This window comes from Netta rufina (genome assembly GCF_964035555.1).
Source record: "Netta rufina genome assembly, chromosome: 18".
Classification (NCBI taxonomy): Eukaryota; Metazoa; Chordata; class Aves; order Anseriformes; family Anatidae; genus Netta; species Netta rufina.
Genome location: NC_140142.1, coordinates 4,413,821 through 4,483,858, shown reverse-complemented (window position 1 = coordinate 4,483,858; position 70,038 = coordinate 4,413,821). Strand labels below are relative to the sequence as shown.

At 50.1% G+C, this 70,038-nt stretch overlaps 6 protein-coding genes and 1 pseudogene across 7 annotated transcripts in view; 3 read left to right on the top strand and 4 right to left on the bottom strand.

Annotated features, from left to right (window-relative positions):
• Positions 1-12,744: 12,744 nt before the first annotated feature.
• LOC311216288 (olfactory receptor 14C36-like) lies at positions 12,745-15,489 on the bottom strand (the record flags this gene model as incomplete). Its single annotated transcript, XM_084297834.1, has 2 exons — positions 12,745-13,694; positions 15,435-15,489. The coding sequence occupies 2 exons, from the start codon at positions 15,487-15,489 to the stop codon at positions 12,745-12,747; spliced, it is 1,005 nt and encodes a 334-aa protein (XP_084153960.1).
• A 786-nt stretch (positions 15,490-16,275) lies between these two features.
• Positions 16,276-28,042, bottom strand: LOC311216287 (olfactory receptor 14C36-like; annotated as a pseudogene). Its single transcript has 3 exons — positions 27,803-28,042; positions 19,815-20,505; positions 16,276-16,306 (listed from the first exon to the last, which is right to left on the bottom strand). The product of its transcript is annotated as an olfactory receptor 14C36-like (transcript).
• Positions 28,043-36,561: 8,519 nt separating this feature from the next.
• LOC311216286 (olfactory receptor 14A16-like) lies at positions 36,562-40,364 on the top strand (the record flags this gene model as incomplete). Its single annotated transcript, XM_084297833.1, has 3 exons — positions 36,562-37,338; positions 38,267-38,383; positions 40,245-40,364. The coding sequence occupies 3 exons, from the start codon at positions 36,562-36,564 to the stop codon at positions 40,362-40,364; spliced, it is 1,014 nt and encodes a 337-aa protein (XP_084153959.1).
• Positions 40,365-44,268: 3,904 nt separating this feature from the next.
• On the top strand, positions 44,269-45,183 carry LOC311216285 (olfactory receptor 14C36-like; the record flags this gene model as incomplete). Its single annotated transcript, XM_084297832.1, has 1 exon — positions 44,269-45,183. The coding sequence occupies one exon, from the start codon at positions 44,269-44,271 to the stop codon at positions 45,181-45,183; it is 915 nt and encodes a 304-aa protein (XP_084153958.1).
• Positions 45,184-49,929: 4,746 nt separating this feature from the next.
• LOC311216284 (olfactory receptor 14J1-like) lies at positions 49,930-50,856 on the top strand (the record flags this gene model as incomplete). The annotated part of the gene is made up of 1 exon (XM_084297831.1): positions 49,930-50,856. The coding sequence occupies one exon, from the start codon at positions 49,930-49,932 to the stop codon at positions 50,854-50,856; it is 927 nt and encodes a 308-aa protein (XP_084153957.1).
• A 7,422-nt stretch (positions 50,857-58,278) lies between these two features.
• LOC311216283 (olfactory receptor 14A16-like) lies at positions 58,279-59,220 on the bottom strand (the record flags this gene model as incomplete). The annotated part of the gene is made up of 1 exon (XM_084297830.1): positions 58,279-59,220. The coding sequence occupies one exon, from the start codon at positions 59,218-59,220 to the stop codon at positions 58,279-58,281; it is 942 nt and encodes a 313-aa protein (XP_084153956.1).
• Positions 59,221-69,512: 10,292 nt separating this feature from the next.
• The window catches only part of LOC311216282 (olfactory receptor 14C36-like), a gene marked incomplete at both ends in the record, with an annotated part of 939 nt that continues 413 nt past the window's right edge, over positions 69,513-70,038 (bottom strand). Inside the window, one exon of the mRNA XM_084297829.1 lies at positions 69,513-70,038. This exon is cut by the window's right edge and continues 413 nt beyond it. Within this exon, the coding sequence (XP_084153955.1) occupies positions 69,513-70,038 (526 nt within the window).

Genomic DNA, 70,038 nt, shown 5'->3' with positions numbered 1-70,038 from the left:
CTCACTGCAACCTTGAGTTCCTGGTTCCTCATGCTGTAAATGAGGGGGTTCACTGCTGGAGGTACCACTGAGTACAAAAGTGACACCACCAAGTCCAGAGATGGGGAAGAGATGGAAGCGGGCTTCAGGTAGGAAAACATGGAAGTGCTGAGAAAGAGGAAGACCATGGCCAGGTGAGGGAGGCACGTGGAAAAGGCTTTGTGCTGGCCCTGTTCAGAGGGCATCCTCAGCACTGCCCTGAAGGTCTGAAAATAGGACAGCACAATGAAAACAAAACAAATAAATGCTAAAGAAACACTAAACACAAGGATGCCAATTTCCCTGAGATAGGAATCTGAACAGGAGAGCTTGAGGATGTGGGGGATTTCACAGAAGAACTGGTCCAGAACATTGCCTTGGCAGAGGGGCAGGGAAAACGTAGTGGCCGTGTGCAGGACAGCAGTGAGAAAACCACTGCCCCAGGCAGCTGCTGCCATCTGGGCACAAGCTCTGCTGCCCAGGAGGCTCCCGTAGTTCAGGGGCTTGCAGATGGCAACGTAGCAGTCATAGGCCATGACGGTGAGAAGGGAGAACTCTGCTCCAATGAAGAAGACAAAAAAGAAGACCTGTGCAGCACATCCTTGATAGGAGATGGCCCTGGTGTCCCAGAAGGCATTGGCCATGGCTTTGGGCAGAGTGGTGGAGATGCAACCCAGGTCGAGGAGGGCGAGGTTGAGGAGGAAGAAGTACATGGGGGTGTGGAGGCGGTGGTCGCAGGAGATGGGGATGTGCATGGCCAAGTGTAGGAGAATGGTACGACCCCTGCCTGCTTCATGGGTGGGGGCGAGGAGGCAATGAGGCCCTGGAGCTTTAACGATCAGCTGTCTCCTAATCAGTGGCAGTGGCAGAGACAACAGCCATAGCCATGGGCACAAAGACCTGGGTCCTGCTGGGACTTGGAACCTTGTCATAGCCCTTGCTCCTCTCCTAACCAGGATGGCCTAGAGAATCCCAGACCTGTACCTCTTTACTGCTTAGTTGTAGACACTTGTCCTTGTGGTGTCATACCGGATCTGAGCTGAGTCTGATAACTCAGATCTTTTTGGTGGCCATGCTCCTCGTAAGGCAGCTCTGTGTGAAGTTGGCCTGGTTCCTGCTGAGCAGGCACCACTGCTTGTATGGCATCCCTCATGGTGCCCAGGCCCTCCTTGTCCTGTGTACTCAGCAGTGTCCCAGTCTGCTCTGATATGTGGCGTTACTCTCCCTCTCGTTCAGGACTGGGCTCCTCTCCTTGTAAATGTCTAGAGGTTTCTTTAGACAAAATCCTGTAGTTTCTCAAGCTCCCACCACACTGATGCTCCGTTCTGTCAGCTGTTCATGTCTGCAGGCAGACAAGACAGTTCAGCCTTCATGTGATTGTGCTGTCTCTGACAAGACAGCAGCATTGCGAGGTACAGGGGACACAGAATCACACACAGAATCACACAGAATTGTCTAGTTTGGAAGAGACCTCAAGATGATCGAGTCCAACCTCTGACCTAACACTAACAAGTCCTCCACTAAATCAACATTTGGATAATACAGGAGTAACCAGTTGAATGGAACTGCAACACAGTCACAGAAAGGTAATGAGTGGAAGGCTTCCAGATTCTACTTTTTCTGTTCTTCATTCTCATGCATGCTGTCAGTTTCTCGGGAGCTGTGTCCTAAATATTATGGGGTTGTGCAGAACAACGTTAGAAAGGCCAAAGCCCAGCTGGAGCTTAATCAATCCATTCCTGTCAAAGACAATAAACACTGCTTATATAAATACTTTAAATTAAAGAGGATTAAGAATCATCATAAATTATTGGATGTGGGGGGAAACCTGGTGCCAAGAGATGAGGTAAAGGCTGAGGTAATTAATGCCTTCTTTGCCTCAGTCTGTAGCAGCAAGACCAGTTGTTCCCCTGGTCATTTCTTCCTCCTCATGGCCAGAGCCCACCTTTTAGGGTGGTTTGTGTCTTTTTCTTTTTTTTTTTTTTTTTTTTTCCTCCTGCTCTTTCCTACTACCAAAGCAGGCTCCATCAGGGAGGAAACCACTCCTGAAGTAGGCATCCCAACCCAGCAGGCTCCTTGCGGCCTCTCAGCCAACCAGACACAAGTCACCTCAGCAGCAGCTTCCAAGCCAGGGGCCTGCTGCTGGCCTTGCAGCTTCTTGTGGAGACACAGCCAAGCCTTGTGCCTGCTGCTGCCCAGCCACGGACTCAAGCAGAAGGGACAGGATAACCCATATGGGGGCCTCCTTTCAGTCTGGGTCCTCCTGGGTCTGGAGGCAGAGGGGATCCCCCAGTCAGCATGCCAAGCAGGTGCCTTCTGCTGGCCTAGCAGGGCCACTGCCAGATGTCGGCCCAAAAGTGCAGATCCCAGGGAGAAGTCAAGGGTGAACTGCCACTTCCAGACACAAGTGACCTCACAGTCCCTTTCTGTGACACATTCCTGCTGCTGCCCTATCAAGTGCAGAGACAGAAGTGACCTCACAGTCACTGCCACAGTCACATTCCTTCTGCTGGGCCATGAGATCCTCAGGCATAGCTGACTGCTTTCTAGTTCCCAAGGGAATAAGGCGCATCTTTCTGGGTTAGAGAGTAAACAAATGTTTATTGGGAAGGTTTGGTGTTCTTCTGTGTTTAGGGTATGGGCAGGCTCTGTAGTTTAGGTCATTTTTAGGTCTGCCTAGAAGCCTAGGGTTAAATAGAGTATTTTAATACTATTATTAAGGGTAGGGTTTAGGGTGAGTAAGAGAGTAAAAGTAATAGAAAGGGGGTATGGGGTGAGTTTTGCTTCAAGAAATACCTTGTGTTCAAGCTTTAGAGAAATGGATTCCTGTCAGAGTGTTGGAGGAGCATTTAGATTTAAGGATTAAGACTACTGGTTAAAATAGTGTAAGGGCCATAGATGACTCTACAAGTCAGTGTTGCTGCACAATCTGCATTTCATGATGCCTCTTACCTCTACGAAATCATTAATTTCTGCTGGCCATGCTCCTCTTGCCACCTGAAAATCTCACATCTCTCGTGTCCAGGTTGCTCCTGACCTCCCCATATCTTATTGGGATCAGCTTTCCGATGACATCCATGATATAGGCAGTATATGTCTCACCTCCGTAGGCTATTCTGTTCTTCAGAGAGAAGTGGCATTGTAGTCAGGAGGGAAAAGGGCCTAAAGGAGCATCCTGCCCAGTATGCCCATCAGCTCTGCCTCTCTACAAAATTGCGCATCCTACCTACTAGTTTTGTTTCCAGAATAGCTTCCATGGATCTCGAGTTCTTTTTCCAGGCCCTTATGAATGCTTCAGTTTTGGATGTGTAGAGATGGGATAAGGAAAGCAATGCGCGGATAGACCTGAGCTTAGCAAGGGATGCAAAGAATAACAGGAAGAGATTCTATAGATGCATAGCTCAGAAAAGAAAGGCCAAGGAGAGTGTACCCGCTCTGAGGGATGAGAAGGGTAAACCGGTAATGACAGACATGGAGAAGCCTGAGGACCTCAACAACATATTTGCCTCAATCTTTCCTGCCAGTGAGGCTTCCCAAGTTTTTCATTTCCCTGAACCCATAGATGGAGGCTGGGGGGCAAAGAAGATGATCAAGTGGCTGGAGAACCTCTCCTATGAAGAAAGGCTGAGAGCACTGTGGCTGTTCAGCCTGGAGGAAAGAAGGCTTCAGGGTGACCTCATCACAGCCTTTCAGTACTTAAAGGGGGCTTATAAAAAAGATGGAGAGTGATTCTTTGCTCAAGGACATCACAATCCCTGCCCTGCCCCAAGGGGACAAACAGCTGAAGTTAGGGATAGGAGTGGGTTTGAAGATGAGATGTGCTGTGCGTGTGGTGGAGGGTTAGGTGGTCAATTTAACATTTAGGGATTAGAGGTTAACTTCTACAGCTAATGTAATGGAAGGGCTTTGAGGGAGCAATTCTGCTCAAGATGCCTGCTCAAGGTGTAGGAAAAGGGCAAGCCTTGTGGGTCAGAGTTTTGTTTAGTTCTTGGGTGAGGGCTAGGGTTAACGCTGGCATTCTAATTCATGATTAGGCTTAATCATCCTTCTGCTCAGCCTTGAAGTACAAGATGCTTTCGACATCTGCCTTTTCCACGTCCCGAGGAACCTCTTTGATCAATCTGTCCTTTCCAAGGTCTTTGAGATAAGTCTTATGATGACGTCTGCAGCTCCACCAGCACATCTCTCACCCTTCCTATACTACCTATAAGCAACCCTAGGACTGACAGGGGGATGATGAAGGTATGAGAAAGGGCTTGGTTAAAACCTCTGACTACAGCCTTTATGGGCTTTACACAGACAGTGACAACGGTGTCATAGAAAACAGTAACATTCATGAGGACAGAAGAGCAGGTGGATAAGGCCTTGGGCTTGTCAACAGAGGATGCACACACATGAAAACTGCAGGAAAGAGAAGAGGAAGATGATCCAAAGGAAGGAAGGAAAGAAGGAAAGAAGGAAGGAAGATCCCAAATGTAGATTATGAAAGGAAAGACCATGAGTATCATTGTGGCACTGCAGGAGAGCTCCAGCAATGGGGGAAAACCACAGAAGGTGTCTATGACACTGGGGCCACAGAACAGTAGCTGGGAGGAGAAAGAATTACTGCACATGAGAGAAATTCCCCTGGTTCAGGTACAGCTGCCTTCTGGAGTCAGACCTTCCACTTCTCAAGCCTTTCAGAGCACAGGTGTGGCATACAGCCCAGGGCTGACCGTAGGACATGGCCCCCAGCAGGAAGCACTGTGGTCATGCAGAAGGTGCAGCTGGGAGTGCTGTCCCCCTTTGCTGACAGAGGTTGGAGCACTGTCTCCCCCATGTGGTGTCTTCCCCGTGCGGAGTATGGTGCCTTGTCTCCCCCACCGCACGGCCTTGACTCCTTGTCTCTGCTGGGCCCCACCTTCCACACGCAAATATGTCCCTTGGCCGTCGGCTCCCTCTCCCCTGCCCTGTGTAGCAAGCTGGAGCGGACAGGTTACCATTAGATGTGGTGGTGCTTCTGTAATTCACATTGGTGATGGCACAAATGACAGTTCCTTCACCAGTGATGCACATCCTTCTTCATGTTAGGACATAACTCAATGTCCTTCACTCTGCTTTATCACACTGATGAACAGAACATGGTCTCCTTGATTATTCTGAGGCACAATGCAATGCTTTTTGCCTTCTGCTACTCCAGCACAATATGTGTGACTTTCCCTTACTCTGCACATTGACCTGCAGAGTCATTCCACACTTTTTACTTTCAAACCTTACTTGGACAGGGGCCATTTCCAAAGCAGGGCAAGCGGATGGGTTCTGCCTCAGCCATCTGAAGCATGCTATACTTGAGTTTTTCAGCCTGAGTTTGCTAAAGATGACCCAGGAAGGTAAACGGATGTTCCAGTGTCTAGTAGGAATAAGGGAGAGTATCTCAGGTTTCCAATGGCCATTTCAAATCTAGGTCAATCTCAGGACCCCACTGAAGAAGAGGTTTGTTTTTGAAGGGGTTTCCTGTGCTGGACTGGGCTGCAGTTACAGGGACAAAGACCACTGCTGGCAGTGGAGGTGCCCTGCGAACTCCACCTGGCTCCACCTGATTTTCCCAAAGGGCTCCGGCCTCCTGCAGCTCTTTTCTGACATCTGCCAGTCCAGGCAAGTGCCTCAAACACAACAGGACCACAGGAGGTTTTCCCTGGTCAGAGAGCAACGCTCTGCCTGAGTACTCAGTTATTTCTTTAGTTCTTAACTAATAAAGCAATCGCTCATCAGCTCAAATGATTCAATTTCTTCTGTAAAATGTCTCAAGTGAAGTGTAATTCCAATCAGGAAGAAATTATAATTTCCATGATCTATACTCATCTCAGAAGAAGAGATACAGATAATCTCCTTTACTTGCATTCTCATCGCTTGGTCTATCATGGTGTGCTCCCTCATCTTCCAGGGACAACACACATCTTGATCACACAGACCCTGCTGAACGTCCCATTTCCACCTGCCTGTCTGGACCCATGCACTTCCAATGGTTCTCCTGGTTTGCTCTCCCCTTACTCTTTGACCATTCAGACCTCTCTCACCAACCCAGTTGCTGCTGTGAGATTCAATGAGTTCGAGCTCGCCCATCTCTCAGCAGTCTGTCTAATGGTTTCCTGAGCAAGAACCTCAAAATTATCATTGAATATGTATGATATGGATTAATATTAACACAATCATTTGAAATTTCCTATTAATCAGTGGAAAATACATCATGTACAGTCATCCTTTTAAGAAGGTAAACATCACTGGAGGCAACAAAATAAGGAACATGACCTTTGGTTTTTTTTTGAAAATTGCAGCATGATTTCCTGTTGTTTGTTTTGAAATAGGAAAACCCCTGTTCTTCCCACCTAAACAGGGCTTCAAAGGCGAAACCCTAGACCGATACAAACATGAGAATGATGCTCTAAACTGAAACACAACAAAATTCAGCCTTTAAAATGAAGAAAGATTTTTATTAGATACTCCTTGAAATCTTCCCCCTTAATTACAACATGAAAGCTCTCCAATTAGCTGAACAAGTCTTGAATACTTGAAGAAAACGGTGGGAGAGACATGGCTCCTTATGAGTTTCTGTGTTTTAATGAGTTCCATGGTGTATTTTGGTGCTGAGTCAATGAAAGTTGGGTACTGAGAGGAGAATGATGCAACTGAGCAAAAAAGCAAACTCAAAAGGAAAAGCTGAAGTGACTTGGAGTATTAATGGGTCCTACTGAGGGCTGTTACTAACAAAGCCTCCCCAGGGACTGCTTAGGGCAGATAATTGGAGGCCATGATTACAGACAGGCAAAGCACTGTGATGAGAAAAGTCTTGGTTGGTTTTGGTGAAGACAAGGTCCAAAGCCTGACCCCAGCCAACGAGAGGGGAGATCCTGCACCACCCTGTCTGGCTCAGGACTTTTCTTGGGGGTCTGATGAATGTGGTGGGCAGTGTGATGCCACGAGAGGAAAACTGGTATGACACCACCCTGCCTCTGCACAGGGTTTCAAGGAAGCAAAGAGGCTGCATTGCAATGACTATATCTCATTTTCTCAAAAGCTCTAGGCAAAGTGTCAGGACTGTTGGGGCCTTCCCTTTTTACCAGCAACCTCTGTCTTTTCCCCAGCACGCTTTCCTATGCTGTCCCACACTTTGTCCTGTTTCCTGGAAGTCTGCAGACACCCATCTCTGTTCACCACCTTGCTCTCATCCCAGCATTTCCATCATATCACCAACGTCTCTTCAACCCTCACCAGATGTTCCTTGAAAAACAAAGCTAGGGTCTGATCATAGATACTCACCAGCATCTTCAAAGCCATGGGCTTGCTGCTGGCCTTGCAGCTTCTTGGCTAGACACAGCCAAGCCTTGTGCCTCCTGATGCCCTCTCATGGACTCAAGCAGAAGGGACAGGACAACCCATATGGGGGCCTTCTTTCTGCCTGGGTCGTCCTGGGTCTGGAGGCAGAGGGGATCCCCCAGTCAGCATGCCAAGCAGGTGCCTTCTGCTGGCCTAGCAGGGACACTGCCAGATGTCAGCCCAAAAGTGCAGCTCCCAGGGAGAAGTCAAGGGTGACCTGCCACCTCCAGACACAAGTGACCTCACAGTCCCTTTCTGAGACACGTTCCTGCTGCTGCCCTATCAAATGCAGAGACAGAAGTGACCTCACAGTCCCTGTCACAGTCACATTCCTCCTGCTGGGGCAGGCGATCCTGAGGCAGAGTTGAGCTCCTCAAAGCACTCCCACCCATCTCCTCCTTGTGGCCCACAAGCTGATCAGGTCCATGGCCCCTCAAATTGATTTGAGGTAAGGGTATTGTATAGGTCTCTTAAGCAGTTTTCTAGTGTTAAATAGACCGTTTTAGTGCTACTATTAAGGGCAGAGATCAGAGTGATTAAGAGAGTAAGAGCTAGGATGAATCAGCTATGGGCTGAGTTTTGTCTTCAAGGGATACGTTGAGGTCACTCATTAGAGTAGTGGATTCCTGTCAGGGTGCTGAGTAGCATTTGGGTTTAGGAAATAAGTTTACAAGTTGAAGCTGGGGAATAGCCTTGTATGACTATTTTAAGTCACGGTTACAGCTGCATCAGCATAACCTGAACCCTCTTACCTCTACAACATCCTCAATTTTGGCTGGCCAAGCCCCTATTCCCTCCTCTCAGTCTCACATTTCTCCTGGGCAGTCTTCTCCTGATTTCCCCATATCAGTTATCTTTTTAGGGGCATGCTTATGAGGCCTTTCATGATCTTAGACAGTCATAGCTGTCTAAGATGTCTAACATCTGTCAGTGCCCTGTTGGCTACTCTATTTCTGAGAAAAGTGGCACTTAAGACATGTTGGAAAAGGGTACAAAAGTCCATCAGAACTCCCTGCCCCTGCAGCAGCTTCCCTGGTCTTCAGCAGATGTGGTGGCTGGCACGCATGGGGAGTTGCTGACGTGCATCAGAGAGCAGCAAGGAGGACGCCGGAGAGGGCCAGGGCCAGGCAGGTGGCAGAGCCCCATGCAGGGGCTGGCTGGGGGTCCCCTCTACTGCAGCCAGCACATGCAGTGTGGCAGGAGGAGGGCACACAGGGCTTGTGGCCACCTTGCTGCAGAAGAGCCCTGATCTGGAGGACAAAGCTCTTCCTGCTCGGAAGGACAAGCATCTCCAGCTTCTCCCCACACCTCGTGTCTTTACCCGCTCCCTGTGCACCACAGGGCAGAGCCAGGCCCTGGGCCCTTCCTGACATCCCTGCATATCCTGGTGATATCAGTTCAGAAGGACATTTGGTTCTCTCCCTGTTAGAATAATAAAACCAAATTTGAAATACATTGCTATGTTTAATTAGATGGAAGACTATTAACTTTTTGTGTCTGATGCTACCTTAGTCACTAACACCTTATCTGTAAGGCCATACAGAATTGTAACCCAGGATGGAGGAGACGGATAAGATAATCTAGGGCTGGAGTATGTGCCTGTAAAGAATAGGTGAGGAACTTGTGGTATACAAGCAGTGCTATAGGCTGGGAGATGAGTGGTTAGAATGCTGCCTGGCGGAGAAGGACCTGGGAGTGATGGTGGATAGTCAGCTGAATATGAGCCAGCAGTGTGCTCAGGTGGCCAAGAAGGCCAACGGCATCCTGGCTTGTATCAGAAACAGTGTGACCAGCAGGGCTAGGGAGGTGATCGTCCCCCTGTACTCGGCTCTGGTGAGGCTGCACCTTGAGTACTGTGTTCAGTTTTGGGACCATCGCTACAAGAAGGACATCGAGGTGATTGAGTGGGTGCAGAGAAGGGCAATGAAGCTGGTGAGGGGTCTGGAGAACAAGTCTTATGAGAAACTTAGGGAGCTGGGCTTGTTCAGCCTGGAGAAGAGGAGGCTCAGGGGTGACCCTTTTGCTCTCTACAGGTACCTTAAAGGAGGCTGTAGAGAGGTGGGAGTTGGTCTGTTCTCCCATGTGCCCAGTGACCGGACTAGAGGGAATGAGCTAACGTTGTGCCAGGGGAGGTTTAGGTTGGCTATTAGGAAAAACTTCTCTACTTGTGAGATATGTTCATCTGATTCGTGTCAGTATGGGACAATGCTAGGGCCACATGGTATGATGAATGTGACCTTCTCTCTTACATACCCTTGTATAAGCACAAGTCTAAGAAAAACAGAGTGGTTAATGTATATAATTCTTGTTTCTTGCAAAGGAATGTTTTAGCAATTTGTGTCAATAGAGAGCTTGAAGGGAAATGTATTTGTAGACTTTTCCTTGAAGTCTCTGATATGTGGGTGGGGGGGGGGGGGGCGGGTTCAGAATAACTGCTAACTATTATGACTATTGCATGGGACACTATGCAAGTTTCTGATATCTGGCCAGGAGATTAAGGAGACGGGGAGAGCTGAAGAACAACTAAAAGATAAAGCTTGCAGGGGACAAGTCTCTGACATACAGACAAGTTGGACAAAGGAGAAGGACAAGAGGAAGGAAGACTATGAGCCTTCAGCACGAGAGACCCCCAGAGGGACCACCAGAGACTGATACGCATGCTCCAGTAGGAGGGTTCGGATTCCGGAAACTAATTATAATAATCCTGTTTTTTTTTTTTTTTTAGAAGTAGTAATGAATATGTATCAGCCTAGGAGCATAAAAGTCAGCTGCTTGATGTAACTGGTGTGCATCTTGGTGGAGCAGAGACTCCCGGCGCACCCAGGGCTGTTTGCTTACCTCTATTCCTTTAATAAATTGTAAACTTTGATTATAGTCCTATTTTGAAGACTGAGCCATTTATTACATACTGAAAGGGTTGTTAGACATTGGAACGGGCTGCCCAGGGAAGTGGTGGAGTCATCATCCCTGGAGGTCTTTAAAAGATGTTTAGATGTAGAACTTAGTGATATGGTTTAGTAGAGGACTGGTTAGTATTAGGTCAGAGGTTGGACTAGGTGATCTTGGAGGTCTCTTCCAACCTAGATAATTCTGTGATTGTCTAGTCAAACCTTCTTCTATGGACAGGGACAATTTCCATTAGATTAGGGTGCCCAAAGTCACCTGCCAACTGGCCTTCAACTAGGGCTCACCTTTCTGCGTTAGACATTAAGCAAAGGTTTGTTGGGAGGATTTGGTGTTCTGCATCGGTTGTCAGGTCTGTGGCTGGGGTATGGACAAGCTTCATGGTTTATGGTTTTCTTTAGGTCTGCCAAGAAGTCGTCTAGGGTTAAAGAAAGTGTTTTAATGCTAGTGTTAAGGGAAGGGATTAGGATGAGCAAGAGAGTAAAGGTAAGGAAAGGGGCCATGTGCTGAGTTCTGCTTGAAGGGATACTCTGAGGTCAGGTATTACTGCAGGGGATTTCTGTCAAGGTGTTGGAGCAACATTCTGGTTTCGGGATCAATGTTACTGGTCAGAAAAGGGTAAGAGCTTTACATGACTGTTTTAAGTCAGTTTTAAAGCACCATCAATATTGCATAAAACCTCTTACCTCTACAAAATCGTTAATTTCTGCTTCCCAAGCTCCTCTTCCTTCCCCCAAATCTCACTTCTCTGGTGGCCAGGCTTCTCCTGTCATCCTCATATTGGTTATCTTATCGGGATCAGCTTTCTGATGGCTTTCATGATCTCAGAGTATCTGTCTCACTCTGCTGGCTACTCTGTTCCTGACAGAGAAGTGGTGTTGTAGTCAGTAGAGAAAAGGGCACAAAGTTCTGTAGGAGCATCCCGCACCTGCCCATCAGCTCTGCACCTCCACAAAAGTGTACATTCTATGAAGAAGCGTTGGTTCCAGAATGATTCCTATGGATCCAGGGTAACATTTTGCAGGCCTTCATGCAGGTTTACCTCCCTTCAGGCATCTTGGAGGCAGTAGCCACCCCTATGGAGAAAACTAAAAACAGCTTTGAGGTATGAGTTTAGTCAAAATTTGAGATCTCTGACATGACAACCAGAGGTGCTGCTCTGCAGAGCGAGGGGGTTGTGGTGCCTGGGGCACGGGGGCACTCTGCAGGGCTGTGCTGGGCAGGCTGGGAGGCAGACCCAGCTCATAGGGTCACTGCCCTAGGGCTGCAATGAATCACTTGCCAGACTCCTTTGTTGGGGCTGCTGCGTGTCCTGGGGCTGCAGAGCTCTCCTCTGCCTGCTCACAGCAGATCAAGCACTTGAGCTCTGGTCAGTCCACCTCAGACTGGCTCACGCTCTGTGGGCTCCAGTCACTGCTGTCTCCTGGGCTCACATGGCCCCAGGAAAGAAGTCTGGTGAGTGATTTTTTGCAGCCCTGGGGCAATGGCAGTGACATTTCCTTGTTTCTCACGGTCTTCACACAAGTCTTTCTCATAGCCTTTCCCACTGCCCAGCACGGCCTCCCAGGTGGGAATAAGTCAACCTTCAGAAGGGCCTTTGGGCTTCCTCAGTCATCCTGGTGCTTCTTAGGACCTTCTAGACTCCCCACAGAGCTCAGAGGGAGCCTTCTTGTCCAGTGTGTGGCCCTGCACTGGCTCTGACTGTGACGAAGTAATTCTCTGCAGAGCAGCCCCTGTGGTGCTGTGTTTTCAATATGTGAGCGTACTGGGCCTGGCTGGGATGGAGTTAACTTTTCCTGTAGAAGCCCACACAGTGCTGTGCTCTGCTTGAGTAGCTAGAACAGCACTGGTATCACGGTTGTGTTTTGTCTACTGCTGAGCAGTACTGTCATAGCATCAGGAATCCCTCTAATCGTCCCTCCCCAAAGAGCCAGCAGGCTGCGGGTGCACAAGAGACAGGGAGGGGACATCACCAGGGCAGCTAACCTAAACCAGCCACAGAGATATTCCATACCATATGATGTCACACTCAGCAATAGAAGGTGGAAAATGGAAGGAGAGGGGAGAGGTGAGCTCCCGTTATGAAAACGACTGTCCTCCTGAAAATAAGCTCTATCTATTGAGGCCCTGTTTCAAGGAAGTGGTCAAGCATCACTGTCACAAATAGTTTTGCTATTTTTTTTTTTTAAATAACGTCTCTCAAAGGAGATGGGAATGCACTGCAGCTGAGACCTATGAATTTCTGCTTGCTTCTTTATTGTCTGTAGCTACACAGAAAGCCTGGCTTTAGATATACATGAGATAATTATGAAAAGTAAAGAGATAAATGAACAGGTAGGAGGCTAACATGACATTAATTAAATCGACACCACAACTTGGAGAACATATTTATCAAGAAAAATAAAACCAAATTGCTTTCCTAACTGTTTCTGAGATAAACTCAGAACGTAAAGGCACATTATTTTTTTTTTAAAGAAATATGTATTCAAACAATTTCCTCAGTGCATCCTTGAGCTCCTGGTTCCTCATGCTGTAGATGAGGGGGTTCACTGCTGGAGGTAACATGGAGTACAGAAAAGATACTGCAAGGTCCAGGGATGGGGAGGAGAATGAGGGGGGCTTCAGGCAGGTAAACATGATAGTGCTGACAAACAGGGAGACCACGGCCAGGTGAGGAAGGCACATGGAAAAGGTTTTGTGCCGGCCCTGCTCAGAGGGCATCCTCAGCACTGCCCTGAAGATCTGCACATAGGACACCACAATAAAAACAAAACAACCAAAGCCTAAACAAAAGCTAAATGCAATAAGTACAACTTCCCTGAGGTAGGCATCTGAGCAGGAGAGCTTGAGGATCTGGGGGACCTCACAGAAGAACTGTTCAAGGACATTGCCTTGGCAGAAGGGCAGGGAAAATGTGCTGGCCGTGTGCAGGACAGCATTGAGAAAGCCACTGCCCCAGGCAGCTGCTGCCATCTGGGCACAAGCTCTGCTGCCCAGGAGGCTCCCGTAGTGCAGGGGCTTGCAGATGGCAACGTAGCGATCGTAGGCCATGATAGTAAGGTTATAATACTCTGCTGATATGCAGAAGAGAAAGAAAAAGACCTGAGCAGCACAGCCTTGATAGGAGATGGCCCTGGTGTCCCAGAGGGCATTGGCCATGGATTTGGGCAGAGTGGTGGAGATGGATCCGAGGTCGAGGAGGGCAAGGTTGAGGAGGAAGAGGTACATGGGGGTGTGGAGGCGGTGGTGGCAGGCTACGGCGCTGAGGATGAGGCCGTTGCCCAGGAGGGCAGCCAGGTAGATGCCCAGGAAGAGCGCGAAGTGCAGGAGCTGCAGCTCGTGCATGTCTGCGAATGCCAGCAGGAGGAACTCACTCACAGAGCTGATGTTGGGCGTTTGCTGGTTGTGGCCATGGGTTTCTTCCAAGGAGGGAAAAGGCAGTAAGAAAATACAACACAATTATCTGTTGATATCTGATTCAATTTCAACCTATTAAGCAGACTTTAGTCAGGTCCATTTCATGAGCTCTGACTGATGTTGCCTGAGGGTGTCCCTGGGATCAGGAGACTCTGTTGTGGGCAGTGTAGTTAACAGTCCTTACCTATAAAAAAAAGTAAAGAGGAACACGGGGTATTCTCAGATTATTTTAACTCTTGATATGAACAAATTGCTGCTCCCAAGTCCCCTAGCAGCAAAGAAGCTCTGTGGCAATTTCTTTTTTCCATACTGTCATTCCTGGTGCAGTACAAGTGAAACCTTGTGGACCCTCAGAGTCGCAGATACTATTCCTCTAGTGCAGAGTGTACTACAGAGAGCACAGCCAGTCTGTCCATCCGTTCTGGTCTCAGCTGCCCTGTGCTGGTGGGAGAGAAGAGCAGCGATTGTCCCAGGGAGGTGCCTGAGCCCTCCCTCACACAGCATTTGTGGCAGGAGCTGCCTCTCACCGCCTGCCCATGTCCTTGCTGGGAACTGGTTCTCTGTCCCCACATCTCTTCCCTGTCCATGCTAACAGACCCCATCGCACAAGCTGTGTGCTCAGACTCACTCAGATTCCACTCCACTGCAAGAATCTTAAAGCAGAGAATCCAAAAAAGCCTTCCTCTTCAGACTAACCAAGCCACAGTCTTCCTCCTGAAACGCCCATTCATAAATGCCATTCTCTAAAGTATCTCCTAGTCCAAATTACAAGTAGAGTGAGGCCCACCCTGACAGATACTATCAGCCATCGGGTGTGCCAGCTCTAGAAGACCCCTCTGGCAACCCCACCTGCATTGCCCTGCTGCCAGAGCCTCACGGTGTCAAGAGCCTGCAGATGTGTCCTGCCACACGCTGCCCTCTGTTGTTGCACTCCTCAGTGCGTCCAAGCCCTCTCTCCTTCTCTCCTCAATGTGTGCCAGCTGCGGTCAGAGCCCCCAGCCCTGCTGCGCTGTGCAGAGGAGCTGCTCCTGAGCATGTCTCTCTGCAGCGCTTGCCAGGATCTCCGCTTGTGCCCAGGAGCCCAGCCCAGCTCAGCAGCACAGCACCCGACCATGGCATTTCTTGCTCTGTGCCCTTGGGCTCCTTCGAGGTGTCCCCAAGGCCTCAGGTCTGACAGCTCCCGAAGGCAGCAGGGTCTCTGCTGAGGTGTGGTGTTTGAAGCACACTGAACACATCACCAACTGCCCTTCTCTGAACACAGGGGAAATGACTTTTGAAAGGGTGATTAGTGCTTTTAAACTGTGGTTGTCAAATATGATGTGCTTTAACCTGGCAGGCAGCTCGGCACCACATGGCTGTTATCTCGCAACCATCTCTAAAAAGACAATGGGTTGAAATGCAATACAAGCTTTCAGAAGGATTCGGAACATTTGCTTCCCTTTCTCAAATACTTCTTCTGCTGTGGTGCCCCATGTGATGATGACACCAGCATGCTGGAGTTGTTCAGGAGCTTCCCTGTGTTCTTGAGCACTCTGGGTCAGCCCATGGCAAATGGTAGGGCTGTGTTTCCAGCCCTGGCGCAGTTGATTCCAGGTGGGCAGGACACCCCTCCATGTGAAAGCAAAGTGTGGCTTGTGTACTGCTGTGAAAGGGATGGACAAAAATGCATTAGGAATATTAATTGTGGCATAGCACTTGACTGCCTTTGACTCCAGTTCATACTGAATGAAGTTCTAGCATACCCGGCACAGCAGCAGCCAGTGGTGGTGGGACTTGATTCAGGCCACAGAAGGCCATCGTTATCTTTGACTCACCATTAGAATTTTGCACTGTCCATATGGGACTATTAAAGGGTGAGAGAGTCTTATTGATCAGTCCTTGGCTCTCCAGTTGATGAACCAGCTCATGCAGGGGAATCAGGGAGTCTCTGTTAGTGTAATACTGCCTCAGGTGCACGGCTGGTAGTGATTGGCACCTGCTGCTCATTGGCCATCAGCACCTCCAGAGCAGAAGGGTCCTGTGAAAGAGTGGGCAAGGTAGACACAACTGGTTAATGTCCTCCATCTCCCAGGCAGCTATGCCAAAAACCCACCAGTGAAATTTGGATCTTGCAAGTACCCTCTTTGAAGCAGTCTATGCCAAGGATGCACAAAGGCTCCAGGATAGTCTCAGTGGGATGCTTTTGCCACTCTTTCCCTGTGAGACTCACTTCAGCCTCCAGTACTGTTAACTGCTGGGATCCCCCTGTCACTCCAGAAATACAAATGGCTTCTGGCCCTTGATGACATCACAGTACACTGTGCACCGCTGTCCACTAGAGCCTGATTCTGCTGTGGGCCTGATGTGCCAGCCATTAAATCCTTAAAGTCGAATAGCACACAATTGTCTGTTTTCTCCCCCTGGCTTGAGGCAGGATCCCTCTAGTCCTGCTCATAGTATTCATTAGTGTGTCTGGAGGACTATCTGCTGGAAACTGGAGAAACAATGTTCACAGAACACCTTTTTGCCAATATTTTTCCTTGCACTTCATGCATCTGTGCCTCTAGAACGGCGGTAGATTTTTCCATCCCTTTTTCTTAGGGCTTATAGGGTTATCATCATGGGGGACTCCCTTCTGAAAGGGACAGAGGGCCCAATATGACAACTGGGCCCAACCCACAGACTTCTCACGGAGAAGAGACATTGCTAAGAAAGTTAAGTGCATGGTACAGCCCACCGGCTACTACCTGTTACTGGTCTTTCAGGCTGGAAATGAAAAGGTAGCAAAGAGAAGTCTGAGAGCAATCAAAAGGGACTTTAGAACTTTGGGGAGACTACTTAAAGGATCAAGGGAACGGGTTGTGTTTGCCTCTGTCCTTCCGATAAGGGGGGATCAATACTGACAAACAGACTCATCACATTAATACATGGCTTCGGGACTGGTGCAACCGACAGAACTTTGTTTTTTTTCAATCACAGGAAAGTCTATGTGACACCGGTTCCACTGGCACCAGATGGGATGCGCCTCTCTCAGAGAGGGGTAAGGATTTTGGCTCAGGAGTTGCCAGGGCTGATAGATAGGGCTTTAAACTAGAGTCGAAGGGGGAAAGGGATAAAACCAGGCATGCTGGTGATGAGCTGGTGATGGTGCACTAGAATCAGAGGGACTGTGTGCCAGTGAGGCCTTTCGGTCAGCTCCACAAGGTGCTGCATGCAATGAAGTGCATTTGAAGTGCTTCTACACAGATGCATGCAGTATGAGGAATAAAATGGATGAGTTAGAAGTCTTGGCCCAGTCCCACAGCTACGACATCATTGGCATAAGCAAAACCTGGGGGGATGAGTCCTATGGCTGGTGTGCTGCAATAGATGGCTCCAGGCTCTTCAGGAGGGACAGGCAGGGCAGGTGAGGAGGTGGGGGTGGTGGTGATGTATGTGAAGGAGGGGCTAGACTGTAGGGAGCTTCAAGTTGGGGATGGCAAAGTTGAGAGCCTCTGAGTAAGGATTAAGGGATGAACAAATGAAGGGGATGTCATCGTGGGAGTCTATTACAGACCACCCAACCAGGATGATGACACCGATGAATTATTCTTTGAGGAACTAAGACATACCTTGAGATCAACTACCCTTGTCCTTATGGGGGAATTCAACTTGCCAGAAGTTAATTGGGTATATCACACAGCCAACACGAGCAGGTCCAGAAGGTTCGTAAAGCACCTAGATGATAACTTCTTGGTGCAGGTGCTAAGAAAGCCAACCAGGAAAGGTGCCTTCCTTGATCTGTTGCTGGAAAACAGAGAGGGTCTTGTGGAAGACGTGGCAATTGGTGGCCGTCTTAGTCATAGAGACCATGAAGCAGTTGAGTTTAAACTTTTTTGGTGACAGAAGGAAAACTGCCACCAAAACTTCAGCCCTGGATGTGGGGAAAGCAGACTTCAGGCTGCTCAGGGAACTAGTCAGCAAGGCCCCTGGGAAGCTGCTTTTGAAGGTTTTGGCATCCATCAGTGTTGGACAGCCTTTAAGCACTGCCTCCTAAAAGCACATGATCAGGGAATTCCAAAATATTGGAGGTCAAGCAGGCAGTGCAGAAGGCCGGCCTGGCTGACCAGGGATCTTCTGGAGCTTAGGCATAACAAGAAATTGTATGGCTGCTGGAAGCGGGGTCAGTCAATGTGGAAGGAATCCAGGGACACTGTTCACGTTCGTAGGGAAAAAATTTGTGTGGCCAAAGCTCAACTAGAGTTGAAGCTGGCCACATCTGTGGGAGACAATTCAAGATGTTTTTTTAGATATGTGAACAAAAAAAAGGAGAACCAAAGAAAACATAGGTCCTTTACTTGACGGGCAAGGTCTCCTCACAGACGAGGACATAGGCAAAGCAGAGACGTTTAATGCTTTCTTCACCTCTGCCTTCAATGCTGATGATGGGCTTTGGGACCCTGGGTGCCCTGAACTGGAGAACCATGCCAATGTGAATGACAAACTCCCAACAGACCTTGAGCGTGTGCAGAATTTCCTGCTCCACCCGGATCCATACAAGTCCATGGGTCCAGATGGGATCCATCCCAGGGTGCTTAAAGAGCTGGCTGATGTCATCGCATGACCTCTCTCAATAATTTTTCAATGGTCTTGGGAATCTGGAGAGGTCCCAGTAGATTGGAAGCTGGCAAACGTTGTCCCAATTTTCAAGAAGGGCAAGAAAGAAGACCCTGTCAACTACAGGCCTGTCAGTCTCACATCAGTTCCTTGTAAAATTATGGAGATTATCCTAGGAGTTATTGAAGCGCACCTGGGAGACAAAGCAGTCATTGGTCCCAGCCAACATGGGTTCATGAGGGGTAGGTCCTGTTTGACAAATTTGATTTCCTTTTATGATAAGATCACCCATCTAGTCAATCAAGTGAAACCAGCTGATGTGACCTTTTTGGATTTCAGTAAGGCTTTTGACACAGTTTCTCAAAGGACCCTACTGGACAAAATGTCCAGCATACAACTTAACAAAAACATCATGCAACGGGTGAGCAATTAGCTGAAGGGTAGGGCACAAAGAGTTGTGGTAAATAGGGCCACATCAGGCTGGTGGATGGTCACCAGTGGGGTCCCCCAAGACTCCATTTTAGTGCTAGTCCTCTTCAATGTCTTTATACATGATTTGGAGGTAGGACTAGAAGGTGTTCTGAGCAAATTTGCTGACGACACCAGACTTGGAGAAATTGCAGATTCTGCTGAGGATAGAAAGGCCTTGCAGAGAGACCTGGACTGATTGGAGAGCTGGGCAATCACCAACCACATGAAGTTTAACAAAGACAAGTGCTGGGTCCTGCACCTGGGATGGGGCAACCCTGGCTATACATACAGACTGGGCGATGAGATGCTGGAGAACATCCCCACAGAGAGGGATCTATGGGTTGTGGTTGAAAGGAAGTTGAATATGAGCCAGCAGTGTGCCCTGGCAGCCAGGAGGACCAATCGTATCCTGGGGTGCATCAAGCACGGCATTGCTAGTCGGTCGAGGGAGGAGATTGTACTGCTCTACTTTGCCCTGGTGTGACCTCACCTTGAGTACTGTGTGTAGTTCTGGGCACCACAGTACAAGAAGGACATTAAACTGTTGGAGAGTGTCCAGGGGAGGGCGATGAAGATGGTGAAGGGCCTAGAGGGGAAGACGTATGAGGAGCGGCTGAGGGCACTGGGCCTGTTCAGCCTGGAGAAGAGGAGGCTGAGGGGGGACCTCATTGCAGTCTACAACTTCCTCATGAGGAGGAGCAGAGGGGCAGGAGCCGATCTATTCTCCGTAATCAACAGTGATGGAACCCAAGGGAATGGCATCAAGCTGAGGCAGGGGAAGTTTAGGGTGGACATCAGGAAGAAGCTCTTCACTTATAGGGTGGTCGCACACTGGAACAGGCTCCCCAGGGACGTAGTCACTGCACCAAGCTTGTCAGAGTTTAATAAGCATTTGGACTGTGCCCTTAGTCATATGGTCTGAATTTTTGGGTAGACCTGGACTTGATGATCCTTATGAGCCCCTTCCAACTCAGGATATTCCATGATTCTATGATTCAGAATATTCTATGATTCTATGGCATTATTTTTTTTTTTTTGTGACTTTTTCCCATTGTAACAGAAGAGCTGTAGCTAACTGCTTCTGGAAGACAAATGGAATAGCTTCTTCAGTGCATGCTTGAGTTCCTGGTTCCTCATGCTGTAGATGAGTGGGTTCACTGCTGGAGGTATCACCGAGTAAAGAACTGTCACCACCACGTCCACGTGTGTGGAGTAGATGGAGGGGGGCTTCAGGTGGGCAAATGTGGCAGTGCTGATAGACAGGGAGACCACGGCCAGGTGAGGGAGGCACGTGGAAAAGGCCTTGTGCTTGCCCTGCTCAGAGGGCATCATCAACACAGTCCTGAAGATCTGAATATAGGACACCACAATGAAAATAAAACAACCAACACCTAAACAGAAGCTAAAGGCAATGAGCCCAACTTCCCTGAAATAGTCTGAGTCTGAGCAAGAGAGCTTGAGGATGTGGGGGATTTCACAGAAGAACTGGTCCACAGCATTGCCTTGGCAGAGGGGCAAGGAAAATGTGTTGGCCGTGTGCAGGACAGCAATGAGAAAGCCACTGCCCCAGGCAGCTGCTGCCATCTGGGCACAAGCTCTGCTGCCCACGAGGCTCCCGTAGTGCAGGGGCTTGCAGATGGCAACGTAGCGGTCATAGGCCATGACGGTGAGAAGATAAAATTCTGATACAATCAAGAAGACAAAGAGAAAGACCTGTGCAGCACAGCCTTGATAGGAGATGGCCCTGGTGTCCCAGAGGGCATTGGTGTCGTGGTTTAACCCGACCGGCAGCTAAACACCACGCAGCCGTTCGCTCACCCTCCCCCCTCCCTCTCTGGGACGGGGGAGAGAAATGGAAAGTGAAGCCCGTGACTTGAGATAAAGACAGTTTAATAAGACAGGAAAAAAAAAATAACAAAAATAATAATAACAATAATAATAATGATGATACAATGGGGATAATACGAAAGTAATAATAGTATGTACAAACAAGTGATGCACAATGCAATTGCTCACCACCCGCTGACCGATGCCCAGCCTAACCCCGAGCAGTCCGGCCCCCTCCCCCCGGCTAGCCACCCCTATATATTGTTTAGCATGACGTCAGATGGTATGGAATACCCCTTTGGCTAGTTTGGGTCACCTGTCCTGGGTCTGTCCCCTCCCAGCTCTTACTGCACCCCCCAGCCTGCCCGTTGGCAGGACAGAGCAAAGGCTGAGATGTCCTTGGCTTAGTATAAGCACTGCTCTGCAACAATTAAAGCATCGGGGTGTTATCAGCACTCTTCTCATTCTAAGCCAAAACACAGCATTCCACCAGCTACTAGGAAGAAAATTAATTCTGTGCTAACTGAAACCAGGACATCTATCCACCCCTTATTCCATACCATTTATGTCATGCTCAGGTTACACTCTTTTCCATACATTCTAATTAGTCACCTATAGTAATCATGGTAGTGATAACATACAGTATAATATACTATTTAACATGGTGCAATTCAGTTCATGGGCTATTCTCACCCAGTATTAAATCTCCTTGAGGTACACACCGGACCTCTCCGTTCTTTTGCATCACCCACCAAGTATATCCAGGTCCCTGAGCGAAAACAATTCCACGAATAGGTTTGCCTTTTCCTGAGGCAGGAGTAGCCCAGACTGTTTTACCCAGCATATTTTTTACACGCACTACAGGAACTTTATCCCCATCTACAGTACGTAACAGGTTTGATTGGGCAGGTCCAGCTCGGTTGGTAGATCCCCTAGTATTGACTAACCAGGTGGCCTTTGCCAAATGCGTATCCCAGTTTTTGAACGTCCCAGCGCCCATTGCTTTCAAGGTAGTCTTTAACAGGCCATTGTATCGTTCAACTTTCCCGGAGGCTGGTGCATGATAGGGGATGTGATACACCCATTCAATACCATGTTCTTTGGCCCAAGTGTCTATAAGGTTGTTTCGGAAGTGAGTCCCATTATCTGATTCTATTCTTTCTGGGGTGCCATGTCGCCATAGGACTTGCTTTTCAAGGCCCAGGATGGTGTTCCGGGCGGTAGCATGAGGCACAGGATATGTTTCCAGCCATCCGGTGGTTGCTTCCACCATTGTAAGTACGTGGCGCTTGCCATTGCGAGTTTGAGGGAGTGTGATGTAATCAATCTGCCAGGCCTCTCCATATTTCTATTTCAGCCATCGTCCTCCATACCAAAGAGGCTTTGACCGTTTGGCTTGCTTGATTGCAGCACATGTTTCACAGTCATGAATAACCTGTGCTATAGCGTCCATGGTCAAGTCCACCCCTCGATCACGAGCTCATCTGTATGTTGCATCTCTACCTTGATGGCCTGAGGTGTCATGGGCCCATCGGGCTATAAATAATTCACCTTTATGCTGCCAATCCAGGTCCACCTGAGCTACTTCAATCTTAGCAGCCTGATCCACCTGCTGGTTGTTTTGATGTTCTTCAGTAGCCCGATTCTTGGGCACATGAGCATCTACGTGGCGTACTTTCACAGCCAGGTTCTCTACCCGAGCAGCAATATCTTGCCACAATGCAGCAGCCCAGATAGGTTTGCCCCTACGCTGCCAGTTGTTTTGCTTCCATTGCTGTAACCATCCCCACAGGGCATTTGCTACCATCCATGAATCGGTGTAGAGATAGAGAACTGGCCATTTTTCTCGTTCAGCAATGTCTAAAGCCAGCTGAATGGCTTTCACTTCTGCAAACTGACTCGATTCACCTTCTCCCTCAGCAGCTTCTGCAACTCGTCGCGTAGGACTCCATACAGCAGCCTTCCATCTCCGATGCTTCCCCACAATACGACAGGACCCATCAGTGAACAGGGCATATTTCTTTTCATTCTCTGGCAACTGGTTGTACAGTGGGGCTTCTTCAGCACGACCCACCTCCTCCTCTGATGATATCCCAAAGTATTTGCCTTCTGGCCAGTCCATGATCACTTCCAATATTCCTGGGCGACTGGGGTTTCCTATTCGAGCCCGCTGAGTAATCAGTGCAACCCACTTGCTCCATGTAGCATCAGTTGCATGATGCGTAGAGGGGACCCTTCCCTTGAACATCCAGCCTAGTACCGGTAATCGGGGTGCTAGGAGGAGCTGCGCTTCAGTACCGACCACCTCCGAAGCAGATCGAACTCCTTCATATGCTGCCAATATCTCCTTTTCAGTTGGAGTATAGCGGGCCTCAGATCCTCTGTATCCCCGACTCCAAAACCCCAGAGGCCGACCTCGAGTTTCCCCAGGTTCTTTCTGCCAGAGGCTCCAGGTGGGGCCGTTCTCCCCGGCTGCAGTGTAGAGCACATTCTTTACATCTGGTCCTGTTCGAACTGGCCCAAGGGCTACTGCATGGACTATTTCCTGCTTGATTTGTTCAAAGGCTTGTCGTTGTTCAGGGCCCCATTCAAACTCATTCTTCTTGCGAGTTACTTGGTAGAGTGGGTTTACAATCAGACTGTAATTTGGGATGTGCATTCTCCAAAACCCCACAACACCTAGGAAAGTCTGTGTTTCTTTTTTGTTAGTTGGTGGAGACATAGCTGTTATTTTGTTGATCACATCCATTGGGATTTGACGACGTCCATCTTGCCATTTTATTCCTAAAAACTGGATCTCCCGTGCAGGTCCTTTGACTTTATTTTGTTTTATGGCAAAACCGGCTTTCAGAAGGATTTGGACTATTTTCTTCCCTTTATCGAAAACTTCCTCTGCTGTGTCACCCCACACAATAATGTCATCGATGTACTGCAGGTGTTCAGGAGCTTCCCCCTGCTCTAGTGCAGACTGGATCAGCCCATGGCAAATGGTAGGGCTGTGTTTCCACCCCTGGGGCAGCCTATTCCAAGTATATTGGACTCCCCTCCAAGTGAAGGCAAATTGTGGCCTGCACTCTGCTGCTAGAGGGATGGAGAAAAATGCATTAGCGATATCAATTGTGGCGTACCACTTGGCTGCCTTCGATTCAAGTTCATACTGAAGTTCCAGCATGTCCGGCACTGCAGCACTCAGTGGTGGCGTGACTTCGTTCAAGCCGCGATAGTCCACTGTTAGTCTCCACTCGCCATTAGACTTTCGCACTGGCCATATGGGACTATTGAAAGGTGAATGAGTCTTGCTGATCACTCCTTGGCTCTCCAATTGACGAATTAGCTTATGGATGGGAATCAGGGAGTCTCGGTTGGTGCGATATTGCCGCCGGTGCACAGTTGTGGTAGCAATTGGCACTTGCTGTTCTTCGACCCTCAGCAACCCCACAACAGAGGGGTCCTCTGAGAGACCAGGCAAGGTAGATAATTGTTTAATGCCCTCTGTCTCTAAGGCAGCAATACCAAAAGCCCACCGGAACCCTTTTGGGTCCTTGCAGTATCCTCTTCTAAGATAGTCTATGCCAAGGATACATGGAGCATCCGGACCAGTCACAATGCGGTGCTTTTCCCACTCATTCCCAGTCAGACTCACTTCAGCCTCCAATACAGTCAACTGCTGAGATCCCCCTGTCACTCCACAAATATAGATGGGCTCTGGTCCTTTATAGCTCGATGGCATTATAGTACATTGTGCACCGGTGTCTACTAAAGCCTTATACTTCTGTGCGCGTGATGTGCCAGGCCATCGAATCCACACAGTCCAATAAACTCGATTGTCCCTTTCCTCCCCCTGGCTGGAGGCAGGGCCCCCCTAATCCTGGTCAGAATCTTCCTCGTTTCTGTGTTTGAAGGACTGTCTGCTGGAAGTTGGAGCAGCAAACTTTTCGGAGAATCCCTTTTTCCTGATTGTTTTCTTTTGCAACTCACGTACCCGTGCCTCTAGGGTCGCGGTAGATTTTCCATCCCACTTTCTCATGTCCTCTCCATGGTCTCGTAAGTAAAACCACAGGGTGGCACGGGGTGAGTACCCACCATATCGTCTTCCTTGTGTGGGTGAACGCCTACCCCTGACAGCTGAGATACTGCTTTGTACAGGTGCGAAGGAGAATAATCTCTCTTCAAGTTGGTGAACCTTTTCAGAAAGTTTCTCCCAAGTGTTCTCCTTTGGTCGGTGGGCACTGGTTGGTTCAGGTGGGGAGGACAATAGATTCTCTTCAAGTTGGTGAACCTTTTCAGAAAGTTTCTCCACAGCTGAGACGCAGGCCTGTAAGGAAGAGGAGAGACTTTCTTCGTACTGCCGGAGTTGTTTAGCCGCTTCACCCACTGTGGGTTCCTCATCCTCTTTCCAGGCCATTATTGCCAATGAGCTGGCATATGATGATGGTGCACTCCGTACAAACTTCCGCCACATGGGTCGTGTACACTTGACTTCATCTGGATCTGTGGATGTTTGTTTGAGGTCTGGATCCTCATAAATCACTTCCCGTACGGCTAATTCCCTCAGGTACTGGATTCCCTTCTCCATAGTGGTCCACTTGCCTGGTAGACATAAAATATCTTCCTTGAAGGGATACCTTTCCCTCACAGCTGAGAGGAGACGCCTCCAGAGGCTGGTGGGTCGTGCTCCATCTGCAATTGCTTTGTCAATGCCGGCGTCTCGAGCAAGGGATCCCAGCCGCTTGGCTTCCCTGCCGTCTAATTCCACACAATTGGCTCCAGAGTCCCAGCACCGGAGCAGCCAGGTGACAAGCTGCTCACCTATACAGCGACCAAAATCTTTTCGCACATCTCGTAGCTCGCGCTCGTTTAGGCTTCGGGTAGTTACTGTTGCTCTTTCGGCATCCTCATCTTCCTCCTCCTGAATCCTTGACGGCCCAGCGTCGTCATCATCTTCGTCATCTCTATACTTAGTTTTGGCAGAAGCCTTACCTGGATTGGCAGAAGACTCTCTGCGTTCTAAACGACTTGAATTTCTGTACCATATTTTCACCTTCTCTACAGGGGCAGCTTGCACTGCTACTGCTCGTTTCTCTGACTTTGTTACAGGGTCTGCCACAGGGGTTGGAATGCCCTCTGCAGGGTCAACTTGCACTGCTACAGCTCGTTTCTCTGACACGGCCACAGGAGCTGGAGCGGCTACAGGAGCTGGAGCAGTTGCAGGAACCGGAGCTGTAGCGGCTACAGGAGCTGGAGCTGGAGCTGGAGCAGTTGCAGGAGCTGGGACTGGAGCAGCAGTAGGAGCTGGAGCTGGAGCGGCTTCAGGAGCTGGAGCTGGAGCGGCTTCAGAAGCTGGGACTGGAGCAGTTGCAGGAACTGGGACTGGAGCAGCTGCAGGAGCTGGAGCTGGAGCGGCTTCAGGAGCTGGAGCTGGAGCAGTTGCAGGAACTGGGACTGGAGTAGCGGCCGGAGCTGGAACTGGAGCGACTGCAGGAACTGGGACTGGAGCAGCTGCAGGAGCTGGGACTGGAGCGGCTGCAGGAGCTGGGACTGGAGCGGCTGCAGGAGCTGGAGCTGGAGCGGCTGCAGGAGCTGGGACTGGAGCGGCTGCAGGAGCTGGGACTGGAGCGGCTGCAGGAGCTGAGACTGGAGCGGCTGCAGAATCCACCGTAGGGGTCACAGTGGCCGTTGGATCTGTCACAGGGTTTGGAGTGGCCGCAGGGTCTGTCACTAAGTTGACAGCAGTATCAATGGCAGCTCGATAGGCATGAGCCAGGCCCCAGCACGTTACAATGATTTGTGTTACTTTGGAACTGCCAGAATCATTACACCTTTTTTTCAAGCATTCTGCCAGTTTTTGAGGATTTTGCCATTGTTCAGGGGTGAATTTCCAACACACTGGGGGTGCCAACTGCTCTAGATGCCTGCCCATATCCACCCATACTCCCTGCCACCCACAACTATACTGCCTCCGGGCAGATCTCCGGATGAGCTTCATAAGTAGTTGTTTAACTTTAAGCAGAATCTGAAGTGCATTCATGAGGCAGAACAACAAGACTATGGTATTCTGAGTATTCCAGAAATATTCAATATCTTGGAGAGCTATTGTGACAAGCTCAGGGGATAAGAGGGTGGTGAAGGAGGAAGGCAGAGTGACCCAGGAGGATACAGGGGTGGTGAAGGAGAAAGGGAGAGTAAGCAAGTAAGGAAAAATATCCTCCCCTTTCCCCTCCACAGATTGACTCTCTAATGGAGAAAAACAATAGGTATAATTGCTAATAGTTCCCAAGATGCTGTTTCCAAAGTACAGAGTCCACGATGTTACTGAGTATAAATACCAAGTTAGAGTCATGACCAGATATCTTATCGTCTCATAAGCCATTGCTATAACACTTAGTACCATAATGGTCTGAAACCAGGGCCCGGAGAGGAGAAACAACACTACAGAGAGCAAATACGGAAAATAATGTACTATAATACTCAATTTGGAAAACAGGCGCAGCAGAGTTGTGATTAAAGCAATCAGCATCATGACAAGTGACTATTAAGCAGGTCTAATCCTTACACCAATTTTAGTTTAACACACTCTGATCAGATCTGCCGTTATCTCAACCTTTCGGGCCCCACGTTGGGCGCCAAAAAGACTGTCGTGGTTTAACCCGACCGGCAGCTAAACACCACGCAGCCGTTCGCTCACCCTCCCCCCTCCCTCTCTGGGACGGGGGAGAGAAATGGAAAGTGAAGCCCGTGACTTGAGATAAAGACAGTTTAATAAGACAGGAAAAAAAAAATAACAAAAATAATAATAACAATAATAATAATGATGATACAATGGGGATAATACGAAAGTAATAATAGTATGTACAAACAAGTGATGCACAATGCAATTGCTCACCACCCGCTGACCGATGCCCAGCCTAACCCCGAGCAGTCCGGCCCCCTCCCCCCGGCTAGCCACCCCTATATATTGTTTAGCATGACGTCAGATGGTATGGAATACCCCTTTGGCTAGTTTGGGTCACCTGTCCTGGGTCTGTCCCCTCCCAGCTCTTACTGCACCCCCCAGCCTGCCCGTTGGCAGGACAGAGCAAAGGCTGAGATGTCCTTGGCTTAGTATAAGCACTGCTCTGCAACAATTAAAGCATCGGGGTGTTATCAGCACTCTTCTCATTCTAAGCCAAAACACAGCATTCCACCAGCTACTAGGAAGAAAATTAATTCTGTGCTAACTGAAACCAGGACAATTGGCCATGGCTTTGGGCAGAGTGGTGGAGATGCAGCCCAGGTCGAGGAGGGCGAGGTTGAGGAGGAAGAAGTACATGGGGGTGTGGAGGCGGTGGTCGCAGGCTACGGCGCTGAGGATGAGGCCGTTGCCCAGGAGGGCAGCCAGGTAGATGCCCAGGAAGAGTGCGAAGTGCAGGAGCTGCAGCTCGTGCGTGTCTGCGAATGCCAGCAGGAGGAACTCGCTCACAGAGCTGATGTTAGGCATTTGCTGACTTTGGACATAGACCCTACGAAATGAAAGAAAATATACATGTATAGACTGTTATGAGTAAAGTTTCTGAACAAAATTCCCAGTAAAAGCCTTACATTCCCTGTTTCCAAGAGGACTTTTGTCTATCTCCTTGTCTGGAGCCCTTCTTTGTGCTTGCTGAATGTCCTGTACACAGCAGCCACTTCTGTCCATCAGCTCCCAGTGGGACACCTCTAATCCAGTGAAATGGTTAATGTCATTGCTGTGGAGACACACCTTAACCAGAGGGCACATCCCGGAGGGCTGCTCTGTCCATCCCCTGGTGCCCAGCTGCTGGCTGCTTGCAGCACTCAGCTGGGGGATGGATGAACACAGAGGTTGTGCTGAAAAAACACATCCCCCTGGTCTGCAGGTCCTAAAGAACAGCTCAGAAAAGCCCTGGTGCAGTCTGTAAGCAGAGAGAAGAGAAGGGATATTCTCAGGTTCGTCACTAAACTGTTCATGTCTCAGTTGAAGGCAGTAGAAGCTCAGTCACCTGTGCAAATCCAACCGCTCTGTTAACACAGAGCCTGCCCCACAATCAGAGCAGGAAGAGGCAGACAGAGAGCGCAGAAAGTGCCTTCTCTTTGCAGGCAGCCCCTGCTCTGACCTTCCTCTGCCCAAGCCCCTGGGCTCCCCGAGCAGGCTGAGTGCAGGGGCCCTGCTCTGCACCACAGCCCTGGGCGCCTCTGTCTGTACCCCTGGCTTCTCCTTTCTCCAGGAACTGCAGTTGCATTGCCCTCCAGCCAGAGACTTACCAGCTTCAGGGCTGGGAAGTGTTCTCCCCCAGTGAGCTCTGTGCATCCTGCCACTTCTGCCTGCCTTTAAGCACTCTGTCTCTGCAGGCAGTGCCCCCAGCCCTGCTGCGCTGTGCAGAGGAGCTGCTCCTGGGCACAGCTGTCTCTCTGCACCACGGCCCTCTTGCCACGAGTTCTCTCTGTCCCACAAGTCTGGCCCAGCTCAGCAGCACAGCACCAGCCCAAGGCACTGCAATCACCCCTCTGGGGGCTTTGCTGTTGAGCCCACAAACCTAAGGCACTCAGAGACAATTGAAGACATCTCTCCAGAAGTGCAAGTCAGAGGCAAGTTTCCTGCAGTGTCTCCCTGAGGGCCAGCACTGACACAGCCTCCCTTGGAGCTCGTTAGAGCAGAACCCTGGAGGCAGTGAGGACAAGGAGACAAAGGCAATGTGAAGGTGACACTGAGGTGTAGGAAAACTGGATGTGTGTCACCAAGCACAAGGGCCAGGCCTTGACCCATGTCCCCTGGGAAGGGAGATCCTTAGCAGTCACACCCTGCTCAGGGCTCTTTGTGGGTCAGTAGGAGATGGGGATGTGCATGGCCAAGTGCAGGAGAATGGTATGACCCCTGCCTGGTTCATGGGTGGGCAAGGAGTTAATTAGGCTCTGTTGCTTCAGTGATTAGCTTTCTCCTCAAAGGCTTTAGTGGCAGAGACAATAGCCATAGCCATGGACGCAAATATCTCACAAGGCAGCTCTGTAGGAAGCTGGCCTGCTTCCTGGTGAAGAGGCACCATTACTTGTATGGCATCCCTTGTGGTGCCCTGGCCCTCCTCCTTCTTGAGAACTGCTCACTTAGCAGGGTCCCAGTGTGCCCTCATGTGTGGGGTTCCTCTTCCTCTGTTGCAGGACTGGGCTCTTCTTGTAAATGTCAGGAGGCTTCTGTAGGCAAAATCCTGCAGCTTCTTGAGGTTTGCCCACACTGATGCTCCATTCTGTCAGCTCTTTATGTCTGCAGGCAGACAATTCAAATTTTCTGTGATTGTGCTATCTCTGACCAGACAGCAGCAGCAGCAAGAGTTGCAGGGATATTTGGATAATTCAGGAGTAACCAGTTGAATGGAATTGCAACACAGTCACAGAAGGTAGGGGATGGGAGGCTGTCAGGTTCCACATTTGCTGTGCTTTCTTCTCATGCATGCTGTCAGTTTGTCTGGAGCTGTGTCCTGAATGTTATGGGGCTGTGCAGGTCAAAATTAGAAGGGCCAAAGCCCAGCTGGAGCTCAATCCGTGTATTTATGTCAAAGACAATAAAAAACTGCTTATGGAAATGATAAGGAGGATTACGGAGAATCATCATCCTTTATTAGACGTGGGGGAAGTCTGGTGATTATCTATAGATAAGGTAAAGGCTGAGGTACTTAATTCCTTCTTTGCCTCAGACTCTAGCAGCAAGACCAGTTGTTCCCCTGGACATTTCTTCCTCCTCATGGCCAGTGCCAACATTCCAGGGAACGCTTCATGGTTGTTTCTCCTCTCCTTCTCTTTCCTTCCACCACTGACAGCTCCATCAGGGTGGAAACCCCTCCTGAAGTAGGCATCCCAACCCAGCAGGCTCCTTGCGGCCTCTCAGCCAACCAGACACAAGTCACCTCACCAGCGTTTTCCAAGCCATGGGCCTGCTGCTGGCCTTGCAGCTTCTTGTGGAGACACAGCCAAGCCTTGTGCCTCCTGCTGCCCACTCATGGACTCAAGCAGAAGGGACAGGACAACCCATGTTGGGGCCTTCTTTCTGCCTGGGTCCTCCTGGGTCTGGAGGCAGAGGGGATCCCCCAGTCAGCATGCCAAGCAGGTGCCTTCTGCTGGCCTAGCAGGGCCACTGGCAGCTGGCAGCCCAAAAGTACAAATCCCAGGTCTATGTCAAGGCTGACCTGCCACCCCCAGACACAAGTGACCTCACAGTCCCTTTCCATGACACGTTCCTGCTGCTGCCCTATCAAGTGCAGAGACAGCAGTGACCTCACAGTCCCTGCCCCAGTCACATTCCTGCTGCTGGGGCAGGAGATCCTGAGGCAGAGCTCACCTCTCTGTTGTCCTCTATGCACTGGGGCTTACCTTTCTGGTTTAGAGAGTAAACAAAGTTTTAGTTGAAAGGTTTGATGTTCTGTTTGTGTTGTCAGCTCTGTGGTCAAGGTATGGGCAAGCATTATGGTTTAGGGTTTTGTTTAGGTCTGGCAAGAAGTCTAGAGATAAATAGAGCATTTAATGGTAGTGTTAAGGGCAGGGATCAGGGTGAGCAAGAGTGTAAATGTAAGGGACAGGGGCTCTGCACTGAGTTTTTCTTGAGGTGATATTTTGAGTTCTGCTTTACAACAGTGGATTCCTGTCAGATTGTTGGACTAATGTTTAGGTTGAGGGATTATTGTTATTGTTTACAGGCCTTGGAAGACTGAAGTCAGTGTTACAGCAGCATCAACATTACATGAACCCTCTTACCTCTACAAAGGTAAGCTTCTGAGCTCCTCTTCCCTTCCTCTTCCCTCCCCCAAATCTCACATTTCTCCTGGCCAGGCTACTCCTGACCTCCCCATATCAGTCATCTAACTCGGATCAGCTTTCTGATGGCTGTCATTATATCAGAGTACCTGTCTCACCTCTGTTGGCTACACTATTCTGTAGTATTAGAATACTTAATACTCTGTTGCCTATTTTATTCGGTTACTCACAAAGCCTCCTGTGGGAATTGTTAGGGCAGATGACTGGAAGCCATGATTACAGAGAGGCAAAGGCACTGTGCTGAGAAACTCTTGGTTTGTTTTGGTGAATCAGAAGGTGAAGGCCTGACCCCAGCCACTGGGAGGGGAGATCCTTCACCCCCAGCATCCCCATGTCTCACTCTTCCTGGGGTCTGTGGGGTAGGGGGTGATGTCCACAATATCATGTGAAGGGCAGTGATATGACACCTCCCAGTGTTTGCACAGGGTTGAAAGAAGAATACATGGTCCCAATGCCATGAGTATAATACGTCTTGTCATAAGCCATGGCCAAGGGGAAAAAGTTGTCAGTACAGCTGCAGCCTTCCATTCTTGTCAGAGCCCTCTGCCTTCTCCTCTGCACACTTTCCTATGCTGTCCCACACTTTTCTGAAGGCTGCAGACAGACACTTCTCTTCCCCACCTTGCTCTCACTCTGCTTTTCCCATGATTTCACTGCTGCTTCTCCACTCTCGCCAGCTGTTCCTTCAAACACAAGGGCATGGGCTGATCCAAACTCCCTCTGGGTGACCTCTCGACCCACAGCACAAGTGCCAGTGCCTCACCTCCAAGTCAAGAATTTCATCTGACTATCTACTCTAAATCTACCCTCTTGAAGTTTAAAACCACTCCCCTTGTCCTACCATAGAATCATAGAAATCATAGAGACACAAAGTTGGAAAGGACCTACAGGATCATTTAGTCCAACTATCGCTAATTCTACACACTAAGTTATGAAGTCATATCTCCTAGCACCCTGTCCTGGTGCTTCTTGAACACTGCGAGGGTTGGTGACTCCACCACCTCCCCGGGCAGACCATTCCGGTGCCTGACTGTTCTGTGAGAGAAGAAGGTTTTTGTGATATCTAATCTAAATCTCCCTAGGCACAACTTGTGGCCATTTTCCCAAGTCCTATCATTAGTTATCTGAGAAGAGGCTGACCCCCGCGTTACATCAACCTCTCTTCAGGAAGTTGTAGAGTGCAATGAGGTCTCCCCTGAGCCTCTTCTCCAGACTAAACAATTCCAGTTCCCTCAGCCACTCTTCATAACACCTGTGCTCCAGAACCCTCAACAGTTTGGTTGCCTTTCTCTGGACATGTTCCAGGGCCTCAGTATCCTTCTTGTAATGAGAGGCCCAAAACTGAAGGCAGTACTCGAGATGTGGCCTCACCACAGCTGAGTACAGCCAGGATTCTAATACAAGCCAGGATGCCCTTGGCCTTCTTGGCCACCTGGGCACATGGCTTGCTCTTGTTCAGCCAAGCATCCATCAACACTCCCAGGTTCTTTTCCTTTTCACAGTCTACTAGGCACTCTGCCCCAAGCCTATAGCATTGCATGGGGTTATTGTGGCCAAAGTGCAGGACCCTGCACTTGGCTTTGTTGAACCTCATCCCATTCACCTCAGCTTAGCAATCCGGCCTATCCAGGTCCCTCTGATGGGCCACCCTACCCCCATGCGGATCGTCACTATCTCCCAACTTGGTGTCATCTGCAGATTTACTGAGGGTACACTCAATCCCCTCATCTAGGTCATCAACAAAGACCTTAAACAAGATAGGTCCCAGTAGCGACCCCTGGGGGACACCACTTGTAAGAGGATGCCAGCTGGACTAACCAAAAATCTTGGTTAAAATCTCTGAGGAGAGACATTATGGGCTTCACAAGGACAACGGTAGCAGTGTCACAGATAATCATAGAAACACGGGAACATAGAGTCATAGAATGGTTTGGGTTGGAAGGGATCTTAAAGATCCTCTTATTCCAACCATCCTCCTACTAGACCTGGTTGCTCAAAACTCATTCCAACCTGTCCTTGAACACTTCCAGGGATGGGACATTCACAGCTTTTCCAGGAAACCTGTTCCAATGCCTCACCATCATCAGAGGAAAGAATTTCTTCCATATATCTAATTTAAACCTGCCCTCTTCTAGTTTAAAGTCATTACTCCTTGTCCTAAACCCCCAGACAAAGACTGTCTCTGCAGCTTTCCTGTAGGTCCTCTCTAAGCACTGGAAGGTTGCTCTAAGGTTTCTCCGGTGCTGAGTAGTACCAGTTCTCTCAGCACGTCTTCATAGCAGAAGTGCTCTAGCCCCTTGATCGCCTTTGTGGCCCTCCTCTGGACCTCATCAAATAATTCCATGTACTCTAAGTGCCGCGTTAAACCACAGCAGTCTTTTTGGCACCCAGTGTGGGGCACGAAGGGTTGAGATAATGACAGATCTTACCACAGAGTGCTAAAGTTAAAATATTATAAGCATTAGACCAGTTTAATAGTTGCTGATCACAAGGTCGACATTTTGGATCTCAGGTCTGTTGGGCTTTTTTTCAGAAATGTGTTGTATAGCACATTACTTGCTGCATGTGTTCCTGTTGTGATGTTTATCATTTCTGGGTCTGGTATAAAGTTATTTTGCTATGTTGTGTAACACTGGCTTATGAGTCTAGAAAATTACTGGTCATGTGACAAATCTGTTCTTTGTACTGAGCATTGCCTCCATACTTCATACCTCCATACCTCAGGAACCATCACTCAGAAACTATTAAGAATTATGCTCTTCACCTTTTTGCTTTAGGGAGCCAAAATAGGGGGAGAAAAGGGAGGGACATTTCTCCACTTATGCACTCTCTCTTTCTCCTTCACCTCCCCCTTCTCCTCCAGGCTAATTACACTAGCTCTACAAAGCTCAGAATATCCATGGGATGGTCCTATTGTGATGTCTCCTGAATGTGTTTCAACTTTTGTTTAAGGATAAACAACTCTTTAAGAATGCCCCCAAGGCAGGAGAGTTAGGAGTGGCAGGGACCATGGGAGGATCTGGGCAGGCACCTAGAGCAGTGGGCACCTCCAGTGCTTTGGAACTTCCCCTCTGAGCACGTGCAGAATCCTTAAAAACTGCAGAAGTGCTTGAAAAGGAGGGGTTATCACCTTGGCAATTCCAAAGGGAATTCCAAAGGCAGCCTCAGTCAGTGTCATTCCAAGCCCTGGGACAGGCCCTGCAGCTACTCCAACACCTCTGACATGTCCTGCAGCCACTCCAGCCACTGTGACAGGCCCCAGACTAGACCAGACCCCCCAGGTCTGCTCTTGCTAGGCCAGAGCACCAACCTTTGCCAGGATCCGTTGCCTCTACATGCAGGAGAGAACAGTGGGTGTGAAAATCAGGCTCCTGAGAATGGAAGAGAACTACTGCCCGGAAAAGAAAGGAGGGAGAGGAATGTAATCTATGAAACCTTGACATAGACTTCCCCACGAGAGGGTACTTCCAAGATCCAAAAGGGTACAGCTGGAGTTTTGGGATAGCGGCCTTCAAGAGAGAGGATGTTAAAGAGCTGTCTACCTTGCCCAGTCCCTGGGAGGACCCTTCCATTTGTGGACTTGTTGAAGGTCAAAGAAGAGCAGGTGCAGATGGTTACCACACTGTTCTACCAGTTGGGGACAGGCTGGACATCAGTCAGCAATGAGCAATTGCACTGTGTATAGCTTGCTTTGAACATAACAATAATAGTACTAAAAATAATTACTATTATAATTCTTTCTCTACCATTTCAGCCCTTTCAACTGCCCTGACCTCAACCGATAAGCATGTGGGGGGGGTTGGTGTGAGCTAACTGCTATGTGGTGCTGAGCTGCCTGGCAGGTTAAAGCACATCATGTTTGACAACCACAGTCCAACAGCGCAAATCACACTTCTAAAAATCTTGTGTTCAGAGAGGAGCAGTAGATGATCAGTTCAGTCTGCCTCAATGAGCACACCCCAGCAGAGACCCTGCTGCCTTGGGGAGCTGTCATCCCTGAGGGACAGCTCGAGGGAGCCCAAGGGCACAGAGCAAGCGATGCCATGGTCGGGTGCTGTGCTGCTGAGCTGGGCCGGGCTCCTGGGCACAAGGGGAGCTCCTGGCAAGTGCTGCAGAGAGACAGCTGTGGCCAGGAGCAGCTCCTCTGCACAGCGCAGCAGGGCTGGGGGCTCTGACCGCAGCTGACACACATTGAGGAGAGAAGGAGAGAGGGCTTGGAGGCACTGAGGAGTGCAACAACAGAGGGCAGAGTGTGGCAGGACACATCTGCAGGCTCTTGACACCGTGAGGCTCTGGCAGCAGGGCGATGCAGGTGGGGTTGCCAGAGGGGTCTTCTAGAGCTGGCACATCTGATGGCTGATAGCATCTGTGAGGATGGCTTTTACTCTACATTTAATGTGGAATAGAATGTGCTATACACAATGGCATTTATAAAAGGGCATTTCCAGAGGAAATCTGAGGCTTGGTTAATCTGAAGAGGAAGGATTTTTTAGTTTCTGTGCTTTCCGAATCTTGCAGTGCAGTGGAAGCATGGATGGGGTCTGTGAGCATGGACAGGGAGGAGATGTGGGGACATAGAACCATCTCCCAGCAGGGAGGCAGCAGGGACTTGGGCAGGCGGTGAGAGGGAGCTGCTGCCACAAATGCTGTGCGAGGGAGGGCCCAGGCACCTCCCCACAACCCCCTGCACAGCAGGCGCCTTCCCTGGGACACCCCCTGTTCTACTCTCCTACCAGCACAGCCTCTGCCCTCAAGCCCCCGCTGTCCCCAGCAGGAGCTGCCTCATCTGCAGGCAGAGCTGCAGCACAGGAGGGTCTGCTGAGTGTCCGTCTGTCCCTCCCTGGCCTTGCCTACCCTGGCAGCAGCACGCTGGCATTCAATGTGCTTGGGGAAAGGGGAGTATGGGGCCAGGGTGAGGGGTGTGCAGATGGGCACTTTGAGCCTGAATTCCTCTGCTCTCAGCAGTGTCCAGGTTCTTCTCAGGAGAACCTCCTTAGTGCAATTACCCTGCAGCTCAAGGACACACTAGCAGAGAACAACTGAAACCAATGAAGGAAAAGGATCTGCCAACTGTCTACATGCAGTTCGGCAAATGCTTTGAGAGGTTTAACTGAAAAATGGAAATGTTTTTTCTCAGATAATCCTGATATATTATCACTCTATTTCTGTTCCTTTAGCAGGACAACATATACAAAACAAATGCCCAACAGCAGCTCAGTGAGTGAGTTCCTCCTGCTGACATTCGCAGACACGCACGAGCTGCAGCTCCTGCACTTCGCGCTCTTCCTGGGCATCTACCTGGCTGCCCTCCTGGGCAACGGCCTCATCCTCAGCGCCGTAGCCTGCAACCACCGCCTCCACACCCCCATGTACTTCTTCCTCCTCAACCTCGCCCTCCTCGACGTGGGCTGCATCTCCACCACACTGCCCAAAGCCATGGCCAATGCCCTCTGGGACAACAGGGCCATCTCCTATCAAGGATGTGCTGCACAGGTCTTTTTCTTTCTGTTCTTTATATCAGCAGAATATTTTCTTCTCACTGCCATGGCCTACGACCGCTACATTGCCATCTGCAAGCCCCTGCACTATGGGAGCCTCCTGGGCAGCAGAGCTTGTGCCCAGATGGCAGCAGCTGCCTGGGGCGGTGGCTTTCTGTATAGTATCCTGCACACGGCCACTACATTTTCCCTGCCCCTCTGTCTAGGCAATGCTGTGGACCAGTTCTTCTGTGAAGTTCCCCAGATCCTCAAGCTCTCCTGCTCAGATGCCTACCTCAGGGAATTTGGGGCACTTGTGTTTAATATTTCTTTAGTATTTGGTTGTTTTGTTTTCATTGTTTTCTCCTATGTGCAGATCTTCAGGGCTGTGCTGAGGATGCCCTCTGAGCAGGGCAGGCACAAAGCCTTTTCCACGTGCCTCCCTCACCTGGCCGTGGTCTCCCTGTTTGTCAGCACTGGCATATTTGCCTACCTGAAGCCCCCCTCCATCTCTTCCCCATCCCTGGACCTGGTGATGGCTGTTCTATACTCACTGTTGCCTCCAGCAGTGAATCCCCTCATTTACAGCATGAGGAACCAGGAGCTCAAACATGCAGTGAGGAAACTATTTTATACCTCTTCCTTCAGTATTAATAATGTGCATAAAATACTAATAGGATTTCTGCAAACAAACACTCTTAATGCAAATTCTTGAAAGTAATTTTCTTTATTATTATTTCCTATAATTTGTGGCTTTGATTTAATGTTATTCTAAGCCTCCTAATTATTATTTTATTATTATTATTATGAAGTCAATAATTTCAAATACCTTTACAGTCAATATTCTTGTTTAAATAAATCAGTAATGAAACGGGGACAATTTCATTAGTCTCTACTGCAGTCTGTTCCCATCGCCAGTGCCTCCAGCAGTGAACCCACTCATCTAAAACGTGAGGAACCTGGAACTAACGGTTGCAGTGAGGACACTGATTGAATACATATTCTTCAGCTTCTTTAAGATACTTTTTTTTTCTTTTTATTTGTCTGTGTTGTTATTTCCATTAGCTATTGTTTCAGATATAAATAATATTAATCTTAACCTCCTACTTCTTAAAGATTTACCTATAGAACCAGGCTTCCTGTGTAGATAAACACAATAAGGAATCCAGAAGAAATTCATTGGTCTGAGCTGCCATCTCTTCCTATCACCTCTGGAGCTGGGGGAGCACTTGTTGGGGCACTTGTGTTTTAGTATTTCTTTAGCCTTTGGTTCTTTTGTTTTCATTGTGCTGTCCTATGTGCAGATCTTCAGAGCAGTGCTGAGGATACCCTCTGAACAGGGCCGACACAAAGCCTTTTCCACGTGCCTCCCTCACCTGGCCATGGTCTTCCTCTTTCTCAGCACTTCCGTGTTTGCCTACCTAAAGCCTGCTTCCATCTCTTCCCCATCTCTGGACTTGGTGGTGTCACTTTTGTACTCAGTGGTACCTCCAGCAGTAAACCCTCTCATCTACAGCATGAGGAACCAGGAGCTCAAGGTTGCAGTGAGGAAACTGTTTCTATACGTGCTTCTTAAGCATCAGTGTTGATAACATTATTGTGATTTGTATCATATCATTTTTTGTACTTAGTATTATTATCATATTGTACTACTACTAATAATCCTCTAAATGCTACCATTCTACTTGAGAAACTGACATGAGACATTTTCATTTCATTTTTCATTTTTATTGTTTTCATAACTTTTGATATTGGCTTAATTTTTTAAGTAATTTATTTACTTTGACTACGTCTTCTAATCCACCTATTGAACTAGCCACTATCCATCATTTATCAGCAGTCCTGGCGATCGGGGGAGGTCCCAGTTGACTGGCAGCTAGCAAACGTGACGCCCATCTACAAGAAGGGCCGGAGGGCAGACCCGGGAAACTACAGGCCTGTCAGTTTGACCTCAGTGCCAGGGAAGCTCATGGAGCAGATCCTCCTGAGAGTCATCACGCAGCACTTGCAGGGCAAGCAGGCGATCAGGCCCAGTCAGCATGGCTTTATGAAAGGCAGGTCATGCCTGACGAACCTGATCTCCTTCTATGACAAAGTGACGCGCTGGGTGGATGAGGGAAAGGCTGTGGATGTGGTCTACCTTGACTTCAGCAAGGCTTTTGACACCGTCTCCCACAGCATTCTCCTCAAGAAACTGGCTGCTCTTGGCTTGGACTGGCGCACGCTTCGTTGGGTTAGAAACTAGCTGGATAGCCGGGTCCAAAGAGTCGTGGTGAATGGAGCCAAGTCCAGTTGGAGGCCAGTCACTAGTGGCGTCCCCCAGGGCTCGGTGCTGGGGCCGGTCCTCTTTAATATCTTCATCAATGATCTGGACGAGGGCATCGAGTGCACCCTCAGTAAGTTCGCAGATGACACCAAGTTAGGTGCATGTGTCGATCTGCTTGAGGGTAGGAAAGCTCTGCAGGAGGATCTGGATAGGCTGCACCGATGGGCTGAGGTCAACTGCATGAAGTTCAAGGCCAAGTGCCGGGTCCTACACCTGGGGCTCAATAACCCCAAGCAGAGCTACAGACTGGGAGAGGAATGGTTGGAGAGCTGCCAGGCAGAGAAGGACCTGGGAGTGATGGTGGATAGTCGGCTGAATATGAGCCAGCAGTGTGCTCAGGTAGCCAAGAAGGCCAACGGCATCCTGGCTTGCATCAGAAACAGTGTGACCAGCAGGGCTAGGGAGGTGATCGTCCCCCTGTACTCAGCTCTGGTGAGGCTGCACCTTGAGTACTGTGTTCAGTTTTGGGCCCCTCGCTACAAGAAGGACATGGAGATGCTTGAGCGGGTGCAGAGAAGGGCGACGAAGCTGGTGAGGGGCCTGGAGAACAAGTCCTACGAGGAGCGGCTGAGGGAGCTGGGCTTGTTCAGCCTGGAGAAAAGGAGGCTCAGGGGCGACCTTATCGCTCTCTACAGCAACCTCAAAGGAGGCTGTAGCGAGGTGGGGGTTGGCCTGTTCTCCCACGTGCCTGGTGACAGGACGAGGGGGAATGGGCTTAAGTTGCGCCAGGGGAGTTTTAGGTTAGATGTTAGGAAGAACTTCTTTACTGAAATGGTTTTTAGGCATTAGAACAGGCTGCCCAGGAAAGTGGTGGAGTCACCATCCCTGGAAGTCTTTAAAAGACGTTTAGATGTAGAGCTTAGGGATATGGTTTAGTGGGGACTTGTGGCGTTAGGTCAGAGGTTGGACTCGATGATCTTGAGGTCTCTTCCAACCTAGAAATTCTGTGATTCTGTGATTCTGTGATCTTCCCCCTTTCTTCTTATTTGGTCATATCTTTGCCAGATATCAGAGACCCGTGCAGTGCCACATGAAATAGTTAGGAGTTATTTTGAAACCTCTTTGTTCTCTTATCCCAGATATCAGATACTTGCCCCATGCAAAAGTCAGCAGTTTTTGGAAACTCCTTTGCTCTCTTATCCCCTAGACCCGAGTCTCAAAGTTTACCCTTCAAACCCTCTATTGACACGAACTGCTAGATGATTCTTTTGCAAGATACAAGAACTATATACATTAATCACGCTGTTTCACTTAGACGTGTGGTTATAACAGGGTATGTAAGACAGAAGGTCACATTCATCATACCATGAGGCCCCTAGCATCGTTCATATCGACATGAATCAGATGAACATATATCACTGTTAAATGCTTGAAAAGGAGGTGTTATCACCCTGGCATTTCCAAAGAGACACATGCCACTGCAGTGTGCTGGGTCTTGGCCTGTGCTTACAGAGCCACCATCAATGCCACTCCAGCCTCTGTGAAAAGCCCTGCAGTCACTCCAACCCCTCTGACAGACCCTGCAGTTACTACAGCATCTGCAAAATGCCCTGCAGCAACTCCAGCTCTTTTTCTGGGCCCTGTGTCTGAGCCAGAAAACCAAGCTCTGTCTGTATCACTTGCTCCCATATGCAAGAAAAAACAATGGATGTGAAAGTCAGTTAGTCAGAAGATGAGGCAGGCTTCAGAAAAGCTGGGCCATCATATAAGTAGGAGGACGAAGAGAAAGAAGTCATAAGAGCATCAGTAATCACACGATCCCTATCCCTATGCTGCTCTGGTGCTGGGAGAAACAGCGCCCCTCCCTGGAATTAGAGGGCAGGAAAGGAGATATGGTGGGTACACACCATGTGCCACCCTGTGGTTTTACCTGTGTGACCATGGAGAGCACATGAGAAAGTGGGATGGAAAATCTAGAGGCACGGGTGTGTGAGTGGCAAGGAAAAACAATCACTAAAAGGGGTTCTTAGAGAACTGCTGGTCCAATTTCCAACAGGCAGTCCTACAGACACAGTACTGAATACTATGAGCAGGACTAGAGGGGCTGTGCCTCCAGCCAGGGGGAGGAAGGGGACAGTCGGGTTTGTTGGACTGTGGGGATTTGATGGCCTTGCACATCAGACCCACAGAAGTATCAGGAGCTAGTGAGCACCACTGCACAGTGAACCCTAATGCCATCAAGCTACAGAGGGTCGAACCCATTTGTATGTCTGCAGTGACAGGGGGATCCCAACTCTGAACTGTACTGGAGGCTGAAGTGTGTCTAAGTTGGAAGGAATGGAAAAAGCACCCCACTGACACTGCCCCAGAGACTCTGTGCATCCTTGGAAGAGACTGCTTCAGGAGAGGATAGATATTTCAGGGACCCAAAAGGGTATCGGTGGGTTATTGGCATAGCTGCCTTGGAGACAGAGGACATTATACTGTTGTCTGCCTTGCCTTGGTCTCTCACAGGACCCTTCTGTTGTGGGGTAGATGAGGGCTGAAGGACAGCTGGTGCCAATCCCTACCACAGCCGTGCCTCTGAGTCAGTATAGCACCAACCAAGTGCATTAACAGAGGCCTATCGTGGCCTGAATGAAGTCCCGCAATGCTGAGTGCTGCCATGCCAGCAGCATGATTCAGACTGCCCTGGAAGAGGAGGAAGCTCCTGAGCACCTGCACTACGTCGATGGCATCACTGGGTGGGGTGACACAGCAGAGGGAGTATTAGAGAAAGGGAAGAAAATACTCCAACTTCTTCTGAAAGCTGATTTTGTACAAAAAGAAATTAAGGTCAAGGGACATGCACAAGAGATCCCAATGCCGGCTGGCCAGGGTCATTGGGACCAAAGCTCAAGGACACGTTGAGCATCGGTGAGGGGCTTCTCAGCAATTGCATGGTGCATCATTTGCCTTGTACATATTATTATTGTTATTGTTATTGCTATTGTTAATGTTAATTACTATTTTATCTTCCTTTTCTGTATTTTCAAATTTAAAATCATTCGTTATTGTCTGTACCCTGGTACTTAGTGAAACAAATCCACTTTATGTACATTTCAGTGTCACCTTCACATTGCCTTTGTCTCCTTGTCCTCACTGCCTCCAGGGTTCTGCTCTAACGAGCTCCAAGGGAGGCTGTGTCAGTGCTGGCCCTCAGGGGGACACTGCAGGAAACTTGCCTCTGACTTGGACTTCTGGAGAGCTGTCTTCAATTGTCTCTGAGTGCCTGAGGTTCGTGGGCTCATAAGAAAAACCCCCAGAGGGGTGATTGCAGTGCCTTGGTCTGGTGCTGTGCTGCTGAGCTGGGCCGGGCTCGTGGGACAGAGAGAGCTCGTGGCAAGAGGGCCGTGGTGCAGAGAGACAGCTGTGCCCAGGAGCAGCTCCTCTGCACAGTGCAGCAGGGCTGGGGGCTCTGACTGCAGATGGCACACAGAGGAGAGAAGGAGAGAGGGCTTGGAGGCACTGAGGAGCTCAAAAACAGAGGTGGCAGGACACATCTGCAGGCTCTTGACACCGTGAGGCTCTGGCAGCAGGGCCATGCAGGTGGGGTTGCCAGAGGGGTCTTGTACAGCTGGTACATCCGATGGCTGACAGCATCTGTCACGATGTGTCTTATTCTACCTGTAATGTGGCACAGAAGATGTTTTAGAGAATGGTATTTTTGAGGGGGCATTTTAATAGGAAGACCGAGTCTTGGTTTATCTGAAATAGAAGACTTGCTTGGATTCTGTGCTTTCAGATTCTTGGAGTGGAGGGGAGGCAGGGTTCATGACAATGAATTGTCTGGATTGTACAGGAGACTGAGACTCCAAGAGTATTGCAGGGAGAGATCAATATGGCAGCAATTAACGTGATCAAATCCCTTCAGGCACCTCAGCCTAAAGACTGAAACAACAACATTTGTTGTCTCCTCAGGGCTTATCAGGTCTTTAGGAGCTGCAACCCCTGTGATGTCCTTTATTCAGGAAGCACACAGCTTCTCAGATGGGGTCTGTGATCAAGGACATGGCAGATACATGGGGACAGAGATCCTGTTTCCAGCAGGGACATAGGAAGGCAGTAGAGATATGAGCAGGGCAGGTGGTGAGAGGGAGCTGCTGCCAGAAATGCTTTGTTAGGGAGTGCTCGGGCACCTCCCTGTGATCCCCTGCAGGGTAGGTGTCTTCCCTGGGACACCCCCTGCTCTCCTCTCCCTCCAGCACAGCCTCTGCCCTCAAGCCCCCGGTGTCCCCAGAAGGAGCTGTCTTATCTGCAGGCAGAGCTGCAGCACAGGAGGGTCTGCTGAGTGTCCGTCTGTCCCTCCCTGGCCTTGCCTCCCCTGGCAGCAGCACGCTGGCATTCCTCCTGGCTTCTCCAGCTGGCCGTGCTGCTGCTGGTCTTGTTCCCAGGCTGGCTGGGGATGGGGGTTTCACATGCCCATGGCGTGAGCCCTTGGTGTGCTTGGGTGGAGGGACAGGGTGAGGGGTGTGCAGATGGGCACTGTGAGCCTGGATTCCTCTGCTCTCAGCAGGGTCTTTGTTCTTTTCAGTCAAACATGTGAATAGAACTTTCCTGCAGCTCTCACAATGCAGCTGAAACCACACTTGGTAGACAGACTGGCCTGAAGGAGAACACCGTGCACTAAAGTGACAGTCCCTTTTTCTCTGATAATGATCTACAAGGATTCCCTTTGAGTTCAGCACAAATAGCCAGGGTTTGTGACTTGGAAACACTCCTCAGGAGTGGTGGGACAGAGGAAACAAAAAAATCAAATCAATCAATCAATCAATCAATCAATAAGGCTCCACAGCTCTGCTCTGCAGTTTGGTGAACTGGGAGCGATACTGGGGCAAAGCATTTTGTGAACAAGAAGGAAGTGAAACCAACATTACCACATGTTCCTCTTCACCTCTTGCTGTAGGACAGGGCTGACTCCTGCACTGCCCACAGTAGAGCCCCCTGTTCCAACAGACACCGTCAGGCAGAATGAATCAGGATGCATGAAAGGGATCTGCCAAATGTCACAATATAGGTGATGATTTTAAATGAGAAAGAGCATTCGTTTTCCTCTGATACATTTCTTGTACTTTATTACTCTCATCCTCTTCTTTTTTCAGGATCACATCCTGAAAAAAGCAGATGTCCAACAGAAGCACCATCACTGAGTTCCTGCTGCTGGCATTCGCAGACACACGCGAGCTGCAGCTCCTGCACTTCGCGCTCTTCCTGGGCATCTACCTGGCTGCCCTCCTGGGCAACGGCCTCATACTCAGCGCCGTAGCCTGCCACCACCACCTCCACACCCCCATGTACTTCTTCCTCCTCAACCTCGCCCTCCTGGACCTGGGCTGCATCTCCACCACTCTGCCCAAAGCCATGGCCAATGCCCTCTGGGACACCAGGGCCATCTCCTATCAAGGCTGTGCTGCCCAACTCTTTCTCTTTGCTTTCTTGGTTGGAGCAGAATATTACCTTCTCACAGTCATGGCCTACGACCGCTACGTTGCCATCTGCAAGCCCCTGCACTACGGGAGCCTCGTGGGCAGCAGAGCTTGTGCCCAGATGGCAGCAGCTGCCTGGGGCAGTGGCTTTCTCCATGCTGTCCTACACACGGCCACTACATTTTCCCTGCCCCTCTGCCACGGCAATGCTGTGGAGCAGTTCTTCTGTGAGGTCCCCCAGATCCTCAAGCTCTCCTGCTCAGCTGTCCACTTCAGGGAAGGTCAGCTTCTCATGTTTAGTGCCTCTTTAACCACTGGATGTTTTGTTTTCATTGTGTTGTCCTATGTTCAGATCTTCAGGGCAGTGCTGAGGATTCCCTCTGAGCAGGGTCGGCACAAAGCCTTTTCTATGTGCCTCCCTCACCTGGCCGTGGTCTCCCTGTTTGTCAGCACCATCATGTTTGCCCACCTGAAACCCCCCTCAATCTCTTCCCCATCCCTTGACCTGGTGATTTCATTTCTCTACTCGGTGGTGCCTCCAGCAGTGAACCCCCTCATCTACAGCATGAGGAACCAGGAGCTCAAGGATGTCTTGAGGAAACTGATGCCTTGATTTGTTTCACAATCATGACATTGCCCTTCTTCTTCTGCTTCATTTGGTTGTTTTGCTCAGGTGAGCAGCTGAGCTCCACCACAACTGCTATCTGACTCCCCAATCCCCTTCCTCAATGGTAAACAGGAAGAAAATATGAATAAAAGGGCTCAAGGGTTGAGGTAAGGACCAGGAGATTAGTTTACAGTTATCATCAAGGGAAAAACAGACTCAGCATAGGGAAATTAGTTAAATTTACTGCCTATTACTAGCAAGCTATAGGATTGAGAATCAAAGAAAACAAAATAAAAACAACTTCCCCCTATCCACCTTCTTCCACCTCCTTCCCTTGAGCATTGCAGGGGAATGGCCAATAGTGGTTGCGGTCAGTCTGTAGCACTTCGTCTCCGATGTTCCTTCACAATCACTCTCTGCCTCTGCTCCATGTGGGGTCCCTCCAACAGGATGCCGTCCTTCCCAAACTGAGCCCACGGGGGCTGCCCACAGGCAGCAGCTCTTCAGGAACTGCTCCCACATGTCTCCGTACCACAGGGTCCATCCCCCAGAAGCAAACTGCTCCGGCATGGGTACCCCACAGGCGGCAGATCCCCTCAGACCCCCTGCTCCGTGTGGGCTCCTTTCCACGGGCTGCAGCTCGGGTCCAGGGCTTGCTCCTGCGGGGGTTCTCCATGGGCCACAGCCTCCTCCAGGCCACATCCACCTGCTCCACGAGAGGCCTCTCCACAGGCCACAGCGGAACTGCTGCTGCGTGCCTGGAGCACCTCCTGCCCTCCTGCTGCACTGACCTTGGTGTCTGAAAGGCTGTTTCTTACTCCTCGCTCTCCTAGCTGCTGTTGAGCAGCATTTTTTGTTTGTTTGTTTGTTTTCCCCTTTCTTAAATCTGCCCTCACAAAGGCTCAAACAACATCGTTTATTGGCTTGGCTCTCAGGAGCAGGTCCCCTTGGAGCTGGCTGAAACCAGCCCTTATCTCACATGGGGCATCTGGATTCTTCTCACAGAAGCCACCCCTGCAGCCCCCCAGGTAACATTGCCACGTAAACCCACTATACCCATCCCTGGAGGTGTTCGAGACCAGGTTAGAAGAGGCTCAGGGCAACCTGATCTAGTGGGTGGCATCCCTGCCCATGGCAGGGAGTCAGAACTAGAGGATTTTTAAGGTCACTTCCAACCCCAGCCACTCAATGTTTCTATGACATCCCTGCCTGTTCTTTCTAACTCAAAGCTGTGGTTGCCTGGGTTTTTGCCAAAGCCTGGGAGATCCCTGCAAACTCTTCTAGCTTCTTTTAAGTCCTGTTAATAATCCTCAGTCACCTAGGATGTCCTGGACCCAAACCTGCTTCTGTCTTTGCCAGAAGACAGAATTCCTCTGTCCCTCTATCCCAGAACTGAACTCCACATCCTCTTTCCCCTGCTCCCCTCACATCAAACCTCAAGGTCCTCACCTTCAGCAAGGCCATGCTATGCTCTTTCAGGCCTTCTTAATGCCCAGAACACACTTACTGCTCTGCACTCACCACTCTGTCTGGAGGTCCCACATGTCTTACACTCCTTCCCCTCTCCCCCTGCAGTAGTGGCACCTCACCACAGGAGATTCTATCATCTTCAAGCTCACAGGTGTTTCCAGATGGATGTAGCCCAGCCTTTGAAACACAATGCCACTGCCAGCAGTGGTCTTTATCCCCGTAACTGCATCTGTGCCCAGCACGTCAAACCCCTTCAAAGACAAAACGGGGCAAAACCCCTTCAAAAACAATCAATGCCACTCCAGCCTCTGTGAAAAGCCCTGCAGTCACTCCAACCCCTCTGACAGACCCTGCAGCTACTACAGCATCTGCAAAATGCCCTGCAGCAACTCCAGCTCTTTTTCTGGGCCCTGTGTCTGAGCCAGAAAACCAAGCTCTGTCTGTATCACTTGCTCCCATATGCAAGAAAAAACAATGGATGTGAAAGTCAGTTAGTCAGAAGACGAGGCAGGCTTCAGAAAAGCTGGGCCATCATATGAGTAGGAGGACGAAGAGGAAGAAGTCATAAGAGCATCAGTAATCACACGATCCCTATCCCTATGCTGCTCTGGTGCTGGGAGAAACAGCACCCCTCTCTGGAATTAGAGGGCAGGAAAGGAGATACAGTGGATACACACTATGTGCCACCCTATGCTTTTACGGGTGTGACCATGGAGAGCACATGAGAAAGTGGGATGGAAAATCTACCTCCAGCCTAGAGGCACGGGTATGTGAGTGGCAAGGAAAAACAATCACTAAAAGGGGTTCTTAGAGAACTGCTGCTCCAATTTCCAGCGGGCTGTCCTCCAGACACAGTACTGAATACTATGAGCAGGACTAGAGGGGCTGTGCCTCCAGCCAGGGGGAGGAAGGGGACAGTCGGGTTTGTTGGACTGTGTGGATTTGATGTCCTTGCACATCAGACCCACAGAAGTATCAGGAGCTAGTGGGCACCACTGCACAGTGTACCCTAATGCCATCAAGCTAAGAGGGTCGAACCCATTTGTATGTCTGCAGCGACAGGGGGATCCCAACACTGAACTGTACTGGAGGCTGAAGTGTGTCTAAGTGGGAAGGAGTGGCAAAAACATTATTGGCACTGGCCCAGAGACTCTGTGCATCCTTGGAAGAGACTGCTTCAGGAGAGGATAGGTATCTCAGGGACCCAAAAGGGTATCGGTAGGCTTTTGGCATAGCTGCCTTGGAGAAGTTGTCTGCCTTGCCTTGGTCTCTCACAGGACCCTTCTGTTCTGGGGTTGATGAGGGCTGAAGGACAGCTGGTGCCAATCCCTACCACAGCCGTGCACCTGAGTCAGTATAGCACCAACCAAGTGCATTAACAGAGGCCTATCGTGGCCTGAATGAAGTCCCGCAATGCTGAGTGCTGCCATGCAAGCAGCATGAGTCAGACTGCCCTGGAAGAGGAGGAAGCTCCTGAGCACCTGCACTACATCGATGGCATTACTGGGTGGGGTGACACAGCAGAGGGAGTATTTGAGAAAGGGAAGAAAATACACCAAATTCCTCTGAGAGCTGATTTTGCACGAAAAGAAATTAAGGTCAAGGGATGTGCACAAGAGATCCCGATGCCGGCTGGCCAGGGTCAGTGGGACCAAAGCTCAGGGACGGACTGAGCATTGGTGAGGGGCTTCTCAGCAATTGCATGGTGCAACACTTGCCTTGTATTATTATTGTTATTGTTATTGCTATTGCCATTGTTATTGTTAACATTAATTACTCTTTTATCTTCCTTTTCTGTATTTTCAAATTTTAAGTCATTCATTATTGTCTGTACCCTGGTACTTAGTGAAACAAATCCACTTTATGTACACTTCAGTGTCACCTTCACATTGCTTTTGTCTCCTTGTCCTCACTGCCTCCAGGGGTCTGCTCTAACGAGCTCCAAGGGAGGCTGTGTGAGTGCTGGCCCTCAGGGGGACACCGCAGGAAACTTGCCTCTGACTTGCACTTCTGGAGAGATGTCTTCAATTGTCTCTGAGTGCCTGAGGTTCGTGGGCTCATCAGCAAAGCCCCCAGAGGGGTGATTGCAGTGCCTTGGGCTGGTGCTGTGATGCTGAGCTGGGCCGGGCTTGTGGGACAGAGAGAGCTCGTGGCAAGAGGGCCCTGGTGCAGAGAGACAGCTGTGCCCAGGAGCAGCTCCTCTGCACAGCTCAGCAGGAAAGAGACACAGAGGCAGACACAGAGAGGAGAGAAGGAGAGAGGGGCTGAAGGCAGCTGGCAGTGGGAGGATGCTGAGAGCTGCCTGCAGGAGAAACCTGCACAGCCCTTGACAAGGTAAGTCCCTGGCTGCAGGGCCATGCAGCTGCAGGTCCTGAAAGGGTCTCCTGCTGGGTCTTGTTTCTGGGAGGGCAGTGGGCAATGCAGTAGGCTTTGAGAGTCCTGCTGGGTTTCAGGGCAAGGGGAGGAAGCCTGGCAGAAGCCCCTTGGAGTGCCCTAAGGCAGGTGCCCCTGGGCAGCCATGAGCAGAGTGGCCAAGCCTCCCCCAGACCCTGCAGGGGGAGCATCTGGGATATGGGACACTCCAGCTTTCAGATATCCAGCTTTGTCAGTGGGGCATCCTCCTGGGCTGCAGGCTGCTCTCCAGCAGGATGCAGCTCTCCTGTGGCATCCTTGTGTTATCCAGGTGCCCCAAGGAGAAGACACCTCCATGCTAACACCATGGCCTTGCGTCTTGATGGCTGTCTGTGGGAAGCTGCAATGAGGTGCAATAAGGGCAATGACTTCTACACCTCTTGCTAGGAGGGAAGAGCTGAGAAGTTGCTCACAACGCACAGACAAGGTGAGGTTTCTGTCCAGCTGCACTTGGACTGGGGGTTCTCTGCTCTCAGCTGTCTGCTGTTTCTTCTCAGGGAAACACTTGAGTGTGGTGGTCCTGCAGCTCACAGAGGGCTGACACAAGGCAGGTGAGAATAGCAGTGTTCAGCAGTGGCATCCGAATCCCTGTTCTGCCTTGAGATGCATTGTTTGAAACAGCACTGCGAATTCTAATGTCCTGGTCAGTGGACTGAACTAGAGTTTCCCCCATATCCCTGCTTCCCCCTGATGAACAGCAGGAAGGACTCCTCTGCAAGCTCAAGTAAGGGAGGTGTGGAAAGGTTCTCCGGCAAAGAGAGGCTCAGGCTGGGGGGTGCTCCAAAACTTGCAATAGGTTTTCCTCAGAGAAGCCTCCTCTAACTGTTCTGTCTTCTCTCTTCAACAGACAACTGTGTCCAATGTCAGAGAATGCCCAACATCAGCTCAGTGAGCGAGTTCCTCCTGCTGGCATTCGCAGACACGCGCGAGCTGCAGCTCCTGCACTTCGCGCTCTTCCTGGGCATCTACCTGGCTGCCCTCCTGGGCAACGGCCTCATCCTCAGCGCCGTAGCCTGCCACCACCGTCTCCACACCCCCATGTACTTCTTCCTCCTCAACCTCGCCCTCCTCGACCTGGGCTGCATCTCCACCACTCTGCCCAAAGCCATGGCCAATGCCCTCTGGGACAACAGGGCCATCTCCTATGAAGCATGTGCTGCCCAACTATTTTTCTTTGCTTTCTTGTTTGTAGCAGAGTATTCCCTTCTCACTGTCATGGCCTATGACCGCTACGTTGCCATCTGCAAGCCCCTGCACTACGGGAGCCTCCTGGGCAGCAGAGCTTGTGCCCAGATGGCAGCAGCTGCCTGGGGCAGTGGCTTTCTCACTGCTGTCCTTCACACGGCCAACACATTTTCCCTGCCCCTCTGTCGAGGCAATGTTGTGGACCAGTTCTTCTGTGAAATCCCCCACATCCTCAAGCTCTCCTGCTCAGATGCCTACCTCAGGGAAGTTGGGGCACTTTTGTTTAGTGTTTCTTTAGTCCTTTGTTGTTTTGTTTTCATTGTGGTGTCCTATGTGCAGATCTTCAGTGCAGTGCTGAGGATGCCCTCTGAGCAGGGACGACACAAAGCTTTTTCCACGTGCCTCCCTCACCTCGCTGTGGTCTCCCTGTTTGTTAGCACAGCTACAGTTGCCTACCTGAAGCCCCCTTCTATCTCCTCTCCTTCCCTGGACCTGGTGGTGGCAGTTCTGTACTCAGTGGTGCCACCAGCAGTGAATCCTCTCATCTATAGCATTAGGAACCAGGAGCTCAAGAATGCTTTGATTAAAACTGTTTTTATACATGCTTCTTAAGCATCAGTGTTGTGGTCATTATTACTACTGTCATAATACATAATGGTAAATAAAAACATTAACTGGACTGATAAGTTATTTGGGAAACTGACAGGACAATTTTTATTATTATGCTTTAACATATTTTTCAATAAAAATTTTATTTGAATAATGGAATTTTTAACCTGAAGTATGTTAATTTATTTACTTTAACACAGTCATCTCATGTACCTGTAGAGCTAGGTTTCCTCTGTGAATAAAGACAATAAGGAAGGCATCTGAAATACATTCAGAATGGCACTGGTCAGAGGTCCCGTGTCAACTGGAGCTGGGGGAGCAGCCCCAGCACGCAGGAGGGGCTCAGGGCCAAGAGCCCAGCTGCCACATGCAGAAACAGCCCCGGTGGCCCTCGGGGCTTCCCCTCACTGCCCGCTGGGCTCTGCCTCTCTGCTGCCTTCGGGCCGGGGCTGCTGCTTCCCTGGAGCCATGGCCATGGCCAGCAGCAGGACATGGCCTTGTCACTGTTGTTCTCTTTTGGCTTCTGCGTTCTTCTCTTGTACTCTTGCATTTGACTAAGTCTTGAGATTCCATGTATATTGCTGACAGTCTTTCTTTGCACAGCTCTTCCAAAGCTGGTGCTAGGAATATACCCAAGGAACTGCTGCATGAATGGGCCCCGTACTTCTCTGGGCTTCACCGTGGATCAGAATTTCAGTGTAGTGCTGGACTGGGAACTCCCTTCTTGGATAGCCATGGTCAGCAATCAATAATTGGCCTTGACTGCCCAGGGAGTATCCTGAAGTTGCTGAGTCTGATGGCAAATGGCAACCTGGAGAGGAATCTAGAGCTGCTCTGTGGCTGGGCCAGGCCTCTTGTGCTGGCCTGGGGAGCAGGGCTGGCCCTGCGGGGCACAGGCACTGTGTGCTGGGGATCTGCCAGCCAAGAGAACAGGGCTCCTGAAGCTTCACGGACCTCCATTTCCTGAGCAGGCCCCAGTGTGGGGGCTGCTGGGCAGGCCCAGAGCCGCCTTTGTGCCAGCAGCTGCGGTGCCTTGCAAGGGGCTGGGGCTGTGGTGGCCGTGCCCAAAGCCCTGCAGCAGCCTGCGGTGGGCACTGCCCTGGGGCCAGCCCAGCCTGCGCTGCTGGACTGGGGAGAGGGCAGGGAGGTGGGGAGAGGTGGGCAGGGGCTGGGCTGGGCTGGGCAGTGCCCGACAGAGGGCAACGGCAGCGTCAGGGAGCGGTGGCAGCATGCAGGGGAGGGCTCCCAGCAGGGCTTGGTGCTGCAGAGCCAGGGCTGCGCCAAGGGAGCCCAGAGCTGCAGGGGCAGGGTAGAGGAGGCCACTCTGGGCCCTTGCTGGCCTGGGCAGAGCCGGAAGGGGGCCCAGGGCATTCGTCCCCTCCCCACAGCATGCCAGGACCCGCAGGGCCGTCATGATAGCCCAGGGCCAGGCTGTGCCCCGCGGCCAGGCTGTGCCCCTGGCTTTGGCTCCGCTGGCAGGAGCGCCCTTGGCATGTGCTTCCTGGCCTCCCCTTGCCTGCGCACAGCTGCTGCCCACTCCGGCTGCTGCCACAAACGTGTCCACACCAGCAGCACCACCCCTTGAGCTGCTTCTGCTGGCCTCCTCCAGCTCACTGCCTTGACTCCTTGTCTCTACTGGGCCCCACCTTCCACACCTAAATGTGTCCCTTGGTTGTCAGCTCCCTTTCCCCTGCTTTGTGGGAATACTAAGCCAGGGCGGACAGGTTACCATTAGGTGCGGTGGTGCTTGTGTAATTCACATTGGTGATAGCAAAAATGCCAGTTCCTTCACCAGTGATGCACATCCTTCTTCATGTTAGGCCAAACTCAACATCCTTCTCTCTGCTTTTCTTCATGGATGAACTGGATTAGGTCTCCTTAATTATTCTGAGGCACAATGCAATGCTTTTTGCCTTCTGTTGCTCCAGCACAATATGTGTGACTTTCCCTTACTCTGCACATTGACCTGATGGATCATTTCACATGTTTAGCTTTCAAACCTTAGTTGGAGGGCCATTTGCAAAGTGGGGCAAGCTGATGTGTTCTGCCTCAGCCATTTGAAGCATGCTATACTTGAGTTTTTCAGCCTGAGTTTGCTAAAGATGACCCAGGAAGGTCATCAACAGATGTTCAAGTGTCTAGTTTAAGTAAGGGAGAGCATCTCAGGTGTCCAGTGGCCATTTCAAATCTAGGTCAATCCCAGGACCCCACTGAAGAAGAGGTTTGTCTTTGAAGGGGTGTTCCTGTGCTGGACTGGGCTGCAGTTACAGGGACAAAGACCACTGCTGGCAGTGGAGGTGCACTGGCAACTCCACCTGGCTCCACCTGATTTTCCCAAAGGGTTCCTGCCTCCTGCAGGTCTTTTCTGACATCTGCCAGTCCAAGGAAGTGCCTGAAACACAACGGGGTCACTGGAGGTTTTCCCTGGTTGCTTACGGTCAGAGAGCTGAATGTCTGGACCCAGCTTCCTGTCTGGACCTATGCACTTCCCATCATTCTCCTGGTTTGCCCTCCCCTTTCTCTTTAATCATTCAGACCACTCTCACCAACCCAGTTGCTGCTTTGAGTTTCAGTGAGTTCAAGGTCGCCCATCTCTCAGCAGTCTGTCCAATGGTTTCCTTAGTAAGACCCTCATCGATTATCATTGAATTAGTATGGTATGGATTAATATTAACACAATTATCTGAAATTTCCTATTACTCACTGAAAAATACATCATGTACAGTCATCCTTTTGGGAAGGTAAACATCACTGGAGGCAACAAAATGAGGAACTTGAGCTTTGTTTTTTTGAAAATTGCAGTATGATTTCCTGTTGTTTGTTTTGAAATAGGAAAGACCCTGGTCTTCCCACCTAAACAGGGCTTCAAAGGTCAAAACATAGACCAATACCTATAGCAGAATGATGCTCTAAACTGAAACACAACAAAATTCAGCCTTTCAAATGAAGAAAGATTTTTATTAGATGCTCTTTGAAATCTTCCCCATTAACTACAACATGAAAGCTCTCCAATTAGCTGATCGAATCTTGAAGACTTGAAGAAAACGGTTGGAGAGTTATGGCTCCTTAAGAATTACTGTGTTTTAATGAGTTCCATGGTGTATTTTGGTGCTGAGTCAAAGAAACTTGGGTACTGAGAGGAGAATGATGCAACTGTGCAAATAAGCAAACTCAAAAGGAAAAGCTGAAGTGACTTGGAGTATTAATGGGCCCCACTGAGGGCTGTTACTAACAAAGCCTCCCCAGGGCCTTGTTAGGGCAGATAATTGGAGGCCATGGTTACAGACAGGCAAAGCACCGTGCAGAGAAAAGTCTTGGTTGGTTTTAGTGAAGCAGAACAGCCAAGGTCAGACCCCAGCCACTGTGAGGGGAGATCCTGCACCCCCCTGTCTGGCTCAGGACTTTTCCTGGAGGTCTGAGGAATGTGGTGGGTAGTGTGATGCCATGAGAAGAACACTGGTATGACCCCTCCCTGCCTCTGCACAGGGTTGCAAGGAAGCAAAGAGGCTGCATTGCAATGAGTATATCTCGTTTACTCATAAGCTCTAGTCAAAGCTTCAGGACTGTTGGGGCCTTCCCTTTTTACCAGCAACCTCTGCCTTCTCCTCTGCATTCTTTCCTATGCTGTCCCACACTTTGTCCTATTTCCTGGAGGTCTTCAGATAGCCATCTCTGTTCACCACCTTGCTCTCATCCCAGCATTTCCATCATTTCACCAGTGTCTCATCAACCCTCACCAGCTGCTCCTTGAAACACAAAGCTATGGTCTGATCATAGACACTCACCAGCTTCTTCCAAGCCAGGGCCCTGCTGCTGGCCTTGCAGCTTCTTGGCTAGACACAGCCAAGCCTTGTGCCTCCTGCTGCCCAGTCATGGACTCAAGCAGAAGGGACAGGACAACCCATGTTGGGGCCTTCTTTCTGCCTGGGTCCTCCTGGGTCTGGAGGCAGAGGGGATCCCCCAGTCAGCATGCCAAGCAGGTGCCTTCTGCTGGCCTAGCAGGGCCACTGCCAGCTGTCAGCCCAAAAGTGCAGCTCCCAGGGAGAAGTCAAGGCTGACCTGCCACCTCCAGACACAAGTGACCTCACAGTCCCTTTCCGTGACACGTTCCTGCTGCTGGCCTATCAAGTGCAGAGACAAAAGTGACCTCACAGTCACTGCCACAGTCATATTTCTCCTGCTGGGGCAGGAGATCCTGAGGCAGAGCTGAGCTTCTCAGAGCATTCCCACCCATCTCCTCTTTGTGGTGGCCCACAAGCTGATCAGATCCATGGCCCCTCAAATTCATTTGGAGTTAGGGTTTTGTATAGATCTCTTAAGCAGTTTTCTAGTGTTAAATAGGCCATTTAAGTACTAATATTAAGGGCGAAGGTCAGAGTGACTGAGAGAGTAAGAGCTAGGATGAATCAATTATTGCCTGAGTTTTGTCTTCTAGGGGTACGCTGAGGTCACTCATTAGAGTAGTGGATTCCTGTCAGGGTGCTGAGTAGCATTTAGGCATAGGAATTAACTTTACAGGTTAAAGCTGGGGAATAGCCTTGTATGACTATTTTAAGTCACAGTTATATCTACATCAGCATAACCTGAACCCTCTTACCTCTACAAAATCCTTAAGTTTGGCTGGCCAAGCCCCTATTTCCTCCTCTCAGTCTCACATCTCTCCTGGCCAGGCTTCTCCTGATTTTCCCATATCAATTACCTTTTTAGGGGCATGCTTATCATGCCTTTCATGATCTTAGACTATCTGTCAGTGCTCTGTTGGCTACTCTATTTCAGAGAAATGTGGCACTTAAGACATGATGGAAAAGGACAAAAATGTCCATCACAGCACCCTGCACAATGTGCCCAGCAGCTCTGCAGTGCCACAAAAGTGTGGTTCCTGCCATCAAGTTTCCTTTCCAGAATGGCTCCTATGGCTCCAGGGTAACTTTTCCCAGGCACTCACTTCCCCAGGCCACACCACTCTTGCCCGCAGGCCCCACGTGTCTCTCCAACCCTCCCTTCTTCCCCTGCAGTAGTGGCACCTCAGCGCAGCAGGTTGGTGCATCTCCAGGCTCAGGGGTGTTTCCTGAGGGCCTGCCCCATGTGGGGAGTGGTGGGGAGGAAGAGAGCAAGGTCATCTCCTGGGGCATGGCTGAGCACAGCCCAGCCATCCTGCACCGTGGGCAGGTCCCTGCTCCCAGGCTGAGGCACACATGCAGGGTGTACACTTCTCCATCAGTCCAGCTTCACGCAGGGACCCTCAGCCCTGCCCCAGTCCCAGGACTGACCTCCTACTCCTACTCCATCCACAGACAGCAAATAAAACCCTGAGTGTCCTTTTTTCTCACAGCCTTCTCACAAGTCTTTCTCCTGGCCCTCCCCACTGCCCAGCACTGCCTCTCAGGTGCCACTCAGTGACCCTTCAGAAGAGCCTTTGGGCTTCCTCAATTGTCCTGGTGCTTATTAGCACCTTCCTGGCTCCTTCCAGAGCTTAGAGGGAGTCTTCTTGTCCATCAGGTGTCCTGTACTGGCTGTTGGTGGGACGGAGTTACTCTCTGCAAAGCAGCCCCTTGTGGTACTGTGTTTTGGTTGTGTGACCAGTGATGGTCACCCACAGTTGTGGTTGCCGTTTTTGAGCATTTCTTGCACAGCATCAGGGCCTTCTGTGGCTCACAATTTCTGAGTTTTACTTGTTTATTTTTATTCTGAACCCAGTTCCTCTAGAAGAAGAGAAAGCAGGTGGCCGATAGGTGTTTATCTGCTGGATGCATGGAACAAGGAGGTGTCCGTGGTGCCAGGAGATGGAGGTCCATGAAGCTGCAGGAGCCCTGCTCTCTTGCCTGGCAGATCCCCAGCACAGGGTGCCTGTGCCCCGCAAGGCCAGCCCCGCTCCCCAGGCCAGCACAAGAGGCCTGGCCCAGCCACAGAGCAGCCTGCCCTGAGCAGGGGCCTGCACAAAGAGCTTTCCCTTTGCCCTTTACCCATCAGTGCAGGCCCAGCAATGCTGCCCTGCTCTTCCCCAGGGCCATCCCTGCTCCCAGAGAGCCTTATCCAGGTCAAGGTTTTTGTGCTGGCCTGGCCAGCCCTTGCTTCTTCCATCCCCGTGCTCCCCACAGGGCCCCAAGCTGGTGGTGCTGCTGTGAGAGCCAGGGGCTGTGGTGCCCTGGGTCTCCCCCCTGCCCGTGCTGCTCAGGGTGGGCAGCAGACCCAACTCCATGAGGATCTCTGCTGCTGAGCCCCTTTCCACCTGCCCTGATGCCTCAGCAGCACAGGGCAGTGCTGGGCAGGACCATGGGGTGTGTCTGAGGGCACAAAGGGCAGGCGAGTGCTGCACCAGATCTGGCCCAGGAGCCTATAAGGAGGTTCCCCACTGTTGCTTTGCAGTCTTATGGGCCTTCACCTGCTGGCTCTCCACCACGTCTTCTGGCATTGCAGAGCCCTCCTTTAACCCATCGAATCCTCAGATTCCCCTTTTCCTTTACCAGACCCGTCTTTGGATACTCATACATTTTATGAGGTTCTAATCACTACCCAGTGAGCACCATGTCCCTGCAGATCTCCTGACATCTCCAGGCTGGCATTGGCCATCTGACTGACTGCAGCGGGCAGTGTTGTCTATTTGGGCATGTGCTGCCACAAAAGGAGTTCTTGGCCCAGCCCTTGGTTCCTCAGGGACCACCCTGGGACTTTCAGCCTCTGTCCCTCACTCCATGACAAACCCCAGAAAACAGAAGAGCAGGGAGCAACCTCTTGGCTCCATTCCTATTAGGCACTTTTGGAAGAGGTGTCCAGGGTCCTGGGTTTGCCCTGAGAAAGACCCTCTTGTTACTGTGGTGCTAGCAGGTAGGCCAGTTGTTACCCAGGGCTGCACAGTGCCTGCTGCTGCCTGCAGACACAGACACTGCAAAGACAACAGGACTGTCATCAATGCATATGAGACCTCGAGACTAAGACAGATACAAGAGCACAAGAAAGCAATGAGGAACCAAAAAGAAAGAAGCAGTGAAAAGGCCACATCCTGCTGCTGGCCATGGCCATGGCTCCAGGGAAGCAGCAGCTCTGACCCAAAGGCAGCAGAGAGGCAGAGCCCAGCGGGCAGTGAGGGGCAGCCCCGAGGGCCACTGGAGCTGCTCCTGCATGTGTCAGCTGGGCTCTTGGCCCTGAGCCCCTCCTGAATACTGGGGCTGCTCCTCCCCCAGCACCAGAGGAGATGGGAAGAGACAGCAGCTCAGACCAATGAATTTCTGATGGCTTTCTTATTATGTTTATCTACACAGGAAGCCAATTTCTACAGAAAAATAATTGACTTGTAGGAGGCTAGGAATAATATTTAATCAAAAGTGAAATAATGAGAGAAAATAATAATACACACATTTATTAATAGAAGACATCATATTATTTTCTTTCTCAGAATAGCTGGGATTTCTAATATTAGGCATAGTATTATAGGTGAATTTGCTGACGATGTGTGTATTCAAGTAGAGTCCTGATGGAATCCCTTAGTTCCCGGTTCCTCAAGCTGTAGATGAGTGGGTTTGCTACTGGAGGAACCACAGTGTACAGAAGTGTGACCACCAGGTCCAGGGATGGGGAGGAAATGGAGGGGGGCTTCAGGTAGGCAAAAATGGAAGTGCTGATCATCAGGGAGGTGACAATCAGGTGAGGGAGGCACGTGGAAAAGGCTTTGTGCCGGCCCTGAGAAGAGGGCATCCTCAGCACTGCCCTGAAGATCTGCACATAGGACGCCACAATGAAAAGAAAACAACCAAATGCTAACAAAATGCTAAATAGAATTGCCCAAACTTCTCTGAGATAGGAATCTGAGCAGGAGAGCTTGAGGATCTGGGGGATCTCACAGAAGAACTGGTCGACAGCATTGCCTTGGCAGAGGGGCAGGGAAAACGTAGTGGCCGTGTGCAGGACAGCATTGAGAAAGCCACTGCCCCAGGCAGCTGCTGCCATCTGGGCACAAGCTCTGCTGCCCAGGAGGCTCCCGTAGTGCAGGGGCTTGCAGATGGCAACGTAGCGGTCATAGGCCATGACGGTGAGAAGGGAAAACTCTGCATCAAAAAAAAAGACTAAAAAAAGTACTTGGGCAGCACACCCGTGATAGGAAATGGCCCTGTTGTCCCAGAGAGAATTGGCCATGGCTTTGAGTAGAGTGGTGGAGATGGATCCCACATCGAGGAGGGCGAGGTTGAGGAGGAAGAAGTACATGGGGGTGTGCAGGTGGTGGTGGCAGGCTACGGCGCTGAAGATGAGGCCGTTGCCCAGGAGGGCAGCCAGGTAGATGCCCAGGAAGAGCGCGAAGTGCAGGAGCTGCAGCTCGCGCGTGTCTGCGAATGCCAGCAGGAGGAACTCGCTCACAGAGCTGATGTTGGGCATTCTCTGACTTTGTACTTCCTTGTCTGTTGAAGAGGAGAAGGCAAAGCAATGTTACAACAGACTTCTCTGAGGAAAATAGGAAATAAAGCAGAAGGGTGGATAATTCAACGTTAGAAAAATGTCAGACCAATGAGCTTTGCAGTATTGTTGCAAACAACTGAGCTGATTGCGGAGCAAAGCTGCAACTATTTTCCTCACTTTATTTTATCCTAGTTGTCCGTATAACACATAGGAGAGGTATTGAATAGTGGAACGCCCTTACACTTCTGCCACACTCCAGGTGATATCCTGTGGGTGCCAAGAGGTAAAGGACTTGTCCTCTGGGGAAGATTGAGCAGAGCAGCTCTTCCCATCAGTCCTGCTCTCTGCTGCCCTGGGCTACCCCTCTATGAGCTACAGGACCACCCCTCTCAGGTGCTGCCCTGAGAAGAAACAGGAGACAGCTGAGAGCAGAGAAGTCCCACTCCAAGTGCAGCTGAACAGAATCTTCACCTTTTCTCCAGGGGACTGATCAGGATCTCAGCTCTTCCCTCCTAGACAGGGCTGCAGAGGCCTCATTCCTGCTGCCCACAGACAGCCATCCAGCACCATGGAGATGATGTTAGTATGGAGGTGTCTTTCCCTTGGGTAGCTGGATAACACAAGGATGCCACGAGAGAGCTGCATTCTGCGGGAGAGCAGCCTGCAGCCCAGGAGGATGACCCACGGACAGAGCTGGATATCTGAAAGCTGGAGTGTCCCATATCCCAGCTGCACCGTTGCAGAGTCTGGGGGAGGTTTGGCCACTCTCCTAATTGCTGTCCAGGGGCACTTGGCATAGGGCACTGCAAGGGGCTTCTGCCAGACTTCCTCACCTCGCAGTGCAACCCAGCAGGACTCTCAAAGCCTACTGCATTGCCCACTGCCCTCCCAGAAACAAGACCCAGCAAGAGGAGACCCTTCCAGGAGCTGCAGCTGCATGGCCCTGCAGCCAGACCCTCACCTTGTCAAGGGCTGTGCAGGTTTCTCCTGCAGGCAGCTCTCAGCATCCTCCCACTGCCAGCTGCCTTCAGCCACTCTCTACTTCTCTCCTCTTTGTGTGCCAGCTGCAGTCAGAGCCCCCAGCCCTGCTGTGCTGCGCAGAGGAGCTGCTCCTGGGCACAGCTGTCTCTCTGCACCACGGCCCTCTTGCCACGAGCTCTCTCTGTCCCACGAGCCTGGCCCAGCTCAGCAGCACAGCACCAGCCCAAGGCACTGCAATCACCCCTCTGGGGGCTTTGCTGATGAGCCCACACACGAACCTCAGGCACTCAGAGACAATTGAAGACATCTCTGCAGAAGTGCAAGTCAGAGGCAAGTTTCCTGCAGTGTCCCCCTGAGGGCCAGCACTGACACAGCCTCCCTTGGAGCTTGTTAGAGCAGAACCCTGGCGGCAGTGAGGACAAGGAGACAAAGGCAATGTGAAGGTGACACTGATGTGTAGGAAAACTGGATGTGTGTCAGCAAGCACAAGGGCCAGGTCTTGTTGCATGGCACAAAGGAAGGGAGATCCTTTCCCTTCACACCTTGCTCGGGGCTCTTTGTGGGGCAGTAGGAGATGGGGATGTGCATGGCCAAGTGCAGGAGAATGGTATGACCCCTGCCTGCTTCATGGGTGGGGGGGTGAGGAGGCAATGAAGCCCTGGTGCTTTAACAATCAGCTGTCTCCTCCTAGGCCTCAGTGGCAGAGACAACAGCCATAGCCATGGACACAAAGACTTTGGTCCTGTTGGGTCTTTCAGCCTTTCCAGTGTCCTTGCTCTTCTCTGAACCAGTTTGAGCAAGCACCACTGCTCATACAGCATCCCTCATGGAGGGTGTTCACAAGTCTATGGAGCTGGATGGGATATAGCCGAGGGTACTGAGGGAGCTGGCAGAAGTGCTCACTAAGCTGTCTTCCATCATTTATCAACAGTCCTGCCTACCAGTCAACTGGTTACTAGCAAATGTGATGCTCACCTACAAAATGGCTGGGAGGAGGATCGTGGAACTACAAGCCTGTCAGTCTGAACTCAGTCCTGGGGAAGCTCTTGGAGCAGATTATCTTGAATTCCATCACACAACGCTTCCAGAACAACCAGGTGATCAGGCCCAGTCAGCATGGGTTTCTCAAAGGCAGGTCAAATATGTCTTGGCAAATCAGATCTCAAGGTGTGACAAGGTGATGCTCGCAGTGGATGAAGGAAAGACTGTGGATGTGCTCTACCTAGGCCGCAGTAAGGCTTTTCCATCTTTTCCCACAACATTCTCCAGAGAAACTGGCTGCTCAAGGCTTGGACGGGTGTACGCTTTGTGGGGTTAAAAACTAGCCCAAATTCATGGTAAATGCAAATAAATGCAGATGGAGGCCTGTCCTTAGTGTCCCCCAGGGCCCAGTACTGCGGCCAGTTCTCTTCAATATCTCCATCAATGATGTGGATGAGGGGATCGAGTGCACCCTCAGTAAGTTTGCGGACGACACCAAGTTTGGAGTGAATGTTGATCTGTTAGGAGGGCTTGTGAGGCCACAACTCAAGTACTGTGCTGAGCTCTGGGGCCCCAATAAGGATGTGTATCTGTTAGAGGGAGCCCAGAGGAGGGCCATGAGGACAATCAATGGGCAGCAGCACTTTTCCTAGAAATATATAGAGGAAGATGGGTTTGTTCGGCCTGGACAAGAGAAGGCTCTGGGGAGACCTTGAAGAGCCCTTCCAGTACCAATAGGGGGCCTACAGGAAAGCTGGGGAGGGACTCTTCATCAGTGTCATGATAGGACGAGCAGTAATGGTTTTAAACTGAAAGAGGGTAGATTTAGATTAGCTATTAGAAAGAAGTTCTTGACTTAGAGGGTGGTAAGACAGTGGAACAGGCTGCCCAGGGAAGCTGTGGATGCCCTATCCCTGGAAGTATTCAAGGCTAGGTTGGATGGGGCTTTGAGCAACCTGGTCTAGTGGAAGCTGACTCAATGGTGGGGCAGAGTGAGAAGCACAGAAGGCCTTGATGCTGTGCAAACACTGCACAGGAACAGCGACTACAGCCGTGGGTGACCAACACTGCTCTGGTCACATATCAAAAACAGCACCACAGGGCCTGATCTGCTGAGGAACTCTGTCCCAGCCAGAATCAGTGTCCCCACAATGGACAAGAAGCTCTGGAAAGAGCCAGGAAAGTGCTAATAAGCACCAGGACAATTGAGGAAGCCCAAAGGCCCTTCTGAAGGGCCACTGAGTGCCACCTCAGAGTCAGTGCTGGGCAGTGGGGAGGGCTAGGAGAAACAATTTTGTGAAGTTTGTGAGAAACATAGAAATATCACTGCCATTGCCCTATGGCTCCAAAAAATCACTCGCAAGACTCCTCTGTCAGGGCTGTGTGAGCCCAGGGGACAGCAGTGAATAGAGTCTGCAGAGCATGAGCCTGTCCTATGTGGACTGAGCAGAGCTCAAGTGCTCAATCTGGTGTGAGCAGGCAGAGGAGAGCTCTGCAGCCCCAGGGCACGCAGCAGCCCCATCAAAGGAGCCTGGCGAGTGATTCCTTGCAGCCCTGGGGCAATGGCAGTGACCCCACGAGCTGGGTCTGCCTCCCAGCCTGCCCAGCACAGCCCTGCAGAGTGCCCCCTAGCCCCTGGAACCCTGGACCCCTCCCTCTGCAGAGAAGCACCGCCACCTGGGGCTGGGGCTGGGGCTGGGGCCGGAGCTGGGACTGGGGCTGGGGCTGGGACTGGGGCTTCCACTGAGTGTCTTCTAGGCCAGTTGCAGATACACAGCTTCTGGATGTGAGTGTGATCTTTGCTCTGAGCACTCTGAGCAAGGAGCTCAGAGACCACCAACAGGCATGCGGTTGGAGCATTGCCTGCAAGGTCTCTCCTGCCTCAGTACCTTACAGGACTGGCACGGAACTGGCTCCTGAGCATCAGAGAGGCTGGGTGCCCATCAGCAGTGCTGCAAGAATCACAGCCAAATTACTTGTAGATGGGCAGGTCCTGGGCCAAAAACAGGGTGTTTTGTAGGTATGAGGTCAGTCATGCTTCAGAAATTCCTAATCCAGTCCTAAGTGAATGTCCATAAAGAGGATTGTGAGTTGAGTTCTTTCTGAAGTAGCCGACAGGTCATTCCTTGAGTCCTGGCTGAGATCTCTGCCATTAGGCTCACATCTGCCAGTGCCTGTGACAGACCAGCAGAAGACATGTGCTTTGCACTGTAGGCTGTGAGATTCACTCTTCCAAAGTACCTGGTAGGCCCCTGTCCTGGTTTCAGTTAGAATAGAATTAATTTTCTTCCTAGTAGCTGGTGGAATGCTGTGTTTTGGCTTAGGATGAGAAGAGTGCTGATAACACCCCGATGTTTTAATTGTTGCAGAGCAGTGCTTATACCAAGCCAAGGACACCTCAGCCTTTTGCTCTGTCCTGCCAACAGGCAGGCTGGGGGTGCAGTAAGAGCTGGGAGGGGACAGACCCAGGACAGGTGACCCGAACTAGCCAAAGGGGTATTCCATACCATCTGACGTCATGCTAAACAATAGATAGGGGTGGCTAGCCGGGGGGAGGGGGCCGGACTGCTCGGGGTTAGGCTGGGCCTCGGTCAGCGGGTGGTGAGCAATTGCATTGTGCATCACTTGTTTGTACATATTATTAGTAGTAGTACTTTTATCATCATTGTATTATTATTATTATTATTATTATTATTATTATTATTATTATTATTATTATTATTATTATTATTATTATTATTATTATTTTCCTGTCTTATTAAACTGTCTTTATCTCAACTCACGGGCTTCACTTTCCATTTCTCTCCCCCGTCCCAGAGAGGGAGGGGGGAGGGTGAGCGAACGGCTGCGTGGTGTTTAGCTGCCGGCCGGGTTAAACCACGACACCCTGAAGTCATCCTTTAGGACTGCTTTCAGTTTTCTACACAGAGGGGGCCACTGCCTCCAAGATGCTTGGGGCAAACTGAACCATGCATGAGAGTTTGGAAAAAGATACCCTGGGTGCAAAGAATTTCCTAGTTTATTAAAAAATTTATTAGGAATTTTTTTTGTTAATTTGTTTTTACAATTAAGTTTCTTGGGTTTGATTTAAATAAATGTATTTTTAACATCTTGTAATTTTTTTTAATTTCTTTTATCCAGTCGTCTAATATAGCTAAAGAAGCAAGCTTAATGAATATGTAAAGACAATAACAAGTCCCTCAGAATATCATTCATCTCAGTTTCTCTGTCTTCCCATCTCTTCTGGAGCTGGGGGAGAAGCCCCAGCACGCAGGAGGGGCTCAGGATCAAGAGCCCAGCTACCACATGCAGGAGACGCTCCGGTGGCCCTCGGAGCTGCCCCTCACTGCCTGCTGGGCTCTGCCTCTCTGCTGCCTTCGGGTTGGGGCTGCTGCTTCCCTGGAGCCATGGCCATGGCCTGCAGCATGACGTGGCCTTTTCACTGCTGCTGTCTTTTGGCTTCCACATTGACCACTGCTGGCAGTGGAGGTGCCCTGAGAACTCCACCTGGCTCCACCTGATTTTCCCAAAGGGCTCTGGCCTTCTGCAGGTCTTTTCTGACATCTGCTGGTCCGGGGAAGTGCCTCAAACACAACGGGGCCACTGGAGGTTTTCCCTGGTTGCTTATGGTCAGACAGCAAAGCTCTGCCAGAATACCCAGTCTTTTTTTCAGTACTTGAATAATAAAGCAACAACTCATCAACTCAAAAGATTCAATCCCTTCCGTAAAATGTCTCATGTGAAGTGTAATTTCTATCATGAAGAAATGTGATTTTTCAGGATGCATATTCATCCCAGGAGAAGAAATACCGGTGTTCACCTGTAGTTGCATTGTCATCGTTTTTCTATCATGGTGTGCTCCCTTCCTCATCTTCCAGGCACAAAACTCATCTTGATTACATAGACCCTGCTGAATGTCCCCTTTCCAGCTGCCTGTCTGGACCTACGCACTTCCCATCATTCTCCTGGTTTGCCCTCCTCTTACCGTTTAATCATTCAGACCACTCTCAGTGACCCAGTTGCTGCTTGGAGTTTCAGTGAGTTCAAGGTCGCCCATCTCTCAGCAGTCTGTCTAATGGTTTCCTTAGTAAGACCCTCCTCGTTTATCATTGAATTAGTATGATATGGATTAATATTAACACAATTACTTAAAATTTCCTATTAATCACTGTAAAATACATCATGTACAGTCATCCTTTTGGGAAGGTAAACATCACTGGAGGCAACAAAATTAGGAACTTGAACTTTTTTTTTTTTTTTTTTTTTGAAAATTGGAGCATGATTTCCCGTTGTTTGTTTTGAAATAGGAAAAACCCTGCTCTTCCCACCTAAACAGGGCTTCAAAGGCGAAACCCTAGACCGATACAAACATGAGTATGATGCTCTAAACTAAAACACAACAAAATTCAGCCTTTAAAATGAAGAAAGATTTTTATTAGATGCTCCTTGAAATCTTCCCCCTTAACTACAACATGAAAGCTCTCCAATTAGCTGATCAAGTCTTGAAGACTTGAAGAAAATGGTGGGAGAGACATGGCTCCTTAGGAGTTTCTGTGTTTGAATGAGTTCCATGGTGTATTTTGGTGCTGAGTCAATGAAAGTTGGGTACTGAGAGGAGAATGATGGAACTGAGCAAAAAAGCAAACTCAAAAGGAAAAGCTGAAGTGACTTGGAGTATCAATGGGCCCCACTGAGAGCTGTTACTAACAAGGCCTCCCCAGGGACTGCTTAGGGCAGATAATTGGAGGCCATGATTAGACAGGCAAAGCACTGTGCTGAGAGAAGTCTTGGTTGATTTTGGTGAAGACAAGGCCCAAGGCCTGACCCCAGCCACTGCGAGGAGAGATCCTGCACCACCCTGTCTGGCTCAGGACTTTTCCTGGGGGTCTGAGGAATGTGGTGGGCAGTGTGACGCCACAAGAGGAAAACTGGTATGACACCACCCTGCCTCTGCACAGGGTTGCAGGAAGCAAAGCGGCTGCACTGCAATGACTATATCTTGTTTTCTCAAAAGCTGTAGCCAAAGCTCAGGACTGTTGGGGCCTTCCCTTTTTACCAGCAACCTCTGTCTTTTCCTCTGCACGCTTTCCTATGCTGTCCCACACTTTGTCCTGTTTCCTGGAAGTCTGCAGACACCCATCTCTGTTCACCACCTTGCTCTCATCCCAGCATTTCCATCATATCACCAACGTCTCTTCAACCCTCACCAGATGTTCCTTGAAAAACGAAGCTAAAGTCACATCATAGATACTCACCAGCACCTTCCAAGCCATGGGTCTGGTGCTGGCCTTGCAGCTTCTTGGCTAGATACAGCCAAGCTTTGTGCCTGCTGCTGTCCACTCATGGACTCAAGCAGAAGGGACAGGACAACCCATCTGGGGGCCTTCTTTCTGTCTGGGTCCTCCTGGGTCTGGAGGCAGAGGGGATCCCACAGTCAGCATGCCAAGCAGGTGCCTTCTGCTGGCCTAGCAGGGCCACAGCCAGATGTCAGCCTAAAAGTGCAGATCCCAGGGAGTAGTCAAGGGTGACCTGCCACCTCCAGACACAAGTGACCTCACAGTCCCTTTCCGTGACACATTCCTGCTGCTGCCCTATCACGTGCAGAGACAGAAGTTACCTCACAGTCACTGCCACAGTCACATTCCTCCTGCTGGGCCATGAGATCCCGAGACAGAGCTGAGCTCACTCTCGTCTCCTCGGTACCTCTTTTTCACTTTCTGGGTTAGAGATTAAGCAAAGTTTTAGTGGGAGTGTTTGGTGTTCTGCTTGTGGTGACAGTTCTGTGGTTAAGGTACGGACAAGCTCTGTGGTTTAGGGATGTTTTAGGTCTGCCAAGAAGTCTAGGGTTAAATAGAGCATTTTAATGTTAGTGTTGACAGAAGGGATTAGGGTAATCAAGAGAGAAAACTGCTTCATTTCAGAGTATTGTATTAGTATTTAGGTTGGGGAATAAAATTACTGTTTCAAGTAAGTTAAGGGCCATATGTGACTGTTTTAAGTCAGTGTTACTGCACTACTGGCATTGCATGAATGCTCTTACCTCTATGAAATCATTCATTTCTGCTGGCCATGCTCCTCTTCCCACCCCATAATCTCACTGCTGCTCCTGACATCCCCATATCTTACTGGGATCAGCTTTCTGATGACATTTACCATCTCAGTGTATCTGTCTCACCTCTGTTGGCTCCTCCATTCCTGAGAAGGAAGTAGCATTGTAGTCAGGAGGGAAAAGGACACAAAGATCTTTAGGAACATCCTGCACAATGTGCCCATCAGCTCTGCACCTCCACAAAATCATGCTTCCTATGTACAAGTTTTGTTTCCCAAGTGGCTTCTGTGGATCCCAGTCTACTTTTTCCAGGCCCTCTCACATGTTTCAGTTTCAGATGTGGAGGGATGGGATAAAGAAAACCAAGGCATGGATGGAACTGAGATTAGCAGGGGATGAAAAGAATAACAGGAAGAGATTCTGTAGGTACCTTGCTCAGAAAAGGAAGGCCAAGGACATTGAACCCCCTGTGATGAATGAGAAGAGTGAACTGGTAATGACAGACATGGAAAAGGCTGAGGGACTCAACAACTTCTTTTCTTCAGTCTTCCCTGCCAGTCAGGCTTCCCAAGTCTTTTGTTTCCCTGAACCCATAGTTGGTGGCTGGGGATGCAAATTCCCACCTGTTGTAAGTGAAGAGAAGATTTGAGGCCACCTGAAGAAGCTCAAAAAGTACAAGTCTATGGGGCTTGATGACTTGCCTTCCAGGGAGTGGAATGCTGTGGCTGAGGCTGTGGATGTTCCATCCTTGGGGGTGTTCAAGGCCACGTTAGATGAGGCCCTGAGGAACCTGATCTAGGGGGTGGTGTCCCTGCCTATGGCAGGGGGGCTGGAACTAGATGATCGTCAAGGTGCTTTCCAACTCAACCATTGTATGATTCTGTGATTGTGCTTCAGAGGGAAAGTAATAATAATAATAATAATAATAATAATAATAATAATAATAATAACAACAACAACAACAAGGTATTGAGTTTCAGAATACTCAGTGATCCTTTGTTTCAACTCATGTTGGAAAGATCAAGACTGGGAAAAGTGCTCCATGCCAACATAAAGGGAGATAAAAAAGGGTCAACAGTGTTGGCCCAAGTGCCCATGACTGAAGGGCGCTGCTGGTAACTGGCTGGCAGGAGCATTTTGTACTACTAATGTCCAGCCAACTTCTCCCCCCCCCCAACTTCATCCCCTTCTTCAGTGTGAATATCAGCAATGTGGCTAAAGGGAGACTCCAGGAGACTATGGAAAAGGCCTTGCCAAATCCAGATTCACCACATTCCCTTCTCTCCCCTCCCCTACTGCTTCACCTGCGGCAGGACTTTCCCCATCACGTTCCCATGGGCAGAGGTGACAACTGCAAATCTCCCAGTCCTTTTTCTTGTCCTTCCTGAAGACAAGTTTGCTGTCTGCTTTTTCCAAGTCCCCAGAAATCTCTCTGATCCAAACGCTTGATGGCCTGGTCCAGAAAGGCAGGGTAGTGTGACATAGCAGAGAGGGGTATCTGTAATGAGCCTGTGAGAGGGAGGTTACAGAAATCTCACAGAGACACTGGGGGTTGGTTCTGGAGTCACACAGGGCAACGACAGCGCTCTGTGAGGTGTCCACATCTGAGCTGGCCTCCCACGCTCCTCATACACACAGGACTGTTGCAAGACACGAGTCTGCCTTGCACACCACACACAGTGCACTGCAGTGTCTGCAGTGTCCCTCTGGTTCCTGCAGCCACTGCCAGAGGCTGGGAGGCACCTCAGCCCTGCAGTGCTTTGCCCTGCTCTGCCCTCCTCTGAGATGCCCCACGGCATGAGGAATGGTCACAGGGACCTTGCTTCAAGGAAGCACATCTCAGAGCAAGATTCAGGTGCCTTCCCAGGGCATGTTACTTAACCTCATGACACTGTCTGCCCCACTGGCCTTCATGAGACTTGTAGGAATGGCTGATGGCATTTGTGCTCGCTCGTGTTCATCTCTCTGTGAGTGTATGATGTGCCTGCTGGCACCAGCAGCAACGGGTTTCCCTTTATACATCTCCCATGAACCTGCAGGGGGCCCTGCTCTTCTCCTGGACATCCTACTTCCCAGGGAGCCTTTATGAGATGAGCAATGAGCAGTGGACTGGCCAGCCATTGCTGAACCTTCTTCCCATGCAACCCATAGTTCTGAGCTGGTGGTGATGCCCTGCAGAGTAAGAAAAATGACAAAAAAAGATAACAGAACAAACCTTGAGCCTGCACGGTATTGTGGGTCATATGCAGAAAAAAATAGGCTATGTTTTTGATTTTGAAACATCTGCAGTCATCAGTCTCTTCAAGGCATCCTTGAGCTCCTGGTTCTTCATGCTATAGATGAGGGGATTCACTGCTGGAGGCACCACTGAGTATAGAACTGCCACGACAAGATCCAGAGATGGGGATGAGATGGAGGGGGGTTTCAGGTAGGCAAACATGCCAGTACTGACAAACAGAGAGACCACGGCCAGGTGAGGGAGGCACGTGGAAAAGGCTTTGTGTCGGCCCTGCTCAGAAGGCATCCTCAGCACAGCCCTGAAGATTTGCACATAGGACAATACAATGAAAATAAAACAACCAAATACAAAAGAAAGACTGAAAACAAGTAGCTCAACTTCCTGGAGGTAGGCATCTGAGCAGGAGAGCTTGATGATCTGGGGAATTTGACAAAAGAATTGGTCTACAGAGTTGCCTTGGCAGAAGGGAAGGGAAAATGTGCTGGCCGCGTGTAGGACAGCATTGAGAAAGCCACTGCCCCAGGCAGCTGCTGCCATCTGGGCACAA